Source organism: Miscanthus floridulus, chromosome 16, assembly GCF_019320115.1.
Source record: "Miscanthus floridulus cultivar M001 chromosome 16, ASM1932011v1, whole genome shotgun sequence".
Classification (NCBI taxonomy): Eukaryota; Viridiplantae; Streptophyta; class Magnoliopsida; order Poales; family Poaceae; genus Miscanthus; species Miscanthus floridulus.
In genome coordinates, this window is record NC_089595.1 from 79,753,041 (window position 1) to 79,825,129 (window position 72,089).

At 45.9% G+C, this 72,089-nt stretch overlaps 2 protein-coding genes and 1 pseudogene across 6 annotated transcripts; all 3 read left to right on the plus strand.

Moving 5' to 3' along the window:
- Nucleotides 1-42,097: 42,097 nt before the first annotated feature.
- Nucleotides 42,098-43,497, plus strand: LOC136510901 (uncharacterized; annotated as a pseudogene).
- Nucleotides 43,498-44,852: 1,355 nt separating this feature from the next.
- LOC136513013 (F-box protein SKP2A-like) lies at nucleotides 44,853-49,195 on the plus strand. 2 transcript variants are annotated; one of them, XM_066507015.1, is made up of 5 exons: nucleotides 44,854-44,972; nucleotides 45,932-46,223; nucleotides 47,289-47,637; nucleotides 47,716-47,857; nucleotides 48,480-49,195. In XM_066507015.1, the coding sequence occupies exons 2-5, from the start codon at nucleotides 45,967-45,969 to the stop codon at nucleotides 48,836-48,838; spliced, it is 1,107 nt and encodes a 368-aa protein (XP_066363112.1). In that variant the 5' UTR covers nucleotides 44,854-44,972; nucleotides 45,932-45,966; the 3' UTR covers nucleotides 48,839-49,195. The 2 variants fall into 2 exon arrangements, with proteins under 2 accessions (XP_066363111.1, XP_066363112.1); XM_066507014.1 differs by having other exon boundaries at nucleotides 44,853-44,972; nucleotides 47,289-47,857.
- A 2,496-nt stretch (nucleotides 49,196-51,691) lies between these two features.
- LOC136512614 (scarecrow-like protein 1) lies at nucleotides 51,692-55,654 on the plus strand. 4 transcript variants are annotated; one of them, XM_066506574.1, is made up of 5 exons: nucleotides 51,692-51,977; nucleotides 52,935-53,074; nucleotides 53,190-54,633; nucleotides 54,845-55,000; nucleotides 55,108-55,654. In XM_066506574.1, exons 3-5 carry the CDS (start codon nucleotides 53,300-53,302, stop codon nucleotides 55,304-55,306), a joined length of 1,689 nt encoding a protein of 562 aa, XP_066362671.1. In that variant the 5' UTR covers nucleotides 51,692-51,977; nucleotides 52,935-53,074; nucleotides 53,190-53,299; the 3' UTR covers nucleotides 55,307-55,654. The 4 variants fall into 4 exon arrangements, with proteins under 4 accessions (XP_066362671.1, XP_066362673.1, XP_066362672.1 ...); XM_066506576.1 differs by having other exon boundaries at nucleotides 53,252-54,633; XM_066506575.1 differs by lacking the exon at nucleotides 52,935-53,074.
- Nucleotides 55,655-72,089: the final 16,435 nt, after the last annotated feature.

A 72,089-nucleotide genomic window follows, 5' to 3' on the forward strand; every position in this document is an offset into this window, starting at 1 on the left:
TCTCCTCGCCGATAGCCCTGTGTTTCTCCTCGTTGAAGCGATGCAGGCGCTGCTTCACCAGCTTGGAGCCTGGCTTTATCTTCAAGGCGTTCTCAGTGACTTCTCTCGGAATGCCTGGCATGTCTGAGGGTCTCCACGCAAAGATGTCTTTGTTGGCGCGGAGGAAGTCGACGAGCGTGCTTTCCTATTTGGAGTTAAGCGTGGTGCCGATGCGCACCACTTTGCCCTCAGAGCTGCTGGGGTCTATGAGGACCTCCTTGGTGCCCTCTATAGGCTCAAAAGACCTGGCTGACCGCTTAGGGTTGAGCGCTTTTTCGACGACCTCCTCCCTGATAGCCGCAAGCTCTTTGGAGGCGACAATTGTCATGGTATGTTTGAAGCACTCGGCCTCGCACTCGTAGGCGCACTGGAAGGAGGTGCCGATGGTGATGACCTCGCATGGACCCGGCATATTCAACTTTAGATATGTGTAGTTGGGAATGGACATGAACTTCATGTAGCATGGACGTCCCTAGATGGCGTGGTAGGCCTCGTGGAACCTGACCACCTCAAAGGTATGGGTCTCTGTCCTATAATTGGTCGGATTCTTGAAGTTGATGTGCAGATCGATCTGCCCAAGTGGCACGGCCTGCTTTCTAGGCACGATGCCATGGAAAGGCGCCTCGGTCGGCCGGATGCGTGATTGGTCGATGCCCATGGCGTCAAGCGTTTCAATGTACATGATGCTGAGGCCACTGCCTCCATCCATCAGCACCTTGGTGAGCCGCTTTGTGCCGATGATCAGGTCAACCATGAGCGAGTATCTTCTCAGCTGTGGGACGCTTTTCGGGTGGTCGGTCTGATCAAAGGTTATGGCAGACTCCGACCATCGGAGGAAGGAAGGTGCGGCCGACTTGGCCGTATAGACCTCGTGGCGTGCAAGCTTCTAGCGGCGCTTAGAGTCATAGGTCGCCGACCCTCCAAAGATCATGAGGCAGCCATTCAATGTCGAAAATCCTCCATCGTTCCCCTCGACGTCGTTTATGGTCGGCTTGGGCTCCTTCCTATGCTCCCCTTGTTGGAGCCTCCGGACAATAACCGCTTCATAAGGACGTAGTCCTTGTATAGGTGCTTGACAGGGAAAGCATGGTTCGGGCATGGACCTTCGAGCAGCTTCTCGAAGTGGTCTGAGGTACCCTCGGCGGGCTTCTGAACCCCCTTATGGTCGATAGTGGCCACAAGCGAGCCCTCACGCCGCTGCTTGTTCTTCTTCTTATTGGGGGCGGTTGGAGGCGCCTTCGCTAGCGTCCTCGTCCCGCTTGGCCTTGCCCTTGGGGCGGTTAAAAATCACCTCAACCGCCTCCTCGCCCGAGGCATGGCTGGTGGCGATGTCGAGGAGCTCCTTGGTGGTTCACGGGCCCTTACGTCCTAGCTTGTGAACCAGGACTCACATGTGGTCCCGAACAGGAAAGCTCCTATGATATTGGCGTCGGCGACATCGGATAGCTCGTTGCACTGCCCAGAGAAGCGCCAGATATACCCACAAAGAGTTTCCCTGGACTTTTGTCAGTAGTTTTTGAGATCCCATGGGTTCCCAAGACATGCGTATATTCCCTACAAGTTTCCCACAAAGATCTCTTTTAGGTCTGCCCAATTTTGGATTTGGTTGGGCGAAAGTTGTTCCAACCATGTTCGCGCCGAATCGGCCTGGAACAACGGAAGGTTGCGGATAATGAAATTATCACTATCTGCTCCACTAGCTTGGCAAAGAAAGCCGATAATCCTTGAGCTATGGTCCGGGGCTTGTCTCCCTGAAGTATTTCAAGATGTTGGTCAGCGGTCGGTACCACGGTGGGAAGACGACATTGAGGATGTGTCGGCCAAAGGTCTGAGGTCCTGGCAAGTCAGGGCTCGAGCTTCGGTCCTCGCCGCTGTCATAGCGTCCACCACGATGAGGGTGGTAGCCATGGATAGACTCCTCCCTCTTGTTGCCGTGGGCATGCCTGCGGGCATCTAGGGTGTCGCGCATGTCACGATGGAGGTCAAGACGCTCATGCACCAGAATCACGGCGCGTGGCCTATCGCCTCGCTTTGCCTGGTGGACTGACATGTCCCTGTCGGGTCACTCTGAGGGCGCGCCCTGGCTGGTGCTGAGCTCGTGTCTTCGAGACAGCGAGCTCTCGGCCTGCTGTGCTACCGCACGCTCGAGTAGCGTCCGAATCTCACAATGGGCCTGACGATCCTCGGGCGTCACGGGCCTCGGAAACCCCCGGAGCAAGGTCGCCATGGCAGCGATGTTTTGGCTTGCCCAGGTGAAGTGTGGGAGGGCTTCATCGTCCTCGATGATCTTTTGGTTCACGTCGAGGGCCACAGCGCATGCACGCCCACCGTCATCGTGGCGCTTGATCTCTCGCTCGAGCTCCATGCGTTCCTGCTTGAGCTAGAGTCGTGCTTCTTCGAGCTCTTAGTGCCACGCCCTCAGCTGCTCTACCCGCAGGCGAGGTGGGGCCCCTATGTCCCCCTCGACCTCGTCATCGAGGTCATCTATTGGGGTAGCCCCTCCCTCATGGATGCTTTCGACGTATCCATTGGGGATACCTGCCATGAAATATTCTCACGAGGGGTGATGGCTCCCCCAACTAGAGTCAGAGTCGGAGGGCGACTTCGATTCTCCCGTGAGAAGGTCGTGGAAAGATTCCATGACGTATTCAGTCATCCCCATGAACTCGTTGTTTGTAGGGGATAGGGGCGTGTGCTGCGCCACTAGGTGGCCAACGGTCTCTGCGGCATGGCGCAGACCGAATGGGAGCGTTGTCGGGGTGCTCTGGATGAGGTATTCTAGGGAGAGCGGCTCTCCTCTGGCAAGCTGCGTCATGACGTTGGCGAACGAGAAGGTGAGGCGGCGCAGGTCCTCCTGGGACAGTCGGGGTCCTAGGAAGGTGACGAGCTGGCACTCTAGCCTCCCGTAATCGAAGCCGAGAAGCTGGTCGCTCCTAGGACCGTGGGCCTCCGGTGCGTACAACTACAACTCCTCAAGCGCCTCGGCGATCGTGTCGAGGCCAGCAGAGTGGAGAGGCTGGACGATGGCGGGAACCTGCGTCAACTCTCCCTCCATCGTAACGATGAAGTCGAGGCTCCCGAAGCGCACGTGTGCACCTGGGACCCAGCTAACGCCGTGACTAGCCATCCGAGGCCTGATGTGGATGTCGAGACACGCAAAAAGCCCCTACTTTGCGCACCAATTGTCGGTGTTTTCGGACCACCGACGAGTAAATTTGTATTTGCACGTCTGGCTCGGATGGTGTGCTCGGAGGACACAAGGGTTTATACTAGTTCGGGCGGAACGTCCCTACGTCCAATTTGTTGTTGCTCATGTTACCGGCACTTGGTTTACAGTAGGGGTTACAAACAGGCGAGAGAGGGAGAGTATCCCAAGTCTCTGGTGGAAGGAGTGAACGGGTACTGAGAGCTCGCTTGTCACTCAGCCGTGTGCTCGTGTCATGCTCTTATGTTCAGATCTCGTATGTCCTTTTTTCCTCTAGCGTGGGGCGTTCTGCTTCCCTTTTTATAGGCGAAGGAAAAGCGCGGGTTAGGTGGAAAAGGAGAAGAACGAGAGAGAAGAAGACTTCCAAGGTTGTCGGGTCCTTCTTCTCCTTCATACGGGTCCCGCTGATCCTGTAGATGTCAACAGGGATGACTCCATGTTGCGGTCCTGTTCGTCAATGGTGCCATGCGCAGGCATCACTGCCGGTCATGGCGTTCCACCCCGTACCGGCGGACGTCGTGGTGAACTGACGCGCCTATCAGCGTCCGTACTAGGATTAGGCAGAACAGCACCGGCACGTCCGACACTGTTCTTGATGTGAATCCCTAGGTATGACCCGTCATGGCCACGGGGTACATCGAGGCGTGCTAGCCTATTCCCTGACGTCAGAGTTTTGACCTAGGCCCATACGCTTGGACCTGGAGTGGTTGGCGGCGGTATGGGTCCCCGTCGGACGAGACGGAACCCGCATCCTCGAGGTCAGGCGAGACGAAGCCCGCGGCCTCGAGGTCGGGCGAGACGGAGCCCGCACCCAAAGGATCGGACGAGACGGAGCCCGTACCTAGGGGGTCGGGCGAGACAGAGCCCGCGGCCTGAAGGTCGAGTGAGACCTTTTAATACATCACAAGCCATCCGGAGAAGTTAGCATGGGTGCTAACTTCTTTACTTTGGGTATCCCTAATATCGATACCCGATAATGTGTCACCTGTTATACTTTGTTCTGTGGGTACATCATAGTGCATTAGTGCTTACATAACCTCTTATGACAGTGAGACCTTGGCGTACCACTGTCGCTAAGTCGTTTGAGGCGTGCTGATGAGCAGTCGCTCGTCGACTCGGTCGCATCCAAGATCCCGACATGGAAGGCAGACCTGCTCATACACGCTGGACGTGTCTTGCTTACGAAGGTGACCCTGTCAGCTATCCCAGTCCACATGAGCATTGCATGCTGTTTGTTCAATTGGGCCCTGGGTCAGATCGACAAGCGCCGCCCGTGCGTTCCTATGGTTGACACTACTACAACGGCCAGCGAAAGATGCAAGCTGGCATGGCCAGTGGTCTGCAGGCCAACTCATCTAGGTGACCTCGGCGTGCTGGACTTGCATTTCTTTGGCTTCGCGATAAGGTTGCGGTGGGAGTGGCTCAGCAGGACGGCTCAGGAAACTTGCTGGTCTAGGCTGCCGTCCAGGCCAGAGAAGTCGGTGGCTGCGATGGCCGCCATCAGCATGACGGTGACCATCGGCGATGGGGCATTCGCTAAGCTGTGGACTGACAGTTGGGCTTCTGTTGGCCCCCTATGTCACTACGCCCCTGCGGCCATCTCGAGAGCGGGAAAGAAGAGATCAATCAGAGATGGCGTCTCCTAGAACCGTTGGGCGCGGGACATCGTGGGCGCGCCAACCACGCAGGTCCTCTATCAGTACCTTCGGGTCTGGGGTATTCTACGCGGCGTCGTCCTCGATCCGTTGTAGGAGGATCGCTTTGTCTAGAGATTGACCGCGGACGGCAAGTACTCGGCCTCGTCCACGTACCGAGCTTTCTTCGCCGGCTCATCGTCACTATTGGGAGCCAAGGAGCTGTGGAAGACAAAGGCACCTCCACGTGTTAAGTTCTTCTTCTGGTTAGCACTACATCACCGCCTATGGACTGTGGAACGACGCAAAAGACATGGCCTGCAGGACGATGATGCTTGCGTCCTTACCAGAGAGCTTTGGTTCTATCTTCTGGCACCTGTTGGGCTGACGGCGCTTGCCCCTGCTAACACTGGGGATCTAGCGTCGTGGTGGCTTCGTCAGCGGCTGCGACTGGAGGTTGCTGTGCTCCGGCCTTCGATTCTCTGGTGCCGCTCATCTCTTGGATCATATGGAAGGAGAGGAACAACAGGACGTTTTCGCGGATGGCATCTGGGGTTCAGGATTTGTATCTGAAGGTGGTTCGCGAGGCCGTTGACTGGGTGCAGGCAGGCTTCGAGACGCTCTCGGTTGTATGCCCGTTTTAGTCGCAAAACTTTGCCGCAATGTAATCTCTAACGCTGTATCCAGTAGATAGGAGTGCGGGTTTTGGTCAAACTCGATGGCTCGACCAAGTTGTTTTCAGAAACTTTTCCCTCTTAATGAAATACGGGAGAATGGCCCGATGGCGAAAAAAAGACAGTGAGACATGAGAGCAAAGAAGGCGTTGCCACGACTGCAAGAGTCAGCCTGATGGCAAACCGTCACTTGCATCATCCTTGCGCATAATAGTTTACAGAACTGTATTAGGCCACTGCAGGTGCAGCATAGTGCGCCTACTACCTGCCTTGTACAGTTGTACATCATGATGATCAGGTTACCTCGTGCTTGCTACTTAGAACAAGTTTTAAACTCTGCTGTATTTCCGTTCAATGTAATGGAAATGGGGAATATCCCTAATTCGAAAAAAAAGGTACCTCGTCCATGTGCCCTATAAAACCCCAAGCAACCAGTGCTTAGCTTTACATATAATAAATAATTCTAATACGTCGCTTCCCAAAGGATCAGATCGGATCCAATATGGCGGCCAGGATCGGAGCTTCAGCGCCCATCGCCCTGGCGGCCGTGTTCTTGTTCCTCGTGCTCTCTGCGTCGCCTGCACAATGTAAGTGTGTAGCGCTAATCTTTAATTTGCATGTCACCGAGTAATAAGTTTATGCCATGCATGTACAGATAGTCAGATATCGACATATTTGTGTGACATGCGCATATGATCTGTCCATGAATTTGATTTGCAGGCCGTCGAGGGCGGCTACTTGAGGTTGGGAGTGCAATGAGGAGGCACCCAAGCAATAATGCTACTGCCTACTACCACTACTACTGCGGTCGTGAACTCCACGGCGCCATTAGATGCGAGCCAGTTCACGGTGAATTTTTGCATCTTGAGAGAATGTGACGGCGCTGAATGCTGCTGTTGCATGGATGGAGAATACTGTGCCCCCACACGGAAAGAGTGCCCCAGGCCATCTGCCCCAGGTGCCGGCTTGGCACCGGGCACCATTTTCAGTCAGCGTTGCGGCGAGGATACTGATCGCTTGGTCAGTACGGAAGGAACGGAGGAATAGCCGGGTTTTTCGTCAGGGTCGAGCAACAGCTCGAGAGCTAGCAGCCGCAATCGTGGAAGAGGGGAATTCTTGGGTAGCGGCAGGTTTCCAATCTCCGTCGTCAATACTGGCACATGTTCCAGTAGCCCCGAAGTCGCAAATCTAGAACAATGTAACGCAATACTCCCTCCATCCCAAATTACAAGTCATTCCAACAATCTTGAAGAGTCAAAGCATCTGAAGTTTAACCAAAATTATAGAAAAAAAATTATAAAAATTTATGACATTAAATAAATATAGTATGAAAAATATAATTAATAGAAAACCGAATGATACTTAGTTGGTATCATAAATATTATTATCTTATCATTAAAAAAAATCTGCTGCCTGTTCACGCACGATCTTGTCAGGACGACGTTGCTAGTTGGCTTGGCTGTCAGACAAGATAACCATGGCAAACTCTTGTCTGCTGCAAAATACTGGATCCCCAGAATCCAGAGAAGAGGGCCTCCGTCTCCATGTCCACTCTCCACGGTGAGCTGATAGATAACGCAATATATAAACGCTAACGCATGCTTCGTGTGACCCTGACGCTGATGCCTGAGATGGCGATGGCGAGGAGCAACGGCAACAGGTCGTTTTCGATCTCGATGAAGGGCCCGGTTGCTTGCGTCCAAGCTTTGGAGCCAAGCGTGCGCTTCACTGATCCACGGCCAGAAAAAGATTAACACCATCCGCAACGCGCCAATGCCTATCGGAGCACTAACTCGGCACGTACGCAAACACGGAGCTTATCCCTTGGCCTTTGTTTGTTTTTTTTCGACTGCCTTTGGTTTTGTTAAGCCGGTCTTTGAGTTCATCACATATTATACGATAACCTATGTCATAAGAACCAGTCCAGAATCACACGCAGGTCATGTTGATCTCTGCATGCAAATCGCAACAGATTAGTAGTACAAATAACGACCTTTTTCTTTTGAAGTGACAAATAATCAACGTCGAGTTGATACAGTTTGTCACCGGGAAGTCGGCAGGCAGGTTCAGGAAAGCAGGATTATGAATTGGACAGGATAGGCCTCGAGAGGATGAGGTCTGAGTTAATTAATTAAATAACGAGATCATTGCATAAGCTGGGGCCACTATAAAATTGGGAGTCAGACTTGACAGATCCAGAGCTGCTGGTTCACCGTAGCCGCAACCATCGGTGCCGCCCCCGGCCCCCCTGTCTGACTGGTCGGGTCGCCAATCTATCAGAGGAAATGCTTATATGCTTGTTCACGTACCCAAAAGACTTGAGACTTGAGAGGAAGCTTAACGGCAGGGAAGGCCACAGCTGCACTAGGACAGCAACGGCACCGGACGGGCAGGCACGGCTCTTCTTTGGCGTGGCAATCAGGGATGCCACGCAAAGCATTTATCCATGCACGTACGCCCGCGAGACTTCTGAGAGATGGCGTTTGACAGCAGCAACCACTGTCAACAGAGACGTGGGGTCAATTGCTTGCTTCGGGTCGCTTGCTTCCAGTAGACTAGTTTCTTCGACCATATTTCAGTAAAATCCTTCAAAAGCAGAACTTTTAATTTGAATACAAATCTACACATAACCTACACTGTTCAGTCTAGATGATATAATATATAGTTAATATATACTGATGTTTGTAGATGAGTGTGTTTACCTGGCTTTCGGGTGTTTCACCCTGTTTCAACACACGATTTTTTATGACCGTACGATGAAGATCCAACGGCCTCCACCTCTTCTTCTACCTCCAGTCGCACCCAGCTCCGCCCCGCCGCCGCCGCTCACCCAGCCGCCGACACGTGGCTTGCCTCTCCCCCGGTTACTCCTTGGCATAAATCACAAATCATAGATTACAGATCACAAATCACAAGAAATAATTTTTTTTCTATGGAAGGACAAGGACAAAGGTTGGGGGAGAGTGTCGATACGGGACCCACGGGATACCCCACAAGGAAGGGAGAAGATCTAGTCTAACTAGGATTCCTTCCATGTAATCCTAATGGTAGTATTATTCTGTAATCCTACTAGAAACTCTTATTGTAAACCGACTAGAACTCTGACCTCCAGACTATATAAAGGAGGGCGGGGTTCCTGGGAGAAGAGAGACAACACTTTATAATCAATCCAACGCAAAGGCTAACGCCGACTGGATGTAGGGCTATTACTCGATCACGATCGAGGGTCCGAACCAGGATAAATCGACTGTCTCTTGCGTTTACCGTCGAGTTCTGCATACGCTGAAGCCCGAACAAACTACCCCGGGTACCCCCGTGGCAGGCTATCGGTGCTGAAACATCGACAGCTGGCGCGCCAGGTAGGGGCTTTCGGCGAATTTACATCCGAGAGCTCGACGGACCTCGTCAACATGATCTTCTCGACGGGATCAACCTTCATCTTCGGTTCATGGATCTGCGAGGCAAGCGACGATGGCAAGCTCCAAAGCCGTCTCCTCGAAGATTCGGATCACCTTGAAGACCTTTCTATTTCGGCGACTACGACAAGATCAACTCGCCGGAAGATTCGCGCAGCTCGTGATGTCCGATCCAACTCGGATTTCATGGCTTCGCGCATCCGACTCAAACTCAGGCTCCGCATCTGAGATGGAGTCTTTACCAAGTTCTTTCGAGAAACCAAGTTCTTTTCCAGCGGGGCTCCAGAACGCGGCCTCGACCTATCAAGAAAACAACTCGGAATACACTCAGAGTCCTTTCAAGAAATCGGGTCCTTTTCCGTTCGGACTCCACAACGTGGCAAAATCTTATCAGGCACGGCCCGAAGGATCCCTCGATTCGGTGCTTAGAATGCCACTAAAAGGAGCTCAGGACGGTCTCGTACTAACTATAACATCTCAAGACTGCATCGTCCACTGGCTAGGTTCTGTTCCTGAGGACAGCGGTACCCAACTAGTCGGCACGACGACAACAACAATTCTACCCTACCAAGAAGGAGACTCGATCTGCGACCTTGAAGCCTCTACTAAAGTCATCAACAACTCCAACAGTGTGGAAACCAACACCGATAACAGAACAATTCACGCACGAGAAGTACTCATGGTTCGCCGTCCTCGATCACCATTGGTCCCCCCAGAAGCACCAGACATCAGGTCATCGGATGAATCTGAGTCCAACATATCACCTTTTATCCAGGGGCACGATGGTGAGACTGAGAATCAGAAGCAAGCCAGAGAGAGAAGAAACAAATTGAAACAAGGATGCCAACGCCGTGCTAGGCAACATAAGGAAGCTTGGATCAAATATGAGTTAGATCTGGCTGAGTACGACAGAAGAAATCAGAACAAGAAGTCGAAGAAAGACGCGCGGTGAATACACCCTACAATAGGATCCGAGAAGCACTAGAAGAACTCGGAGCGACATCACTTCCCAGTGAAAAACAGGAACAGCTCCGGGACCTCCTCCAGTCAGCAGCCCTAAGGACGCACGACCGAAGGACCCGCTCAAGACTACCTGCCAGGTCAACATCTCATAGGAAAAAAGATCAAAATAAAAGGAAATCCGCTTTCGAGAGACTTGGACCAAGTGAAAGTCACAATAGAGAAAGTAGAAGGGACCATAGTCAAAACTACCAAATCGAACAACCAAGGAAAATCAGAAGCGAAGCACCCATTTAGACATCCCCGCAGAACTACTCTCACCAAAACGACAGTTGGCAGGAAGGAGGTGCCGAATCAGAATACAAAGAAGCCGGAACGCACGATAGATTCCGCTGTTTTACAAACAGACTTGCTTCAATACGACTACCTCACAAGTTCAAGCCGCCCAACCACTCTAAATATGATGGCAAGACCGAACCGAGGCAGTGGCTCAGGATTTACTCACAGTCGATTGAATTAGTCGGAGGAGACGACGATATCAAGACCTTGTTCTTTCCCATGGCCCTAGAAACCATGCCCCTCCAATGGTTTGACAAGTTAAATCCAGGGTCAATCAGAAATTGGAAGGACTTGTAAAGAGTTTTTTTTAGAAATTTCGTGGGCATCATTGCACACCCCATCACCCACGTAGAATTAAAATGACTCAAGCAGAAAGGGGCGAAAGTCTCAGAGATTACTATTGACAATTTGGCGAACTACATGCTCAAGTACATGACATCACCAAATGAGAAGTAATCAAAGCTTTCTCTCACGGAATCATGGCTAGGTGGCAATTTCAGGACTTCTGCAAAGAAAATCCGAGAAACAATGAAGAATTCAGACGCACAGTAGAAAAGATGATTACTGTAGAGGAGAAGACACGAGAAAGGTTCCCAGATAGAAACAACCGAGACAACCCGGACAAGCAAAATCATCAAAACATCAGACATCAGGAAAGAAAATGTGGACAAGACAACACCGTAGCGGTGGCTGACAAATCAAGTAAGTTTTCCAAACCCAGAAGGTATGACGACATTGAAAACATGCATTGCATCTGGCACCCTAAAGGAAATCACACCATCGGAAATTGCTACACCTTCAATGATCGATACACAAGAAAAGATAATAAGTTAAACACTAAAGAAGACAATAAAAAAAGATGAAGACAACCACGAAAACAATGGATTCCAAAAATCCAGGGGGACAGTAGCAGTGATTTTTGCTGGGGCCCCAGATTCTAGAAGCAAACATCAAGAAAAGCTAGCTCTATGAACCATCATGGCAGCAGAACCGGCTACTCGATGGGGGAGCCGTACTAATGGACTAGCGTAGGAAACGCAGGCCATTACCCACTGGTTCTAGATCCAGCTATCGCTGGCATGACTGTCACAAAAGTACTAATCGATGGGGGAGCCGTACTCAACATCATCTTTTCAGAAACGCTAAGGAAGATGGGACTACAACTCGTCGGGATGATTACACCAACAAGCACCCCTTTTATGGGATAGTACCCGACAAGGCAGCCATGCCACTTGGACAAATCACTCTACCGGTTACTTTTGGCACTCCCTCAAACTACCGAACAGAGTTCATCAAGTTTGAAGTTGCAGACTTCGATTCATCATATTACGCAATCCTCGGGCGCCCAGCACTAGCAAAATTCATGGCGATACTGCATTACCCATACCTATTGCTTAAGATGCTAGGGCCTAATGGTGTCCTTTCCCTTCGAAGTGATTTGAAGCGCGCTTTTGACTGCGACGTTCAGGCAATTCAAATTGCAGCCAAGGCACAATCCGCCGATGGTAGAAAAGAAATAGCCACTATTGCCGTAGAAATGATCCTAGAAGAACTAGAGATACTGGCTAAAAAGCCCAGCATCCTCGCACCACCAAAAGAAGCCGACGTCAAGCAAATCGACCTGGGCACCGGTGATCCCTCCAAAACGGCAACCATCAGCACCCACCTCTTGGCAAAATAGGAACTCGCGCTCACCAACTTTCTTTGAGACAACAAAGATATCTTTGCTTGGAAGCCGGCCGACATGCCAGGTGTCCCAAGAGAGTTGGCTGAGCACAGAATCGATATCAATGAAGGCTCCAAGCCTGCGAAGCAACGGCTACGATGATTCTCACCCAACAATAAGGCAGCAATTAAAAAAGAAATCACGAAGCTAATGGCACCCGGATTCATCAGAGAAATCCTTCATCCAGATTGGCTAGCAAACCCAGTTCTAGTACAAAAAAAGAATACGGACGAGTGACACATATGCGTCGACTACACAGATCTCAACAAACACTGTCTGAAAGATCCATTCAAGCTACCACGCATTGATAGTTGATTCAATAGTAGGATCTGCCCTATTATCCTTTCTTGATTGCTATTCAGGATATCACCAGATCATATTAAAGGAACAAGACCAGAGCAAGACATCTTTTATCACTCCATTCAGTGCCTACTGCTACAAGACCATGTCGTTTGGACTCAAGAATGCTGGTGCCACATACCAAAGAGCTATCCAAACATGCCTTGGTGATCAGATCGGCAAAAATGTAGAGGCATACGTGGATGACATAGTAGTAAAAACAAAGAACCCGGACACACTAATTGAAGACTTAAAGCAAACCTTCGAAAACCTAAAAAGGTGGAGGTGGAAATAGAACCCAAACAAGTGTGTATTCGGAGTTTCTTTAGTACAACTACTCGGATTCTTGGTTAGTCATCGTGGAATCGAAGCCAGCATCAAGCAAATTCGAGCCATAACAGAGATGGATCCTCCTCGAAGTGTCAAAGATGTGCAGAAACTAACAGGCTGCATGGCGGCCCTCAATCGTTTCATATCAAGACTCGGCAAAAAAGGGTTACCTTCCTTTAAACTACTAAAGAAGATAGACAAGTTCGAGTGGACAAAAGAAGCCAATGAAGCTTTCAAAAGACTTAAGGCATACCTCACCTCCTCACCTGTTCTCACACCTCCAAAGAAATACGAAGACATGATGCTGTACATTGCGACAACTTCTACTGTGATCAGCGCAGCGATAGTCATAGAAAGAGAAGAAGAAGGGCGCGCATATAAAGTACAACGCCCTGTATACTACATCAGCGAAGTACTGTCAAAATCAAAAATCCGGTACCCACATGTGCAAAAACTACTCTACGCACTCCTGATCACTTCACGCAAGCTTCGCAACTATTTTGAAAGCCACAAGATTACCGTGGTGACAGATTTCTCACTCGGAGACATCCTACACAATAGAGACGCAACAGGGCGCATATCTAAGTGGGCAGTTGAACTTGGCGCTCTCAATATCGATTTTATCCCACGTAAGGCAATTAAATCTCAAGCCCTTGTCGATTTTGTTACCGAGTGGACAGAAATTCAACAACCTATGTCAAATACCATCCTTGACCATTAGAAGATGTACTTTGATGGATCGCTCAAGCTAGGCGAAGCCGGTGCAGGCGTTCTGTTCATTTCTCTAGACAGAAAACAACTCAAGTATGTCCTTTAGATATTATGGCAAGCTACAAACAATGAATTAGAATATGAAGCCCTCATCCACGGGCTCCGAGTGGCAATTACCCTTGGAATCAAGCGATTAATCGTATATGGCAATTCAGCAGTAGTCATCAACCAAGTCAACAAAGATTGGAACTGCACCAAAGAAAACATGGGCGCTTACTGTGCTGAAATACGAAAACTTGAAAAACATTTTCAAGGATTAGAAATTCTACATGTCCTACGTGATTCTAATATTGCAGCAAATGTCATCGCCAAGCTCGAATCAGATAGGACGAAGGTCCCACCCAGCGTATTCATAGAGGAGCTATCAGCTCCCTCTATCAAATAACCCGGTGAGATAACCCCTGAACTCCCAGCTAAAGGCACCAATATTCTGGTAATCACCACCTCATGGACCTAGGTTTTTATTGATTATATCAAAGAGAACAAGTTGCCAGCAAATAAAGCGGAGGCTACCCGAGTTGTTCGCAGAAGCAAGAACTACGTCCTAGTAGGGGATAAACTGTACAAAAGAGCCGTATCATCAAGAGTACTCCTAAAATGTGTCTCGTTTAAAAAAGGCAAAGAGATCTTAGACAAAATACACTCAGGTTGCTGTGGAAATCATGCCGCTTCAAGAACACTAGTCGGCAAAGCATTCCGCATTGGATTCTACTGGCCAACCGCTTTGAAAGACGCAAAAGAACTCGTCAGAAAATGCAAAGGTTGTCAAATGTTCACAAGACAAGCTCATGTACCAGCTCACAATCTCATCTGCATCCCACCCGCTTGGCCTTTCTCCTACTAGGGGCTGGATCAAGTAGGACCTCTCAAGAAAGCAAAGGGCGGTTTCAAGTACATCTTTGTAGCAATCGACAAGTTCACCAAGTGGATTGAATATAAACCACTCACAAAATACAGCGCAGCCAAAGCAGTCGAGTTTATCCAAGACATTATGCACCGCTTCGGTATGCCCAATCGAATCATCATAGATTTGGGCTCTCCCTTTACAACTACAGAATTCCAAAGTTGGACACATGATTGCGGTTTTGGCATAGATTACGCATCAGTCGCACATCCAGAAGCCAATAGACAGGTAGAAAGGGATAATGGACTCATACTAGCTGGATTAAAACCAAGATTGTATGAAGAACTAGAGGACTATGGATCCAAGTGGATCGAAGAATTACCCAAAGTAGTATGGGGGCTACGAACTCAAATAAGCAGAGCCACCGGATACTCACCTTTCTTCCTAGTTTATGGATCAAAAGCCGTACTACCTATCGACCTGATCTGGACGTCACCAAGGATAGAACAATATGACGAAGGAGAAGCAGAACACACCCGAAGATTAGAACTCGACAATACAGAAGAAGTCAGAGTAAATGCTACCCTTCAATCAGCTAGATACCTCCAAGGTTTAAGACGCCACTACAACAAGAATACCCAGCCTCGATCACTCCAAATTGGAGATCTAGTACTAAGAAGAATACAAAAACTGATGGACGCCATAAACTACTCAGTCCATGGGAAGGTCTTTTTATTGTCACAAAAGTCACCGGACCAGGAACGTACAAGTTGATAACTGAAGATGGAAAAGAAGTCAACAATACATGGCACATCAGCCAACTAAGAAGATTCTACGCATGAAAAACAACTCAAAGAAGAATATATATACAAGCCACAAGAGATCAACGTTCATGATCAATAAAAATGGAGTTCCTCGACAACATGTCTTATTATGGCTTTCCCCCAGTTGTTTTCAATAAGCATGTAAACGTTCATGATCAATAAAGATGGCGTTCCTCGACAACATATGTCTTATTAGGACTTTTGTTGAGTTGTTTTCACTAAACACCCCAGCCGAGAGCAAAAGAGCTGAAAAGATGCTTGAGCCCGCCGATGAGGGTAGCTAATAAGCTAACACCCGAACCGAAAAGCAAAATGGCTGAAATTATGCCTGAGCATACCGGCCAAGAGCAAAAGAGCTAAAAAAGATGCTTGAGCCCGCCGATGAGGGTAGCTAATAAGCTAACACCCAAACCAAAAAGCAAAATGTCTGAAATTATGCCTGAGCATATCGGCCGAGAGCAAAAGAGCTAAAAAAGATGCTTGAGCCTACCGATGAGGGTAGCTAATAAGCTAACACCCGAACCAAAAAGCAAAATGACTAAAAATATGCCTGAGTATACCGGCCGAGAGCAAAAGAGCTGAAAAAGATGCTTGATCCCGCCGATGAGGGTAGCTAATAAGCTAACACCCAAACCAAAAATCAAAATGGCTGAAATTATGCCTGAGCATACTATCCGAGAGCAAAAGAGCGGAAAAAGATGCTTGAGCCCGCCGATGAGGGTAGCTAATAAGCTAACACCCGAACCAGAAAGCAAAATGGCTAAAATTATGCCTGAGCATACCGGTCGTAGGCAAAAGAGCTAAAAAGATGCTTGAGCTCGCCGAGGAGGGTAGCTAATAAGCTAACACCCAAACTGATCCTAAGATGTCTTCACAACCAGGGAAAGAGCCAGATGCTAGACACATCTCAAGTTAAGCAAACTAAAAAGAAGAAGTTGAAGATACTTGAGATCGCTGGTCCTAAGCCTACTTGAGATCGCTGGTCCTAGGTCTTTTTAGTAATAACAAGAACAAAAAGGTTGTCAGGACAAAGATCTACTTAACCCGAGTTGTTTACACGATAGCTAGACAAGCACTCGACAAATCAAGAAAGTTTGTCAAGACAACGATCTACAAATACCGAGTTATTTACACGGTGCAGATGAAAGCCTGATAAGCACTTAATAAAATCAAAGACATCCAGGCAAAGAAGACATCAGCAAAAAATAAAAGAATCTTCATTCAAAAAGAAGTATAATACTCTATTATAGAGGCTAGAGTACAAAGGTCAATTACATCAAGCATCATCATCAGGAGAAGAAATATCAATATTAAGATTGTCCACAATCCTCCTAGCTAAGTCTTTGACCTCAGGCTCCACCTTTTCAACGGCATCCAGATATTCTTGACTCTCGGCTTCCTCTGCAATCTTGGACAAAGGCACCTCCGAAGCAAGAACCCAGACCTGGGCAAGAACATTTTTGGTGCATAGTTGGGCGCACCTCTTCACGAACTCCTAGAAACGAGTTGGAACTTGAGGAATAAACTGAGCCCAAGATTGACCATCATCTGCTGGAGTCTGGAGAAGATCGGCTACTGACCGAAATGATTTTCACAAAGTATTCTAGTTCTCAGTAGCCGTTGCCAACTTGCCATTCAAGACTTCAATAGTTTTTTGGACCTACACAAGATCCTTATCAGCTCCACACCTAATCAACTTGGCAAGCACGAGTTCTTTTTCAGCACGAGTAATTACCTCTTCAGCCCTATTGTGACTATTGCAAACAAGTATCTTCATTTCCTTAATACCCTTCGAGAGCTTCTACTTTTCAAATCGAAGAGCTAGACCAGGCACCAAAAAACAAGTCAGCAGAAAGGGAAATTTGAATACAAAAGGAAACAAAAAGAACCCGCAATACCATTGCACTCATTCTTCATGGCCTCCACATTCTTCAAGGCCTCCTGGACAGTTGCATCCCTCCACTTTTCTACCTCAACCATCTGGGCATGGAGTGCTTTTTCCTCCCTCTGGTGCGTTTGATGCTCGGTCTCCATCTCAGCCCAACAGAGGTCAAGCTCTATTTTTAGGGCACTAACCTTAGAAGACAACTTTTTCTCGATTTTAGATGAGAAAAAGAAGCCGGTATGATTCCGAGAAAAAGACTGAACAAAAGAGAGAGAGAGAGAAACAAGACATAAGAACAGAAGAAAGACGAACATCCAAAGAAAGAACTTCAGAAAAACTTACCTATAGCTTTCCCCAAAAGAAGTCGCAAAGGTTCCCCAGGCAGCAGTCAGCTCTGACAACCGATGAGTGGCATCGAATTGTTGCACCACATCATCATCCAAATGATGAACGCCACTAGCAAGAGGAGCAGAAGGAGAAGCCAACCGAGGCAAAGAAGACAAGACTAGGGCCGTACCCTGGGAAGCCCTAGCTACCTCCTCTGATGGCTCCACCGCCACGGCCACGGTCACCTCCGAAGCTAGCAAATCAGCAGCTGCGTGATCACCAAGGAACCCTGTCTCCCTCACAGCCACCTCACCGACCGTACATTCAGGATCCCGAGACTCAGTACATCAGGGCAAACTAGAAGACTTACAAGAGGTCAGCTGAAGGTTAAGGGAAGACAAGGGTCTACAAGATGATAAGGAAACTCGACGATAAGAATATGAATCAAAAAAAAAAGAAAAACAAAAGCAAAGAAACAGAACGAGGATTCACTCACTCAGCTATCTTCTTCTTCATAAAACCAATAAAAGACCTTAGAGGGGGAACTATAGCAGCAAAAATATCACCAACACCCTACGACAGGAGTGGCATGGTCGGTACCAGAGCCCTAGAAGAACTCGAGCTCGACGACCGCTTACTACAAGAGAACAAGGCCAAAGTTAGAACAAAAAGAGGTGTTCAACAACAGAAAAACAAGAAAACAACTCACCGACGCATGAGAAGGGCCACATTGGCACCCTCATCTTCCTCACTCTCAAACAAGCCAACCACAGCACCGTCTAAAAAGGGAGAAAAGTACTCGATTAAAGGCACAAACAAACAACAAAAAGATAAAACGTATTAATATGCTCACCTAGGAGCACGCTACCTATAACTTGAGTACCTGGATGAGTACTCGATTGGCGAGGCTTCTTGGTAGCAGACAAACCAGAACAAGAACAATCCGCTCGCCCCTTTTTCTGACACTACGAGGAGCTCGAGGGACTGGACGAGGAACATACTCTACATATATGTCAAGAACTACGGAAGAAACACTAGGAAACATCGTGATGGGTTGAAACTTACTGGTCAAAGATGCCCCAGCAAGATTCTCCCCAGTCTCCACAATGGCAGGGCAGTCATCAAGGGGGATCAGATCAACGAAGTTATGCCCCAATTCCTATAAAAGAGTAAAACAACAGATCAGAAAGATTAAGCGAAAAGTGGAGACAGCAAAGGAAATACGAAAAGTACCCGCATAAGAAAAAACAACTCACAGCAGGAGGCGGGTTGTTAGCACAATACTCAGGGACGGTATGCGGGACGCCGCTTACTCCTTTCAACATCTTCTGAAGGCGCTTGAGCACTTCCTCACCAGTCAACTCAAGGGCAGGGACCATACGAGAAGGGTCCTCCGCCCCAGAGTATTCAAAACTATAATTCTCTCACTCCTTTAGAGGTTGAACATGGCAGCGAAGAAAACTGGAAACGATCCTGAAGCCGGTCAAGCCTTGCTGTTTCAGAGCACATATCCTCTCAAGAAACGGCTTGATCGCCTGGAGCTCATCCACCATCAGGGGATTCTTTTCCCATCGGTCATTAACCATGGGACTAGAACTAGAATGAATAGCAAGAGGAGGAATCATATTGGTAGCATAAAACCAGTCAGCATGCCAATCCCTCACAGAATCAACCAAGTCATAATCAAAGAATTTACTCTTACGACCCTGACAAAACCGAATCCCACAACCACTAAGAACATGGGTGTCATCGCTGCGGGGTTGGGGCTTCAGACGGAAGAAGTAATGAAAGAGAGAAAGAGAAGGAGGAATTCCAAGAAAAGTTTCACAAAGATGAATAAAAACAAAAAGATGAAGGACAGCATTGGGAATAAGATGGTTCAAGCTAATCCCAAAATAACTGAGAAATCGATGAAGAAAAGCAGTAGCAGGAAGGCAGAGTCCAGCATGGATAAAGAAGACAAAAAGAACAATCTCACCAGAGCCTAGAGTTGGGACCCGATGCTGGCCTGGAGCTCTCCATTCAGTAATCTCCTTGTCCTAGATTAGGCAATCACTGATAAGCTCACGCAACTGATCCTCAGTCATAGTCGGAGCCGGCCAGATCTTCTGAGCAGCCCTCATGGCCATGAATTCTTGATTTTCAATCATAGAAAGCGATACCTCCTCATCTACAAAGGTTGCCTAGGACTTGCTCGTTGATTTCTTCCTACCCATATACTAGCAAAAGCAATAAAGCACTAAGAAATGATGATGCTCAGACAGCAGCACTCAGATGACGGCGACAATGGCGGCGGCGGAGTTTTGAAGACTAAGGTTTCAAGGCAAAGGCAGGGGAGCAAAGAAAAAGAAGGACAAAGGCCTTTAAATAGATTTTACAGCAATAAAAACCTGGCCCACCAGGCCCATGAGAACGCAACGATCCATTTCCCAACACAATTGACACAGCTAAAATAATGGACATCACACTTCTACACAAAGGTACAGTTCAACGGGCAGATTTTAGACTTATCCATCCAGCACTACGGCAAAGTTATCATATTGCTACAAAAAGAACTCATCAACCATGAAGCAACGAAGGGTTACCTCACAAATAACACAAGAACTCGGTTCTTATAGAAAGAACTCGAGAATCTCATAAACAACCAGGACATCAGCAGAAAAAAGAATGACAACTCAGAAGGCAAGATTCTTTCCATTATAAATGGCTTCAAAAAATACAAGATTACACATTTTATAAGACCCAACGAACTCGGTACTACGACGAGCAAGGTAGCAAAAAGGAACCTAGATACAACTAGGCTCTAGAACGACTATGTGTTCCAAGGTGGAAATCAGCAGCACTATGGGACAACAAGGACCAGGGAAGGCCTATAGGCATCTGTCTACCCAAGTCCAATGTGACGCCGGATCAGGCGTTGATCTGCACCGGACAGTCGCAGGGCAGGCAAGGAGGATCAACACAGAGCTGTAGGATGAAGGAATGTATCCTAAATCACAAGACTACCTCCAACTACTGCCACGTAATTACTGGTGCAATGCCACTGCGGGACTAGTCTACCTCTATTCCCTATCACAAGACTCCCTCTAGCTATGACAAGATATACAAAAACTACAAAATACGCCCGAGGGCTGCTCTACTTCACAAACTATCATATTCATGACTACAGAGATTCCAGACCACGCAACAAAATGCTCGATGAATCAAAATAGCACACCAGGAGGGTATTTATAGACCAAAGAAGCGGTGCGCATAGACCAGGAGCACCAACAGAACAAACCTAACAAAGGACATAGTGAAAAGACATAATTCAATGAAAGAGGACTCAGGCATGAAGGAACAGTACTCAAGGACGAGCATATTCGGAAAGATATACCAACACTGCACAACTCGTGAACAAACAACATTTACACTCAACCACCACCATACAACTACATCTGACAACAACAGACTACCAGAGAATATGCCAAGACCCTGTATCCGAGTTCTTTCTGAATAAAAGAACCCAGATAGGGGCTATAATAGGAGAGGTTTACAGTTCTTTGAACAACTCAGATTCAAGACCCTCTAGCTCCTTGTTCCAAATAGCAAGAGGCTCGGGGGCTACACTCAGTGAGTGCACTTTTTTCTTTGAAAAAGCGCACATCACCAAGAAGAGTTCTTCAAGACAGCAGTTTTCAAATAACATAAGATTCAAGATCCTCCAACTTTTTATTCTAAATAGCAAGAGGCTCGGGGCTACACTTAGTGAGTGCACTTTTTTCTTTGAAAAAGCACACGTCACCAAGAAGACTTCTTCAAGACAGACCGCTTCAAGGCCTCACGACAAAAAGAACCCAGACCAAGCTATACCCGAGTTCTTTTTGATAAATAACCCGAGTATATGCTTGGGAGCCCTTCAACAAAGAATCAGAGCAATTTTAAGACAAGACCCTCTAGCTCCTTGTTCCAAATAGCAAGAGGCTCAGGGGCTACTGAAAGCTCTAGTTTGGTTTTGGTTAATTGATGAAACCCTAAGTGCTAACCTAGTTTATCAAGATGATTATGAGATAGGTAGCACTACTCCAAGTGATGAAGCAATGGCGAAGATCATGACAATGGTGATGGCATGGTGATGGTCAAATGCTTAAACTTGGAAAAGAAGAAAGAGAAAAACAAAAGGCTCAAGGCAAAGGTATAAAATGTAGGAGCCATTTTGTATTAGTGATCAAGACACTTAGTGAGTGTGATCACATTTAGGATAGATAGCCATACTATTAAGAGGAGTGAAACTCGTATCGAAATGCGGTTATCAAAGTGCCACTAGATGCTCTAATTCAGTGCATATGCATTTAGGATCTAGTGGAGTGCTAACACCCCTGAAAATGTTTGTGAAAATATGCTAACACATGTGCATAAGGTGATACACTTGGTGGTTGGCACATTTGAGCAAGGGTGAAGGAGATAGAGTCGAAAAGGAGTTAGTCATGCTAGTTACAGAGTGATCGGACAAGTCCGGTATGTGACCGGACACGTCCGATGTTTTTGCGGCAGACTCAGCGACCAGACGCGTCCGATTGCCACACTGGACGCGTCCGGTGTGAATCAGAAAAGGCAGCAAACGGCAGAGCAGCCGATTGGACGCTGGCAGCATTCGGTCCGGTATCACTGGACGCGTCTGGTCGGGCGTGGTTGCTTACTGTACTCCACCGGATGCTACGGCTCAGCGTCTGGTCATTTGTGACTCTACGTCCGGTTGTCAACAGAAGGGGTAGCAATGGCTAAGTTTGATTTGAACTGGACACGTGGTAGTCTGGGGCCACTGGACACGTCCAGTATGCCGACCAGACGCATTCGGTATTCATGACCGGAGCGTCTAGTGCTACGTCCGGTGCAGTGTGACCAGAGCGTCCAGTTGACGCGTAGTCAGCCCGTTTTTTGAGCCAATGGCTCTATTTGATGGGGGCTTCTATTTAAAGCCCCTTGGCCAACTCAAGCCACAACTTTTGCACATTTTCATTGACATAGCAACCTTGTGAGCTTAGCCAAAGCCCTCCCACTCATCTCCATCATTGATCCATCATCATTGTGAGATTGGGAGAGAATCCAAGTGCATTGCTTGAGTGATTGCATCTAGATGCACTTGGTATTCGTGTTGCGCTATGGATTTCGTTTGTTACTCTTGGTGGTTGCCACCACCTAGATGGTTGGAGCAGCGGTGGAGGATTGGCACGAGTTGGTGATTGTTCGTGGCCATCTTCGGTGATTGTGAGGGGAGTTGTACCTGCCCTGGCGGAGTGCCGAAAGGTAACTCAAGTAAATTGCTCGTGTCATTGAGTTACCTCACTTATGGGTCGGTTCTTGTGGTGTCCTATCAAGTGGATGAGGTTTGTGAAACACCTCTTAGCCGCCGAACCACCAAGTGTTGGTCGACACAACGGGGACTAGTGTGTTGGCAAGCACGTGAATCTCGGGAGAAAAATCGGTTGTCTCTTGTCATTTGTATTCTCCCGGTGATTGGCTTAATCTTCATCTTATGATTGGTTCATCCCCTACACGGTGGTATAATCACCCCACTCACCTATTTACATTCTTGCAAACTAGTTGATACAAGCTCTTTAGTGTAATTAGAATTGAGAGCTTGCTTTATTATTTACATTCATCTAGTTGAGTTCTTTAGAGTAGCAAGATTGAGAGCTCTTAGTGAGAAGTTACATAGCAAGTTTGGGTGCCTTAGTAATCATTGCAACTAGAATTGTTGGATAGGTGGCTTGCAACCCTTGTAGAGCTAGAGCAAGTTTGTATTACGCTATTTGACATACTAATCAAATTGCTCTAGTTGATTTGTAGATTTTTAAATAGGCTATTCATCCCCCCTCTAGCCATATTAGGACCTTTCAAGTGGTATCGGAGCCGTGGTCACCGTTTGATTGAAGGCTTAACAACCTCGGTGTCAAATTATGGCTCAAGTTGTGTTCAACCATGTGGGGGGGGCAAACCACCGTTCTTTGATGGCACATGCTATGATTATTGGAAGAGAAAGATGAGGATGTATCTTGGTTCAATCAATGATCAAGTATGGGAAGTGACCAAGAATGACTATGCCATCATTGATCCCGATGATTCAACCAACCAAGATAAGATCAACAAGCAATGCAATACAATGGCTCTCAACACCATATACAATGCCATTGATTCCAAGGTGTTTGAGCAAATCAAGGATTGTGAAAGAGCAAATGAGGTGTGGAAGAGATTGGAGGAAACATTTGAGGGCACACCGGCGGTGAAGAGTGCCAAGTTGTATATCCTTAAGGACAAGTTGACAAGTTTTAAGATGAAGGATGATGAGAGCATTCCGGAGATGTTCCATCGATTGCAAGTCATTGTCAATGATTTGAAGGCATTGGGAGAAAAGATCAAGGATAATGATGTCTCACATCGGTTCTTAATGTGCCTACCTCCAAGATTTGAGATGTTGAGATTGCTCATCATAAGAGGAGGATTGAAGGAGATTACCCCCAACCAAGTACTAGGTGATGTCATGACCTAAGAGACATACCGTGTGGAAAGGGAAGGGGATGACAAGGATGACAAGAAGGAAGAAGAAGATAAGAAGAAGAAGAAGAGCATAGCATTCAAGGCTAGCTCATCATCATCAAAGAACAAGGGCAAGTCTAAGAAAGAATCAAGTGATGATGTTGATCTTAGTGATATTGATGATGAAGCTATGGCTCTCTTTGTGCGCAAGATGGGAAAATTCATGAAGAAGAAGGGCTATGGTACAAGAAAGAGAAGAGATCACACCAAGAAGAAAGAGTATGTGAGAAGATGCTACAATTGCAAAAGCCCTGATCATGTAGTAGCAAATTGTCCATACAATAGTGATAATGATGAGGATGAGAAGAAGAAGCACAAGGAGGATAAGAAAGAAAAGAAGGAGAAGAAGGAGAAGAGAATGACCTTCCAAAAGAAGAAGAAGGGTGGAGGCTATATTGTCACATGGGATAGTGATGGCTCTTCGGATAGTGATAGCTCTAGTGATGATGACAAGAAATCTATCAAGAGAGCACTAGCAAGCATCGCCATCAACAACAAGCCCTCCATCTTTGACACTCCATCGACGTGCCTCATGGCAAAACCTACCAAGATAAAATATGATGTGAGTGATGATGATGAATGTGAAAGTGATGCTTGTAGGAGTGATGATGATGATGAGGAGTACTCTAAGGAGGAGCTCATGGACATGTGTGAGCAAGTGCATACTTGCTTTGAGATGAAGAGAAAGGAGTGCAAGGAATTGAACAAGAAAGTCAAATTTCTTGAGCAATCCCTTGATGAGCTCAATGCCACTCATGAGAGCCTAATGGAAGCCCATGAGAATCTTAGCAAAGCTCACTCTAAGCTTGAAAAGTCTCACTCCTCTCTCATTGAGCAAGTCAAAGTGGAGGAAGCCAAAAAGGAGCAAGTGATCATATCATGTGATGTGGGACTAACATGTGATCTTATTGATGAATCTATTTTTGTTGCTCCCACTAACTCTTCTTGTAGCACTACTACTTCCACTTCACCCTTGAGTGATGGTCTCACTTGTGATGCCTCACTTATGGTAGAAAATGAAACCCTCAAGAAGGAGGTGAATGAGCTCACTCGTGCCTTAGGCAATGCCTATGGTGGAGAAGCCCACTTGCTAAAGTGCTTGGGTAGCCAAAGATTTTCTCTCAACAAAGAGGGATTAGATTATACCCCCAAGAAGGGCAAGGCAGCCTTTGTCACTCCTAAAGCTAGCTTTGTGAAGGGTAATGGTCGGTTTTGCAATAGATGCAAGCAAGTTGGGCATATAGAGCAAAATTGCAAGACTAACAAGAATAAACTACCTAATGTATCCTCAATCAAATTTGATTCTTGTTACATGCTTTATAAGGGTGCCAATGGTATGAAGGCTAAGTTCATTGGTACACTAATTGTGGGCCCAAAGAAGAAGGTCATTTGGGTACCAAAGTCCTTGGTGACTAACCTACAAGGACCCAAGCAAGTTTGGGTACCTAAAAAGATTTGATCTTCTTTTGTAGGTCAATTATAAAGCTGGAGGAAGGCATTAGGTGCTTGATAGTGGGTGCACACAACAGATGACCGGTGATTCAAGAATGTTCATTTCAATCAATGAAAGCAAGAGCAATTGGATTGATAGTATCACATTTGGTGACAATGGAAAAGGCAAGGTCAAAGGGCTTGGTAAGATTGCAATATCCAATGATTTAAGCATTTCCAATATGCTACTAGTAGAGAGCTTGAACTTCAACTTATTGTTGGTAGCTCAATTGTGTGATCTTGGTTTCAAGTGCATATTTGGTGTGGATGATGTAGAGATCATAAGTGTAGATGGCTCTAACTTGATATTCAAAGGATTTAGATATGAGAATCTATACTTAGTTGATTTCAATGCTAGAGAAGCTCAATTGTCAACATGTTTGATCACTAAGTCTAGCATGGGTTGGTTATGGCATAGAAGGCTTGGTCATGTTGGAATGAAACAATTGAATAAGTTGATTAAGCATGACTTAGTTAGAGGCTTGAAAGATGTCATATTTGAGAAGGATAAGCTATGTAGTGCATGTCAAGCCGGAAAGCAAGTTGGTAACACACATCCTAAGAAGAGCATGATAAGCACATCTAAGGCATTTGAGTTAATGCACAAGGAGTTATTTGGACCAACCACATACACTAGCATTGGAGGAAACAAATATGGATTTATGATTGTAGATGATTTCACTAGATACACATGGGTATTCTTTCTTATTGACAAGAGTGATGTGTTTGCAACATTCAAATCATTTGTCAAAGGTATTCACAATGAGTTTGAAACAACAATCAAGAAAGTTAGAAGTGACAATGGAAGTGAGTTCAAAAACACTAGAATTGATGAGTTGTGTGATGAATTTGGAATTAGACATCAATTCTCGGTCAAGTATACTCCTTAATCAAATGGGCTAGTTGAAAGAAAGAATAGAACCTTGATTGATATGGCAAGATCAATGTTGAGTGAGTACAATGTGAGTCATTCATTTTGGGCCGAAGCAATCAACATGGTTTGCTACTATAGCAACCGACTCTATTGTCACCCCATGATGGAAAAGACACCTTATGAGCTATTGAATGGAAGAAAGCCCAACATAGCATACTTTCAAGTTTTTGGTTGTAAAAGCTATATATTGAAGAAAGGCACTAGATTAAGCAAGTTTCAAAAGAAATGTGATGAAGGTTTCTTGCTTGGTTACTCCACTACTAGCAAAGCTTATAGAGTTTGGAATTTGGCTAGTGGTACTCTTGAGGAGGTTCATGATGTGGAGTTTGATGAAACAAATGGTTCCCAAGAGGAAGATGAGAATCTAGATGATGTAAGAGGCACTCAATTGATCAATGCAATGAAGAACATGGACATTGATGAGTTAAGGCCTAGAGAGGTGATTGATGTTGAAGATGATAAGAATCAAGTGCTCTCTAACTCAAATGTGTAAGCTAGTGGTTCTCATGATCAAATCCAAGCAAGCACTAGTAATGGCAATGTGCAAGATCAACAAATGGCTAGTTCATCATCTCAACCAAGTGATCAATCTAATGCAAGCAATCAAGTGCAAGTGCTTCAACCAACCAATGTTGCAAGAGATTATCCATTGGACACTATCATTGGTGATATTTTAAGAGGTGTGCAAACAAGATCAAGATTGGCTTTATTTTGTGAGCATTTCTCATTTGTGTCATCCATTGAACCTAAGAAGATAGATGAAGCTTTGAATGATGTTGATTGGATAAATACTATGCATGAAGAGCTAAACAACTTCACAAGAAACCAAGTATGGGATTTAGTTGAGAGGCCTAAGGATCGTAATGTGATTGGAACTAAGTGGGTCTTTCAGAACAAGCAAGATCAAGATGGGATAGTAATAAGGAACAAAGCAAGATTAGTGGCTCAAGGTTACACTCAAGTTGAAGGTCTTGACTTTGGAGAAACATATGCCCCGGTTGCAAGATTGGAAGCAATTAGGATCTTGCTAGCTTATGCTTGTGCCCACGACATCAAGTTGTACCAAATAGATATGAAAAGTGCATTTCTAAATGGGTACATCAATGAGCTTGTGTATGTTGAGCAACCTCCTAGTTTTGAAGATGAGAAGAAACCCAACCATGTCTACAAGTTGAGAAAGGCTTTGTATGGATTGAAACAAGCACCTAGAGCATGGTATGAGAGATTGAGGGATTTCCTACTCTCTAAGGGATTCAAGATGGGAAAGGTTGACACCACTCTCTTCACCAAGAAGCTTGGAAATGACTTGTTTGTAATGCACATCTATGTTGATGATATCATCTTTGGATCAACAAATTAAGAATTTTGTGAGGAGTTTGGCAAGATGATGGCAAGTGAGTTTGAGATGTCTATGATTGGAGAAGAGCTTAGTTACTTCCTTGGTCTTCAAATCAAACAAATGAAGAATGGCACATTTGTGAGTCAAGGCAAGTATATCAAGGACATGCTCAAGAAGTTTGGAATGGATGATGCTAAAACTATTAGTACACTAATGGGGACAAGTGGAAGCTTGGATAGTGATGCTAGTGGCAACATGGTGGATCAAAAGATGAATCGGTCTATGATTGGAAGTCTACTCTATGTGACCTCATCAAGGCCGGATGTGATGTTTAGTGTATGTATGTGTGCTAGATTTCAAGCCTCACCAAGAGAAAGTCATTTGAAGGCAACTAAGAGAATATTGAGGTACTTGAAGCATACACAACATGTTGGATTATGGTATCCCAAAGGAGCAAGGTTTGAGTTGATTGGATATTCAGATTCCGATTATACAGGATGCAAAGTTGAAAGAAAGAGCACATCAGGCACATGTCAACTATTGGGAAGATCACTTGTATCTTGGTCATCAAAGAAGCAACATAGTGTAGCACTTTCAACCACCAAAGCAGAGTACATTTCGGTCGGTAGTTGTGCTCAATTACTTTGGATGAAGGCTACCTTGAGTGACTTTGGAATCAAGTTCAAACAAGTGTCATTGCTATGTGACAATGAAAGTGTCGTAAAGCTCACCAACAACCTGGTTCAACACTCAAGAACAAAGCATATTGATGTCTGTCATCACTTCATAAGAGATCACCAACAAAAAGGGGACATTTGCATAGAGAGTGTGGGCACCGAAGATCAACTTGCCGACATATTCACCAAGCCACTTGATGAGAAGAGGTTTTGCAAGCTAAGGAATGAATTGAACATACTTGACTTCTCAAATATGTGTTGATGCACCCCCACTATATGACATGCCTCTCCTTCGAGCAAAGCAAGGTAAAATTGATTGACATGTCATCCATCCATCCTTTGCTAAGGACTTATTTAGTGCGTCTAGTCATTCCTATCATGTCCTAGGCTCATTCATGAAAATCAAATGAATTTGATGCCTGTATGGTACCACTATTGCTTGTATGTTTGAAATGATCTAGTGGTAGCATATGACATGTTTGTGGGCTTGTAAACCTAGTGTTTGATTTAGAAAATGAGCTATGTGGGGGTATTAACCCCTATACCCTTACGGCTAAGATTGGGCCGGCCCGGATCAGTGGGTCCGGTCCACCAAAAGACAACGCGTGGCCCGGCCAACCTGTTTGGAGTCTCGCGCAAGGAGTCAAGATAGATTTGGCGATCAAGCAAGATCTTGGTCGGTTAGAATAGAAATCCTTATCTGGTCACCTATGGCAATTGTAACTGACTAGGATTAGTTTCCAGATCTGTAACCCTGCCCCTCGGACTATATAAGGCGGGCAGGAGACCCCTCTAAAAAACATCTCTCATTGACATACATCAATACAATCAGACGCAGGACGTAGGTATTACGCCTTCTTGGTGGCTGAACCTGGATAAAACTTCATGTCTGTCTTGCGTCACCGTCTTGTTTGTGGCTTGCGCATCTGTCTGTCGACAATCTACTACCTTGGGCATACCCCTAGGTAGATGCCGACCATATTTTGTCGACAAGCTATAAGTGTTTAACTCAACATGGTACAAGATAACCCTTATTTGGAGGTGTGAAGAAGCTTGTCCTTGGATCAAACCAAGTTAAATATCTTTTGCAAGTAATCTAGATTGAACCAAATTGGGAAAATGATCCTCACTTCACATGATTTCACCCCAACATATCTATAATTTGAGGTCACCTTTAGTGCTAATTGTTGACATTGATAATCCTACCCTATCTATACCTTAAGCCTTTATGGTCATTGATGACAAAGGGGGAGAAATAGTGTACAAAGATAGTGAAACAAAGGGGGAGCAAGCTCATGAACTTGTATGGTAAACTTGTATGTGCATTACATATGTTTGCTTGCATGGCATAAAATTTTAATATCCATGCTTGTGTGGTGTATGCTAGTTGTAGGTTTGAATGATGAAATGAAAAACTAGCATACATAGGCTAAAGTAACTAGACCTATGTTCATTCTATGGAAACTAGACCCTTATTTGTAATATTGATCTCATGGGGTATTCTAGTTTTTGTGTATGTCTAGTTACTAATGGTGCTAAGGATGGTATAATGGTGCACTCTGATTGGTATCACGCTTCAAAGGTCCATCTCTTATACCTTAGCATCGTTTGGTAGAAATTGACTCCTATATTTCCTATCTAATCATATGTGCAAAGCTTCAATCCAAACTCTTAGCACATATGTAGGGGGAGCAATTGCTATCATATGGAGTTCATAAAACTTTCCCATATCCTTTACACATGGTAAATATGCTTGGGCAAGCAACATGGATTCAAATGTACTTTAATTCATATCTTTGTATAAGGGTTGTCATCAATTACCAAAAAGGGGGAGATTGAAAGCTCTAGTTTGGTTTTGGTTAATTGATGAAACCCTAAGTGCTAACCTAGTTTATCAAGATGATTATGAGATAGGTAGCACTACTCCAAGTGATGAAGCAATGGCGAAGATTATGACAATGGTGATGGCATGGTGATGGTCAAATGCTTAAACTTAGAAAAGAAGAAAGAGAAAAACAAAAGGCTCAAGGCAAAGGTATAAAATGTAGGAGCCATTTTGTATTAGTGATCAAGACATTTAGTGAGTGTGATCACATTTAGGATAGATAGTCGTACTATTAAGAGGAGTGAAACTCGTATTGAAATGCGGTTATCAAAGTGCCACTAGATGCTTTAATTCATTGCATATGCATTTAGGATCTAGTGGAGTGCTAACACCCTTGAAAATGTTTATGAAAATATACTAACACATGTGCACAAGGTGATACACTTGGTGGTTGGCACATTTGAGGAAGGGTGAAGGAGATAGAGTCGAAAAGGAGTTAGTCGCGCTGGTTACAGAGTGACCGGACGTGTCCGGTATGTGACCGGACACGTCCGGTGTTTTGGCGGCAGACTCAGCGACCGGACGCGTAAGGTCGCCAAACCGGACGCGTCCGGTGTGAATCAGAAAAGGCAGCAGACGGCAGAGCAGCCGATCGGATGCTGACAGCGTCCGGTCCGGTACCACCGGACGTGTCCGGTTGGGCGTGGTTGCTTACTGTACTCCACCGGATGCTGCGGCTCAGCGTCCGGTCATTTGTGACTCTACGTCCGGTGTGAGCGTCCGGTTGTTAGCAGAAGGGGAAGCAACGGCTAAGTTTGATTTGAACTGGACACGTGGCAGACTGGGGCTACCGAACACGTCCGGTATTCACGACCGGAGCATCCGGTGCTGCGTCTGGTGCAGTGTGACCGGAGCGTCCGGTCGATGCGCAGTCAGCCCGTTTTTTGAGCCAATGGCTCTATTTGATGGAGGCTTCTATTTAAAGCCCCTTGGCCGGCTCAAGCCACAACTTTTGCACATTTTCATTGACATAGCAACCTTGTGAGCTTAGCCAAAGCCCTCCCACTCATCTCCATCATTGATCCATCATCATTGTGAGATTGGGAGAGAATCCAAGTGCATTGCTTGAGTGATTGCATCTAGATGCACTTGGTATTCGTGTTGCGCTATGGATTTCGTTTGTTACTCTTGGTGGTTGCCACCACCTAGATGGTTGGAGCAGCGGTGGAGGATTGGCACGAGTTGGTGATTGTTCGTGGCCATCTTCGGTGATTGTGAGGGGAGTTGTACCTGCCCTGGCGGAGTGCCGAAAGGTAACTCAAGTAAATTGCTCGTGTCATTGAGTTACCTCACTTATGGGTCGGTTCTTGTGGTGTCCTATCAAGTGGATGAGGTTTGTGAAACACCTCTTAGCCGCCGAACCACCAAGTGTTGGTCGACACAACGGGGACTAGTGTGTTGGCAAGCACGTGAATCTCGGGAGAAAAATCGGTTGTCTCTTGTCATTTGTATTCTCCCGGTGATTGGCTTAATCTTCATCTTATGATTGGTTCATCCCCTATACGGCGGTATAATCACCCCACTCACCTATTTAGATTCTTGCAAACTAGTTGATACAAGCTTTTTAGTGTAATTAGAATTGAGAGCTTGCTTTATTATTTACATTCATCTGGTTGAGTTCTTTAGAGTAGCAAGATTGAGAGCTCTTAGTGAGTAGTTACATAGCAAGTTTGGGTGCCTTAGTAATCATTGCAACTAGAATTGTTATATAGGTGGCTTCAACCCTTGTAGAGCTAAAGCAAGTTTGCATTACGCTATTTGTCATACTAGTCAAATTGCTCTAGTTGATTTGTAGATTTTTAAATAGGCTATTCACCTCCCCTCTAGCCATATTAGGACCTTTCAGCTACACCTAGATGGGAGTGCTTTCTCTTCAAAAAAGCACACACCACTCGAAGCTTCCAAGAAGCGCTACACGGTTTCACTCAAAAAAGCACTCGGACGACGCTTGTTCCTGCTCGGCAAGGCCTGAAGGAACAAGACGAGGCTTCCAGAGCTCAACCATGAAGTGCTCGGGGGCTTGTCGATACGGGACCCACGGGATACCCCACAAGGAAGGGAGAAGATCTAGTCTAACTAGGATTCCTTCCATATAATCCTAGTGGTAGTATTATTCTATAATCCTACTAGGAACTCTCATTGTAAACCGACTAGGATTCTGATCTCCTGACTATATAAAGGAGGGCGGGGTTCCTGGGAGAAGAGAGACAACACTTTACAATCAATCCAACGCAAAGGCTAACGCCGACTGGACGTAGGGCTATTACTCGATCACGATCGAGGGTCCGAACTAGGATAAATCGACTGTCTCTTGCGTTTACCGTCGAGTTCTGCATACGCTGAAGCCCGAACAAACTGTCCCGGGTAACCCCGTGGCAGGCTATTGGTGGTGAAAGATCGACAGAGAGGCTCGTCGGAACCCTAACCACCACCGCCGTCGTCTTCGTCTCCGGTCGGCACATATCCACAGAGCGGAGGAGGAGGAGGAGAAGTCCTACCTCGACGGATCCGCCATGGCCGGCAAGCTCGCGCGCGGGTGGGGCTCGCCTGGAGGTCGCCGGGGCGCGGGTGGGACTCGCCAGCGCCGGGGAGAGGGAGGGAGGGAGGAGCGTCGAAGAGATGCGTCGCCGCCGCGAGCCCGTGAGGGCAGAGCGTCGGGGAGGAGCGTCGCTTTTTTAAGTGGAGTTGGGTGTAGGCCTACACGTCAGAGGCACACGAAAATCGTGTGTTTATGAGTGCTACAACACCCGGGTGATTTTTAGAATTCCTGTTGTAGATTACTTCTTCTGTTCCAAGTTATAAGACGTTTTGGCTTTTTTAGATGCATTGTTTTTTCTACGTATCTGGATATAATGTATATTTAAGTGCATAATAAAATCTATGTATCTAGACATAGTACCACGCATCCACTTGATTTGCTACCTGTACATTTGCTAACAATAATCAAGTGGATGCATTTGTACTAAATCGCAAGATAAATTAGGCCAGACAAACTTATTTTGTTAACGGTTTTTCTTCATTTGTGCAGCTTCTCATGAAAGCTTTTCTCCCTACGGTTGTACCAAACAAGACCTATGTATCGGTCAAATAACGTACCATACGTATACAACAACGTTGTATACATGATGGCCGATGAGGCTGGATTTACGTTGCACACATGTCGTCTGATTGAGGCTAGGACAATGCATTGTGTGAACCACCGGCCGTAGTTAGGTTATTATTAGGCCCTGTTTTGGTAAGATAGAGAGGTACTAGATGCTTATATGGTTTGAGCTACCGGAGCTACGAATTCACTGTACCAAATTTGTAAAGCAGAAAAAATAGTTCAATGTTAACCTAAGATGGCAGTCAAAAGAAAAAGGAATTGTAGGAACGAGAAAGAAAAAAAATAGGCAAACCGTGAAAACTTCTTCAGATCTCATATCATCACCGTCATAAACAAAAAGATGCCCTCCTTTTTTAGAATGTATGTGTTGCCGACCCAGCAGACCAGTGCAAGACAATAACAGATCAGGTGTAGCTTAGATGAAACATCACTTTGCTTGTCTTGTCCGGAGGATTTTGTAGTCGTATCCCACAGAAGTATGTGTCCTGTTATAGCTCACAGCAACAGTTGAACCCTCTCTTGAAGCCCAACAAAGAGAGCAAAGTTCTCTTTCTTCTTCATTGTCATCGATGGTAGTATTTAGTTGATCTTTATCAGCATCCCCCCGAGCACCACTGATCTGACCCTTCATGTGTAGATCCCCATAGCCTCTGACAGAAATTGCAGCAGGATAACACAAGGCAATGATTTTTTTTGTATGACATGGATCTCCACAATATAACAAGAAATCAATGGCAGGGAATTGTCGTGGCCAAAAAAAATGAGGAAGCGAAGTCTAGCATCTTTAAAGAAAATAGAGAGGAAAAGGAAACTGAAAAAATTACTGGGCTCTGTTTATTCCTCTAGCCCTTGGTGGCAGCAATACAACCCAAAATCCGTCATTTTTTGTCTGGCATGGATCGAGTCATCGTAAAATTTTAGGGTGTTTTTTTTTCCATCAAACAAAATCTCCAAGTGGATGGCATAAATGCATGAACTAAATTTTGCAAGTAGAACACCAAAAACAAAAATAAATAAAGGGTGACAACAGGAATGTTTTAGATACACAAAAGTACTGGGTCCAATGTTATGTAGAATCTATAAGACAATCCAATTACAGAAGATTCTGTAGAAGTTGTGGAGGCCAAAAGCTAATAGAAATAAAAGAATAGTGGGCAGTAGAATAACTCCATTTTTTTTGCTCTGGACAGAAGAAACTATTGCTACTCTCAGTATGATGCAGTTCTTGTATGGAAGTATATATTTGTAAACCTCATTATTTTTACTGCCAGCCTGTATGGAAGTATATATTCGTAAATAGGATTCCTAATGCTTGTATGTTTTTGGAAGTCCTACGTCGATTCAGCACCACATGCAAATAGCACTGCAGACCAGGCCATGCGGTAAAGTAACGATGAATTTGGCAAAATACTAAAGTAATCGCAGCCGACTCACTGTAGACATCCGATGAGCTGCAAAACAAAAAAAATATTTAGACAAGATCCAGGAAACGCTAGAATATCCCTACACCCAGCCCACAAGCCAGTGAAAGTGGGACACATTTTTATGCACCCAAATTAGAAACCACATCTAATTCATGGTAAGAACAGAAAAACTAGAACATAACAGAATATCATAACTGAATCATAAAATCTTCAAATTGGTCATATAAGTTTTTTAAAAGGTTGTGCTAATGCTAAGTAAGGCAGTGAAAGTGGGACACATTTTTATGAAATGGTAAAACCCTAATCATATCATGATGGAAAATGTACATGGAACTTACTTATGTGTCAGTAAAAGTACAAGAAACACTTGAGTGACCACCTTGTACCTGCCAAAGTCCAAAGATATTAGGGGTACATCATGCATCATTTTTTGAAAACAGCTGTGTCAATGTTTTTAGCAGTGACATCGAGCATCTTATGAAATTTTAAAGTTGGAGCTACATACTATAAGCCAAAAGCAAGCATGATGGATGTGGAGATAGAACAAATAGGCATTGAATTAACTTGTTGCGTCTGGCTCGGATGGTGTGCTAAGAGGACACGAGGTTTATACTGGTTCGAACAGAATGTCCCTACGTCCAGTTCGTTGCTGTTGCTCGTGTTACTAGCACTGAAAGATCGTAGTAGGGGTTACAAACGGTCGAGAGAGGGACTGATCCCAAGTCTCTGATGAGAGGAGTGAACGGGTGCCGAGAGCTCGGTCGCTTCCCTGCTGTGTACTTGTGTGTTTTGATCGGTTCGGGGTTCGATGGGTTCTAGTCCGAATCGATGCGATGTGTTGTGATGCCCCTTATGAGACGCCCTGCTTTCCCTTTTATAGGCCAAGGGAAAGCACGTGTTACAGTGGAGGAAAAATAGGAGAATGAGAAGGAGAAGAAGTCCTCCAGGATCGCCGGATCCTTCTTTTCCTTCACGCGGTCCCGCCAACCTTGTAGTCGTCAACAGGGACAGATCCACGTCGCGGCCCTGTCCATTATTGGTGCCATGCGCAGGCGTCGTCTCCTGGTCGTGGCGCTCCACTCCGTCCTGGCGGACGTCGCGGTGAACTAACGCGCCTGTCAGTGCTCGTACGAAGGTTAGGTAGAACAACACCGGTACACCCGACGCTGTTCCTAATGTGAATCCCCATGTATGGCTCGTCACGGTCACGGGTTATATCGGGGCGTGCCGGTCACCTCCCTGGTGTCAGAGCTTTGACTTAGGGCCATTCGCTTGGACCTGGAGTGGTTGACGGCGGTATGGGTCTTCGTCGGGTGAGACGGATCCCCCGGCCTCGGGGTCGATCGAGGCGGAGTCCCCCCAGAGGCCGGGCGAGGCGGAGCCCGCCCCTAGAGGCTCAGAGGTCGGGCGAGGCGGAGCCCGCGGCCTCGGTGTCGGGCGAGGCGGAGCCCGCCCTCAGAGGTCGGGCGAAGCGGAGCGCAAACCCAAGGGCGGTGCCGGGCGAGGCAGAGCCCACCCCCAGAGGCCGGGCGAGACGGAGCTTGCGCACCTAGGGGTCGGTTGGAGCTGTAGTCGCGCTCTTGACTGCTTGGATGAATCAATATTGATGGTTATTAGCTTCTCCTCTTCGGATACCCTGATATTGGTGTATCCTCTTAATCTGAAAACGTACATCAACTATTAACGGGCGAGAACGTTTATTACGTATGGAACCGCTTATTGACTAAAGTAGCTTCCAATCCATACGTTAGGGCGCACCAAATGACTTACTCTGAACTGTTGGAAGTATTCATTTTTTCAGTTGGTGGAACTGTTGTGCGTTTGCTTTACAGCCCGGACAGAAATAATCAGCATTTTCCAAATCCTATGACACAATGACAAGTTAGCAAAAGGTAGTCATAAAATAATTGCATATAGATATCAAGCAATAAGGACATCAAAATATCATCATATAAAGGCAAGGAAATAGGTTCCATGTTGTTCCATGTCAGGTCACATTGGACGTGGACCGAAATCTGGCACTCATGACAACAAACCTGCCACAAAGTGCCTTTGAAGTCAGCACCCAAAATATTTACATGACCACTGACCCACTAAATGATGCTTGGAGGTGGGTACTACATAAGAAAGTCACATAACACAGAATGTTCTGCAATTTTGTAAATAGAATTGACCCAAAATCCACTGTAAAATAATATGGAGTCATGGCAATTAATCAGACCTAAAATAAAATGCTATGTTAAGATTCATAGTGAGGTACCGGGGTGACTGTGGCGGCACCAACCTTTTTCTGCAGCAGCAAGAGGAACGGATTACGAAGATTCATACACAGGAGATATCAGAAATAGAATCGGCGCGAGCAGGGACAGGCCAGGCCCAAAACGAAGGGCGTCCAAAATGGGACTCAAAACATCTATCGTTTCTAGATTTAACACTGGATCCATATTTATAGACATAGATGGATCCACTTGTCATCCACCCGAGTGTCATCATAATCAAGGAGTCAATCTTTCGAGTGTCATTTTTACAATTTTTTTGCCCGTTGCAGACGTCCGCCGTGAAGCCAACAATAGCTCGGTGGCCCAGGGAGGCGACAGGGTAGCCAGCGCAGGCGTGATGGCGTCGGGCTACGCCGCTAGGGTTTGGCCACACTAGAGGCCCCGTGATGGCACGGCCAGATCCGGAAAGAGGGAAGGGTGGAGCGCACGTCTCTGGGAAAGGCGGAGCTCGTTGTGAAGCCGAGCCGGAGAGGGCGGAGCCGTGACATCGCGGCTTCTACGGCGCGGCGACGTCGGAGAGGGGGAAGGGAGCGAGGTGGCAGTTCTGCAGGGCGCCCTGGCGAGGGGCTCCACGTGGCGTGTAGGGCAGGTGGGTGCGGCGGAGAGGGCTGGCGCGTCCCGCGAGGGTCGTAGAAGGTGTCGTGTGGGTGGAGACGGGAGAGTTCGGGAAGTCGTGGCCTCGTGGGTGACGGACGGGCAGGAATAAGGGCGGACAGGGGGAGGGGAGGGGATATTTAACTTTTTACCATTATAACGGATGTCACCTCTTCAGACAGCACTCTTAAAATTGCTCCTATATATTTACCATCGAGAGAGAAGAATCCATAACTTTAAGCCATTTTTGCATACGTGGCAGGACACGTAAGGAAGCCAGCGTGTCTGTGGGATGCGAAATGACTTTGTTACCCTCATCTATTTCTTCTTCGTCCGTGCGTTCCAGCCTACGCGCCTCTCAGCTCCGCCTCCTCCTTCCTCCTAGACGCAAGCAGCAGCAGATGAAGCCGGCGAGCGCGAGGTTTGCGCACCACCCTAGCTAGCAGCGCTGCTCCAATGTGTAGGGTCGAGATGGCGGGCTAGAGGGGGGTGAATAGTTCTTTTTAAAATTAATCACGTCGGCTAACCGGAACAAGTGTGGAATTAAAACTATCGGTCTAGCCAATACTACACCCCTCTATCTATGTTCTCTAGCACCTTCCAAATATACTAATTAAGCAACAAAGGTGCCGGGCTAGCTAGAGATCACCTAACCAATTCTAGGAGCAAGGTCACACAAACCTATGCCACTAGTATTTCAAGCAATGAGGGAGCTCCTACACATGCTAGTAAGCAAAAGCACAAAGCCAACTAAGCTCACTAGCAATGCTCAATAACAAGGCAACCAATGCCAAATTAGAAAGCGCAAATACTTAGCTACACAAACTAAGCAAAGTAACTAACAAGGTTACACAAACCAAATTAACCACGCAAGGGAACTGCTTCTATGCTACACAAGCAAGAAGATAACTAGTAAGCTACACAAGCTAACTAATTACAAGAGCAACTACACAAGCACAATGTATATGAAAGTAATTACAAGCTTTTGTAACGAGGATGCAAACCAACGGGAAGAACAAGGTTGATACGGTGATTTTTCTCCCGAGGTTCACGTGTTTGCCAACACGCTACGTCTCCGTTGTGTCGACCGCTCACTTGGTGGTTCGGCGGCTAATTGGCATTACCCGCTAAGCCCGCACGTCGGGCACCGCAAGAACCTACCCCGAAAGTGAGGGTAGCTCAATGACATGCTCAACTAGAGTTGCTCTTTGCGGCTCCCGCGGGGCGAGCACAATGCCCCTCACAAAGCTCTTCTCCGGAGCACCGCACAAGTTTCTTGCGGGCTTCGACGGAGACCACCACCAAGCCGTCTAGGAGGTGGAAACCTCCAAGAGTAACAAGCATCACCGGCTTGCAACTCGATCACCTAGTGCCACTCGATGCAATCGTACTAGAATCGCTCTCTCACACAATCGAATGATCACTATCAAGTGTATGTGAGATGGAGGGCTCCCAAGCACTACTACACAAGCCACCAAGGCTCTAGTGTGCTTAGCTACCGACCCAAGGCCGACCATGACTTCTATTTATAACCCCATGAACAAATAGAGCCGTTACTCCTTCACTAGGCAAAAGTCGGGACGACCGGACGCTCCGGTTCGATCGATCGAACGCTGGACCTCAGCATCTGGTCGTGCGATGCACGCCACGTGTCCCCTTCTTCAAACATTGTTCATCCGATCTCAACGGTCATCTGACAACCAGACGCTCCAGCTTGAACTGACCGGACACAGCAACCCTAGCGTCCGGTTGTTTTCAGTAAGGTACCAGACATGACCGAACGCGTCCGGTCGGTCGCGATCGGACGCAGCACCAGCGTCCGGTCACCTCCAGCAACACTACTATGCCTGCATCATCACATGTCACCTTGACCGGACGCACCCTATCAGTGTCCGGTCACTTCCAGCGCCAGCATCCGGTCGAAGACCGACGCCTGCCCGCTGACTGCCACTACTGACCGGACGCTGGAACCCAGTGTCCGGTCACTACGTGACCAGTGTCCGGTCCACTCTGTGAGACCTTATCTTTTCGGAACAGGACGCCGGTGGCACCGTCGGACTGTCCGCACTCTACGGGCGGACACTCCACCGGTGGAGTTTCGAACCCTTCTCACCTCCGTTCCATCGCCGAGTTGATCCACATCAACTCCAACTTCATCTCCTTTGTACATGTTCCAACACCACTAAGTGTACACCACCATGTGTATGTGTGTTAGCATTTTCACAATCATTTTTCAAAGGATTAGCCACTCAACTTGCCATGCCACTCAATCCTAGCGACGATGTAAAGTTAGATCACTCGAGTGGCACTAGATGACCGATATGCAAACAAGTTTGCCCCTCTTGATAGTACGGCCATCTATCATAAGCCCGGTCATAAACTTCTCTACACACCTATGACCGGTGAAATGAAATGCCCTAGGTTATACCTTTGCCTTGCGCATTCCATTCTATCTCCTCCAATGTTGATGCAACACATGCACCAACATGATCGACAATGATATGATCCACTTCATATCATCACGTGATCATATTGGTTCATCGATCTTGACTTCACTTGCTTTTCACCGTTGCCTTCATCCATCGGTGCCAAGTCTTGCTCAAGCTTCACCGCCACGCGGTCCATCGCTCCAAAGCCTCCGACTTGCCCTTCACGCTTGTAACCGGTCCATCAAGCCAAGTCTTGTCTTGATCTTCTCCACCTTGATCACATGACTCAATGTCATGTCTCATGTGCAATGAGCTCCTTCATCATCACATGTGTGAGCTTTGCAACATCTCCAAGCTATTTTCACCTTCATGGCATATGTTGTTCACACATATGTACCTATGGACTAATCACATGTGTATCTCACATAAACACAATTAGTCCACCTAGGTTGTCACTCAATTACCAAAACCACACAAGGACCTTTCACAATGGCGAACGCAGGCACGAGATCCGCCGCACGTGGGCTCTGCCGTGGGTGTGGGCCCTACCGCGAGTGCGTCCCCATCCCCGGCATGCCTCCCACATGGTCGGCCGCGCGAGGTCCAGCTCCTCCCCTTCCTGTCGCTGCTCCCCCATCCCCGGCGGCGCGCGCGAGGTTCGGCTCCTCCCCTTCTGGCCGCGCGAGCTCCTAGGTCCGGCGAGGTACCACCATGTTCGTCGCTGGCGGGGGAAGCTGGCTCGCCGGTACCGGCAGCGACCGCGCACGAAGAGACGCGGCGCAACTCGTCTGTGGCCGGGGATGCGCGTCCTCCACCAACGAGGAAGCAGAGGAGCACGAGCACGAGGAGGCACGGGACCGCCATGTTCGTCACCGGCGCCGAGGAGGTCATGCTCCTGCGCGTGCTCCAGGTGCCGCCATGTTTGTCGTCGGCGTCGGGTGCGGTCGTGGACCTGCAGGCAGTGGTCCCGGCTGCCTCGCCCCCAACTTCCCCTATGTCCTGTCAGCCGCCGCCATGGACCCTATCGTCAGCCATGCCCGGAGCTCGAGCGAGGAAGGGATAGAGATAGAAGAAGTAGATGAGGGGCAAAAATATCATTTCCCGTGGTCGGTCTATGCTGTCAGGTCGAGTTGGCGTGCCACGTCAATGAAAATGGCAAGAATGTATCAAATGTTCTCTCTCAATGGTAAATATGTAGGAGCAATTTTAAGAATGCTATCTGAAGAAGAGACATCCGTTATAATGGTAAAAAGTTAAATATACCGGAGGGGAGGGGAAAAAAAAAAAGGAAAACCGAGCGCCATACCATGAACAGTAAGGGACGTTTTGATATATAGGAATAAAGTTTATTATTATGGTAGATTTTCGTCTTCTTCAAAGTTCATCACACAATATAGGGGGGCCGATCAGACCAGGACATGACGTGGGTCCCGACGGCTTCAACGACGAGCGAGTCAATACGAGACGAGCGCTCCCGATGACGGCTTCAGCCGTAAAGCGTGATTTCCCATCCTTCCTCCCTTTGTTCGTGTCGTCATCCCCGTTCTCATCTCGTGGGCATCTCTCTGCCTTCCTTCGCCGGATAAAGCCCGTGAGGCGTGTCGCTTTCGAGGTCGTCTCGGCGGCGGTACAGCGGAGCGAGCGCCCGCGTCGTCCGGCCTCGCGGCCCCGCCGCAGCCGCCTCACGACGACGCAATACGAACCGGGCGATTTTTTTGTTTTGTTTTTTCAGTCTTTTGTCGGGCAATATCCTTTTAAAAAAAATAGACTATGACAGCGGCGGCGTCTTTACAATCAGCGTCGAGCTTACACGTCTCGACACTAATTGCTTTGGCGTCGAGGTTTAGAGTCATTTTCTACTTGTTATTGACGTGGCTATTTGTGTGGCGTGGACATAAACTCGACGCCGCTATGGATCTTGAGGCCAAGCTAGATATACGGCACCGAGCTATATAAATTGGTAAATTTTAAAGCAAGTGCATGCATGCATGTCTACGGATGCTGCGGCCCGAAGAGATAGGAGAAGCAACCCGCCGCTGGGCGGAGCCCAATGGCGCTGCTCACGCCACCGCTCATTCCCCTTCTCTCGCCGTCTCGCCACCGCGTCTCGTCTCCATCGCTCCTGGCGGCCGGGGCAGTTCCTAGCCATCTCATGTGTCTCTTCCCCCACAGTCACCGTCACCACGATGAACTCTGCCCGTCTGGCCCCAATGTCTGGCCGCTCCACCGGCGCCGCCGCAGGGGCGCAGCTGCTTCCCTCGACCAGGAGGAGTCTAGCGCCTCTGAAACCACAGTCGCTCCCGAGGAAGACCCAGGGCCACCGGTTTCCTCTGACGCGGCTGCTGAGGACGGGGTCGCGACTTCCGCCGAGCCGGCGGACGACCTGGAGAACATCCGCGAAATCAAAAGGGTCCGCAAACAAAACAAGTTTCAACGAAATGCACATACCTTAATGTTCTTATACCACTTATTTTAACAACGTATTCTTTTGTTTTGTTCTGCAGGGATATGGTGCTCTGTATTTGTTGACAGCTTTTCCTGTTATTATTGGAATCTCAGTCGTCCTAATTCTTTTCTACAATTCTCTGCGGTAGTGAACCCCTGTGCTCCTCCCGTTCTTGAGTGAGAATGTGAGATGTTGCCTTCTTGTAAATCTGAGTTTCAAGGCTAGTTAATCAGAGTTGCAAGGCTACTCAATTTTTCCAGCTTACACCAAGTGTTGCAAACATATGACAAGTCGTATAGATGTGAAATTCCAAATTTTGGAATGAGTCTTGAAGATAGTTTTTTTTTTGTATAATATAACTTGTTGTTCTTTGCCAATAATCTGAACGAGAGGAATTTTTAATGAAGAATATGTTTGAATAAAAGAGGTTTTTGTCCAGATTTGATTGACTGGGTTTTATTCAAAATCCTGTAACTTAGTAGAAGGCACGAACAAAGAGTCAATGGCCCAACCTCCCAAGACTCAAAGCTTTCAGATACGATGTCCTCTCGAGCAACGCGTCGTCGATCAATTACCGGAAGGCGCGGCAGGACAAGATCGGCGGGGACGGCTTCTGGTGCGGTGTCCTGTGCATGCACCTGCCGGGCTTGTCCAGGAGGCTGAGCGAGGCGGATGACACCCGGGCGAGCACGGCGGGCCAGCCGGGGACCGTTCCAGCACGGTGTCAAAGGCGGCCTCCATGGAGAGGTTCAAGTACAGCTCGTCGTCCTCGTGCACCGTGTTCGAGCGCCCGGACGCGGGCGAGGAGGAAGAGGAGGTGTCGGCGTACTTCGACCTGCCGCTGGAGCTGCTGAGGATCAGCAGCGTCGACACGGAGTCGCCCGTCACGGCGGCGTTCGTCTGCGACGGCAACCGTGGCCGGAGCGGTGCCCGCGATCCCGGACTTCGATTTTAGCTTCCCCGCGCCGCCGGTTTTCTCTAATCCTTCGTCGCCAAGATCTTGAAACAACCAGAGAGGAGGTGATCAATATCCCACAAAACTCAGACTACTACTGAGCGCGGATCATGCAACAGCTTTTGCGCTATATATGCGTTGTGCTTTTGGTGTTCGTGTACATGTCGTCATCTTCTTTTCCTTGCTGTGTATCAGATATGCACGTTGTAGGCTAATAACGAGAGTGCAATTGTCATGGGTCTGGTGATTAGTTTCACTTATGTATCTTAACTAACTAGACTACAACTGAGATATAGCATGTTTCTTCAAATAATTTTTCTTGTTCTATTGCTTATAAAAATATAGCAAAAAAAGATTCAGCGCTGAGGTTTAAATCCAGGCCTTTGAGCTAAGTCGCGCGCGTCCTAACCAGCCGAACCGCAATGATGTTGTTGTATATTCCTCGGAACAATTATACTTGTTTCATTTCGAACGTCAAGATTTATAGGATAATAGCTCGATGCCAAGATCTACGGCTATTTATAAATAATTTTTTAAAAAAACCTGAAAAATAAAAAATTCGGCCGCCCCGCGAGCTCTTCTGTTTTTTTACCTCTTGCGGCGGCCGTGGGTTGCACGTCCCTTCTCTTTTGCCCTCGACACCACAAAAGCAGGCGACGTCGCGTCGCGTCGCGTCACGTCAGTCGTCTGTTGCGCATGAGCCTCCGCTGTTCCACCTTGATTCCCCGACGCCGGATGGGACTGGCAGCGCCCGCCCGGGACACGACAGGTTGGATCCGAACCGTGCCGAGCGCGATGCCCCCACTCCAGAGCGAGCAGGGCAGCTGGGCAAGAGCAAGGCGACACGGGACGGGAGGAAACGCTTTGCATTCATCAACAGAAGTGCCGGCGCAGCCTGACAGGGACAGCGGCCGCGAGACGCGGCGCGCGCGCGAGAGAGAAACGTCCTGATTAGCGCAAGATCTGTGGTGTGTGCCGGGCGACTGTCGAGCAGACGTGGAGTATTTGTAGCCCACGAGCCAGAGCTAATCGGTTCCTTTCCCAATCCTGGTGCGGTGACGGGCTGACGGCAAGGCTGACTGGAAAGTGGAAGCCATCCGCGTCGCGTCGAGAGGGCGAGACGAGCCACCATCTGTTACGTGACGTGACACGGCACACAAGCTCGAGGACGAGCAGAGCAGAATCGCAGTAAAGCACCCTCACCGAACGAGAACGTCCCGAAACGGTGGACCACGAGGTGTGCGCGAACCACGAGCCCCGTGGCGTACTGGCGTTCGCGTCCCGCTCCTGCCCCCAGCAAGGAGAAAGCCCCCGAACCCCACAGCCAGCCGCAGCCCCACACCACGCCACACGCCACACCCACACACACCGCCACACGGCATCAGCCTCCTCCGTCCCCGTCCATCATCAACGGGTCAGCCTGCGCCGGGGGGCGGCCACAAGCGTCCCTGTTTAAATAGCCCCTAGCGGCCTCCCCTGCCCATCAGTTCAGCCTCGGCTGGACATCTCTCGAGTTTGTACTGGGTAAGCGCTCTCTCCCTCTCCCTCTCTCCATCCATTTGGGGATCTTTTTCCCGTTCGATTCTCCCATTGTTTAGGCGCCGAGATCGAATCGCCGGGAGGCGCAATCGTCCGTTGGGAGCACGAAGGTCGTAGTTGTAGCCACTAGCCAGTGTTGGCCTGCGCAAGCCATCACCGGGTCGTCCTCTCCGCTCTTAGGGCGCGGCGCTTAGCCGCCCGGTTGGCGGTTGCCCCCATGGTGTCGGCTCCGTCCTAGATCGTTTCCCCAGATTTTTTGGCTTTCCGGAGGCCTTACCGGCTCGCTGGCCCCTTGCGTTGGTTGGTTCCCCGGGCCCTCGATTCCTGTATATTTTTTCTACTAGTTCTGATTTGGCGTTGGAACTCGCAAGTGCCGCTCACCTGCTTTGTTGTTTGTGGCCGTCCGGAAGCACGAGGGACCGGGGGCTCCTACCCTGAGAAAGCTCCCCATGTCCCCCTCGCCTTGTGCTTGCGGCTGCCTAGTTAGTACTTCCCCCGAACATGTTTGATGCAGTTCTTCAGCTGCAAATCACCGATACGCTAGTGTGTTCGACACATTCTTCGTCAGGTTGCCTTGCCTGTTTAGAATACCCTGAGTTTTTTTTTTCCTTTGGAAATTATCTCCATCTGTAGTAGTATTTTGGGAGTCCTTTATGCGGTTCTCAGATCAACTTTTGTCTGAATACGGGTATTTTGGGTTCATCACAAGATATGTCAGGTCAAGTGCCTAGTCCTTGGTCGACACGGTTGTGGGCTTATTCCTGCTGTTGCCATTTGGACTACTTTTTTCATACGAGGTTGTAGCTTTCTTTATGCGCGGCCCTGCACTAAAAAAGAACTATGCCTAGACCTTCTAGATTTATCTACCGTTCTCGGGCAAAGTTGGTGTACTCCAAGGCTTCTTCAAGATCTGTTGTCTTATGTAATTTGACATGTCATTGCAGAAATAGCTTGGTGCTCTTAATTATAACCATTGAAAATGGTCAGCGGGAGGCCGAATGGTGAACTGGATGCATGGTTTAGGAGCCTCATGGTGACCTCTAGCAGCGAGAAGGGGCAGGCTGGAAGTGGTGGTCCAGTGCCAACATTATCTGGATGGAAGGACCTTCCGATGGAGCTCCTGGTGAGGATAATATCGACTGTTGGAGATGATAGGATGGTCATTGTGGCATCTGGTGTTTGCACAGGCTGGCGTGACGCGCTGGGATGGGGGGTCACTAATCTTTCCCTTACATGGTGAGCAAGTTTCTTTCCTTCACTGCACCTCTTTAGTCAATTTTGCAGAGTGTTATGACTTTGCCATAATGATCGAAAAGGCTGTGCACTAGTTGTTGGATTCCTCAAAAATATGATGATTTTGCAATATTCCATCTGAATCCTTCCCAATATGTTGTACTCAGTTCCCTGCAGATCATTTTTCTTATTATCCAATCATTTCTTCTGTAAATGAAAATCACCTATAAGGCTATAACCCCGTGTGCTGAAATGGTCCCATTTTGCACTGATGATCTCATCCTTCCTACATGGTGGCTGCGACCAATTAGCCAAGTTAGCAATGTGTTTCAGGGGAAGTGTTAAGGGAATTCGTTTGTTTTGTTTACCATGTTGTGTTGTACATTGCTCTTTCAGTTAAAGAGAACTCCCCACCTTATCCGTTATTTTTAAATTATTTTTACCTCTGGAAGCAACCTGAATATTTTCAGTTCTATTATATGAGTTTAGAATAGGTTCATCTGATATTGCTTTAGGTCTATGTAATGTAACTTGCCATTGTGTACGCTATGGATATTCATATGCTTGTCTCATAAGAAACTTCGAAACGCAACTAGACCTGATCATTGACTTTCCATTTGCTTTCCTTAGAAGAAAACCTTATGGTCTGCGGTTCTTGATTTGTCTAAGTTGCCAAGCCACAAAGTTGGTATCCTTGATTTAAGTAATAATATGTGGTGAGTGGAGAAAACTAAGTCAATGAATGGCTTCATCTATCACCATAGCTTCAGCATGCACATAAGATGCATCTATACCAAATTACATGAAGAACTTTTAGTTGTCTTTAAACAAAATCGCTGCATCCATTACTTACCTGGTGGCCCAATGCAATGGATTGAAATCAAGTTTACCCCTGGATGATTTATCGTAGTTAATACTATTTTCATCCTACTTTTGGGTCTGAGGATGACATATTTCTTCCTGCTTTTTCCTAACAGCCAACCCCTCTGCTTGTGCCGAATTATATTTGGTTATATGCATAGCTTTTAAACAATGCACTGGCTAAGCTGAAAATTATATCACTTGCAGGTGCAAACAGAGCATGAATAATTTAATGATATCTCTTGCCCACAAGTTTACAAAGTTGCAAGTTCTCACTCTTCGGCAAAACAAACCTCAGCTTGAAGACAGTGCAGTAGAGGTTGTTGCCAACTACTGTCATGATCTACGTGAGTTAGACCTCAGTAGAAGCTTCAGACTTAGTGACCGCTCCTTGTATGCATTGGCCCATGGATGCCCACGGCTTACAAGACTGAACATTAGTGGATGTTCCAATTTCAGTGATACTGCCTTGATTTACCTTACTTGCCGCTGTAAAAACCTGAAGTGCCTGAACTTGTGTGGATGTGTGAAGGCTGCTACTGACAGAGCTTTGCAGGTACTTTTCGTCATATCAAGTTTTGCTAAACATGTTTCTAGTATGAACATCTACGTAGTTTCTATAATTATGATGCAGGCTATTGCTCAGAACTGTGGGCAGCTGCAATCTTTGAACCTAGGCTGGTGTGATGATGTTACAGATAAGGGAGTGACCAGCTTAGCGTCAGGATGTCCTGATCTCAGAGCTGTAGACTTGTGTGGTTGTGTTCTTATAACAGGTATTTGATCTGATTCTTTAGCAACTTAGTTTTCTTTTGTGCTTGTTGGACCGCAGTCAGTTAAGTTTAGATGGCACTGAAACCTAGCACATCCTATCTTCAACTTGCCCCCATGTTTGTTACTTCAGTCATTTGATAGGTAGAGTATGCCTTTTGTTTCGATCACAGTGCTCCATTAGACTACTATATCAAGCCATCATATGTGCCCAGCACATTCTTTCTGAAAGATCAGCCCTGACTAATGAGATGCAGTTTTATCTGAAGAAATCTGATGGGGTGCGTGGGGTGTCCACATACAGTGTATTACAGTCGTTACACCTGCACATATGCAAATATAATAGAGCGAGCATATCAATATCAGCATGCTTGCTTATAGCCTCGGTGGTAACTGAGCATATCAATACAGCGTGCTTGCTTATAGCCTCGGTGGTAACTGGGGCAGTTGATCACTGTATACAAGAGTAAACTTGTTTGTTCTTCACTAGATATCTTGTTTGTTCTTCACTAGATATCAGTGTTTGCTGTCATTATTTCAGACTCTTAGACTGAGCACCACAAGGATCTGTTCTAGCTTATAGTGAGCTTTGAGCACCATAGTCATCTTTTCAACTCTTCATTGCAGATGAGAGTGTGGTTGCTCTTGCCAACGGATGTCCGCACCTGCGCTCGTTGGGCCTCTACTACTGCCAGAACATCACGGACCGTGCCATGTACTCCCTCGCAAACAGCCGCGTGAAGAGCAAGCGTGGGAGGTGGGATGCAGTGAAAGACGGGCTCGCGAACCTCAATATCAGCCAGTGCACCGCCCTGACGCCCCCAGCGGTGCAGGCCGTCTGCGACTCCTTCCCGGCACTGCACACCTGCCCCGAGAGGCACTCCCTCATCATCAGTGGCTGCCTCAGCCTCACGTCAGTCCACTGCGCCTGCGCCCTCCACCCACACCGTGCCGGGAGAGCGCTGATGGCCAACCATGCGTACTAAGCTTGCTGGTGGCTTGGCGCCGATGGTTCTCGTGAATGGGGGCGTTTGCCTGGTGGTGGTGGCGTCCTCCAGGTGTAGAGGAAGCTCCCTGTGTACATAAACTCGAGACTTGGTGGTGTAATAAGACACCGCTGTGGTAGGACTTTGTGTGATAATCATGGAGTGGCGAATTTCTGGAGCGTGGCATGTGTACTCCAGTGCTACCTGGACATTGACTAGAAATGCTGTGGTATCTGGTATCTAGTGGACTTCTGTGTAATATGTATTTATTTTATGGACTTTGTAGGGTTGCAGTCAGATATGTCTCTAGAAGGAGACTTGTTGCGGAACTCAAACCTAAAATGGTGTCTAACACAATATCTATAGTATCTAACAGGGTATCTATATGGAAGATCCATTTTAGGTGCCAGGAGAGGCATATGGAAGACTCATATTTTAAGTGTCAGGAGAGGCATATGTAAGACCCATTTTAGGTGTTAGAAGAGGCATAACCTAAATTTGAGTATCCTCTCTTCTGGAGATCTATTTGCAAAAAATATTGTCTTTTGGGTCTTATTGTTGGTGAAGACAAAAAATATGTATTGAATTATTTGTCTATAGTACTACCCAAAAGACGAATATGTCTTTTTATTTTGGGTTGACGTTGTTGGAGACAGTATCTTAATGGCAAATGCATGGCTCTGTTGGAATTTTTGCAAAGGGAAAAATACTAGGGGAATTGGAGTGTTACCTTAGAAACTCACTTCGACAGGCCCTATAATGGGGGAAATTGGAAAACCCACACCCATTAATTACTTGGTTTTTGTTTTGTCCCTTGATGAATTTTGTTGCAAATGTAAAAACATGTAACACACCTGTGTGGGTTTGTTGCAAAACCATCCCCGTACACACATGCTTAACCAATTTAACGCACTTTCATCAATCTGGAACTACCAACATAACATATCTATCTATATATCTTATAAAAAATAAATTTGGCTGGTTTTCTATCTCAACATGCAAACTATTCATGTCATTCCCACATCATTCCCTCATTAGTATTTATGGCATTCTCACCAAATGGCATATTGTCCTCCATTAACTTTCTTTCTTTTCATACAAAGCTTTATTTATTGACCATTAGTTAAACTTGCATGTCTCACAAAACTATATTGATCATTTATTTATTTTATTTTTTATTATATTGTTTATAGTTATAGGCTTATGACTATTGGATAGTATATTTGTTATTACAAATCTAATAATATCAATTTTTTGTTATAATAATTAAAAATTGTTGTTCAAATATTATAAAGTTTGACAACTGATGTATCTGGGCCTTATAAGTTAGGCCTTGTTTAGTTGGCAAATTTTTTGATGAAATGGTACTGTAGTACTTTCGTTGTTATTTGATAATTAGTATCCAATCATAGTCTAATTAGGCTTAAAAGATTCGTCTCGTGAATTTTATCTAAACTGTGTAATTAGTTTTATTTTTTATTTATATTTAATGCTTCATGCATGCGTCTAAAAATTCGATGTGACGGGAAATCTTGAAAAATTTTGCAAAATGAAGTGGAATTAAACGGTACCTTAGATCGGAGGGAGTAAGGAGTAAAAAAAAAAAGTTGTGATACATACGAAACGAAAAGGAGGAGGATAGAGATAGAGATATATTAAAAAAGAGAGAGATAGAGACATATTGAAGAAATAGAAGGATACATTGAAACGAGAATAACAAGTAATTTGAGATAACTATAAAAAGTTGGAATACTATTGTTACGGAACGTACAGGGAGTATGAATTATGAATCTACGCGAGGTTAACAGCTGTGTAGTAGTAGTTGCCATAGCCCATAGCCCAGAGGCGTCGTATGCGAGGGCGGGCCGGATTATGGCGGCGCGGGGGCCCGAAGATCCAGCACTGCAGGCGCACCTGGTGGGCCAGGAAAATCGCACGGTTGCACGTGGACACGGGCCTTGCAATCACACACGTCCAGGTCCGCAGTCACACGTGAAACCATGTGCAATCACACACGGGCACACTGCGCACGTCCCACGGGCGGCCGGAGCTCGGATCTCTGCTGTGCGAGTTCGGCGCCGGCCGTCTCGTCCCGTGCGGCCGTGCGTGTGGTCTGGCATGCCCAGCTGCCCACCATGAATGATGGCGCAGCGCCCGATCGATGCTTCGCGGCACGACGAGAGGTCGGCGGCGCGCCCTCGTGCGCCACTCTGCCTCGCCCCATCATGTCTCGTAGTTTCGCACGTGGCACGCACCAGACATTTCTCATTTCCTCCTCCTTGCAGTCTCCCCGATCACCCATCCTACGGTCGCCGCTACTCAATCGCGCTGACGGCACCAGTAGTCCTGTTTGGTGGCTCACCTACTGCCACGAAAAGCGACCCTGTGAGTGACGACCAGCGTATAATCTCTCTCGGATCGATCCCGCAGTGATTGGGCATTCCGGATAAGACCACCGGACCAGTATGCCGCGTGCCAAAAAAAGTCAACAATCAACACTCAGCACTCAGCACAGCAGCGCCAGCAACCCCGTTCCGGTAATCAACAAATCATTATCCCCTATTCTCTCTCTCTGTCTTTTTTTTTTTTGAAAGTAAGCCCTATGCCCTTTTGACTCTAAAACACGCATACTATTCTAGTAGTGCTCATAGCCTTATGAATCCTAGTCAGTACGTTTACTCGGTCCACGGGGGTGGAGTAGAGTAGGTTCTCACCAAACCACGCACTTTCACAGCGGAATAGTTGGCTCGCGGCTGTCTCTGGAACGCGCGAATTTCGTCAACAAATCCCACCGTTTCCCTGCCAAATCGACTAAATTCGGTGCGTTCCGGGGGAGCAAAATTTTGGTCGGGATGGGTAGGTTGGCCAGGCTAGGGCTTCTTGCCGCGTCACGCCCGGCGTGGGGGGTCTCCTTTGTTATACCCGCCCCCAACAACCCACGCGCGGCACCCACCGTTTCTGCCCGCGTCCTCTCCTCTTCTTCGTCGCCTGTCCTGCTCTGCGCTCTCACCCTCCGCAGGCAGTTTACTCGCTCGCTCGCCGCCGCGCGCTGGGCCTCCACCCTTCCGCCGACTCCGCATATTGGACTGCCGCCCGCTGCTTGGCCGTCGGCGGCCCACGCACCGCCCGATCCTCGCAGGTAAGGGTCTCTCGTTTGCGACATCGTTTTGCTCCTTTATTTCCCTTTCCGGGGCCCTCGATCGTTCCGTTGAGCGGTGGCAGTAGACCGCACGATCGTGCCGTTAGTGGAGAGATGCTCAGGGATAGCGTGTGTTGCAGCTGCTCCGACTCCGACGGAGAAGGGGCAATTAAATTAGGAGCGCTATGTTGGTGGAAACGGAGGAAGGAAATCGCCGCGTCTTTGCTAGTTGAGGGGGAGAATCGCAGGGTTTGATGTTAGCGGAGAATCGTAGGGTTTCATCGGAGTTAACTACCGAAGATCCAGCTTCGCAAAATCATCTGTTGAGGGCCAATTTCGTCGTAGTTCGTGGGAGATTTTTCCTCCTCCTCCGATTTCTGTAGCTGTTTTAATGCTTATTTTTATATCACAACGTATAATATTGGTGGAGAATACAAGTATGTTGGTTCTTACTGGTCTAACTTCCACATATTTGTTTTTATTTATCCATTAATTACTCGGGACTTCACAGCTGGATTCCATCTGCAATGTTGCCTTAGCATGTAGTCTAGGTATGAATACACATGCTCAGTAATAAGACTAAGATGTCTGCCTACTTTAAGCCTTTAGGTATACTTCCCACTCGATTTGGTTTTGGTTCCAAGAGCACCAAGTTAGTCAACGTTGCAGGTCTGGGGGTTAAGGTTACCAAGTCTTAGAAGCAACTCCAAACTGGGTGGGCTACCCTTTTTCATTTTTTTAATGACATGCTGTGGACATCATGTTCTTATAATGGACTGATGGATTTCATCAATCGACTTGCTTTGCTCTGAAGTACAGCTGTCACCGCCACTGTCATACAAAGTCAAGTATATAAGACTTAATATGATAATGTATACTTTGTCTTTTGTTCTCATACCTCTTTCACATAAAGGCATTAGAAATTGTATCTCACATCTAGTAAGCCTATGGTGGCAGCAAAAACAAAGGGCGTACCCAGTGCAGAGAGCTCCCGCTCTGTGCGGGGTTTGGGGAAGGCTGTCAGTGGCAAGCCTTACCCTCGCCTGTGCAATGCGAGGAGACCGCGACTCGAACCCGGGACCTTCCGGTCACAGGCGGTAAGACTCTACCGCTTGCACCAAGCCCGCCCTTCTGGCAGCAAAAACAAAAAAAAAACTTTGTGAAACCATCAGTGCCTTTTTGTGCTCCTTATTTGTTGTTTTCTAATTGCAGGTGAATTGTTCAGGCTGAATTGATCGGTGGAAGTTGTGCATTGACTATTTTTTTTATCTCAGATCAAAGTGATAAATTGACCTGGGAGACTGAGAATTGTGAGAGAAGTAATGTCTTTCGTTAGGCAAGCAGACCCATCAACATCCTGTGCGGAGACCACTTACATCCACAAATATGTGCCACCAGGATCAGTTTTCCCAGCGCAAAGATTTGTCTCTGGCACCGACTTGCTTCACCACGGACCTCAACCATATAATGCTGAGGGCTACAAACAGTCTGGCTTCAATGGGATAGCGCCTCATGCATTTCAGAACTTCTACAGTACTGATAGCTATGATGATTCTCACTTTAATGAAGCAACATATTCTCCAGCAATGTCCAATATATCTCAGCAGAACTCTCAATCTTTATCAAACAATCAGACCTCTGATCTTGAAGTAGAGTTTGATGAGGATGAGATGAGACTAAAGCTTCAGGAGCTTGAGCATGCTTTACTCGATGATGGCGATGAGATCTTTTCTGACTTTTCAGGGAGCATTATCGATGAGTGGAATGATAGCATTAAGAAAAACAATGAATGGACCAATACCATGAAGGATATTGTGAGTACGGACTCTCCAAAAGAGTCATCCCCTGAGTCAAGCCTCTGCTGTCTCGACAGCAATAATGGAGAAGCGCGGCACCCAAAACAGTTGCTTTTTGACTGCGCAGAAGCAATATCTGAATGTAGCATCGATGAAGCACAATCAATCATAACAGAACTACGGCAGAAGGTAGCAATCCAAGGAGACCCTTCTCAGAGAATTGCGGCCTATCTTGTGGAGGGCCTTGCTGCCGCAATACAGTCTTCAGGAAAGGGGATCTACAGGGCCCTGAGGTGCAAGGAGGCCCCTACTCTGTACCAGCTTTCAGCTATGCAGATCCTCTTTGAAATCTGCCCATGCTTCAGGCTAGGCTTCATGGCTGCTAACTATGCTATTCTCGAAGCCTGCAAAGGCGAAGAGGTTGTGCACATCATTGACTTTGACATCAACCAGGGTAGCCAGTACATAACTCTTATCCAGTTCCTAAGGAATAACAGTAACAAGCCACGCCTTTTGAGGATAACTGGTGTTGATGATCCAGAGTCAGTAAACAGAGCTGTTGGAGGACTGAAGGTTGTCGGGCAGCGACTAGAGAAGCTTGCAGAGGACTGTGAGGTACCATTTGAGTTCAGGGCAGTGGCTGCTAACATTGAGGATGTGACACCTGGAATGCTAGATTGCCGTCCTGGAGAGGCCCTCATTGTTAACTTTGCATTCCTGCTGCACCACCTGCCTGATGAAAGCGTCTCAATTGTGAACCAAAGGGATCAACTTCTCCGTATGGTGAAGGGTCTCCAACCAAAACTAGTGACGTTGGTGGAGCAGGACGCAAATACTAACACCACCCCATTCCTTGCCAGGTTGGTTCTCTCGTGAACATTTTTACTGCATCTGGTACACTGAGTTGTCTAAACCAATGATATGCATGCTGTTTAATTACCCATTTCAGCAACATGGGTGCTTCAAAATGCTGGCCTTGTGAAAGGAATATAGTTTTTGATCTTTGTGCCTGCCTTACACTATCATCCTGTTATATCTCTGTCATTCCTCATGTAGCCCTTTGATATGCAGGTTCCGTGAGGTCTATGACTACTATTCGGCACTTTTTGATTCACTGGATGCGACCCTTCCGAGGGAAAGCCCAGATAGAATGAATGTGGAGCGCCAGTGCCTTGCACGAGAAATTGTCAACATCTTAGCATGTGAAGGTCCTGACCGTGTGGAAAGGTATTTCTTAACAGCACTCGCACTCCTCCATGAGCCCTGGTCTCATGCACGTTGCAAACTCCAATGTTCATACACCACCTCAAAAAAACTTTGCTGTTACCCTGCAGGTATGAAGTGGCTGGGAAATGGAGAGCTAGGATGGCAATGGCTGGCTTTGTGCCGTCCCCATTTAGCAGCAGCGTGATTGATGGCATAAGATCTCTACTGAAAGCGTACTGTGATAAGTACAGGTTCGAGAAGGTCCACGATGGCCTCCATTTTGGCTGGGGCGACAAGACGCTCGTCTTCTCGTCGGCGTGGCAATAGAAGCTTGTATTGCATAATACATATCTTAGCACTGCCAGCGTTTTAGGAGCATCTGGTGCAGGGGCTGTAAAGAGATTTCTTTCACCGTATTGTTGACCTATCATATATACTCGTACGTACCTAACCTTAGCGTGCTTCATGTAGGCTTATGAGGTCTACCTAGTTTCTTAGATGGAGTATGTTGTGTATTGTACACCTACGTGTATTGTCACCGTGGTGTATTTGATTTGACCCTTCTTTTGGAGGGGTGGAATCGCAATATGTCGACATTGTTTCGTGGACAAAGTACTGGATGATGATGCTCTTGTAGCAGATAGATGGGATAATAAAATAACAAAGATTCGTCAATCCGGGGTGCCATGGCTACATATTAAAGGAGGATTATTCATGAGATGAGAACCGGAATGCTTGTATGATTCTGTGGGTCTACATTTTGATATGTGAAGTCGTGAATGCTGCGGTTGGCGCATCCCTCTCTATGTGCATACGTAGCTTAAAAATAGTCTAGTTCATCCGCTTGGGATTTTCGATCTTGCAAACGAGAGAAGCTTCCACGAAACGACCTGCAGCTGCAGGTTTCTCCGGCTGCTCTGTATCTTTTGATCACTCATCAAACACAATTTTTTTATACGAGCTTTGTATATTGTACTATAGGACGCAACAATGTCTTCCAGGAAATCTTATAAAGCCACGCTAAATGGAAGGCCCATGAGACTTGCCAGGAGCCAAGAATAGCCCACAGCGGTGTCCCAGTCCCACTTTCGAGCATGGGATGGTACATTGAGCGCAAAATTGTCACCGGAATAAGGGAGATAATGGTAGTGGTAGGTTCCGGTAGGGTTTCGGTAGATTTCTCGGTCGCCGGCAACAGCTCGGCGCCGCCGTCGCCACAGCCTCTGGCTGGGTTCAGCTTTACAGAGTTCAAAACTTAGTTCTCTCGCCTCTCGTCTTCTTTTATAAGGCAACATTGCCTGCCCGTTTCATGGGCTTAGCTAGGCCGACTTACTTTCATTCAGGCCCTGAGTACTTCTTGTTGGGCCGAGCAACTCGCCGCGCCCGCTCCGGCCTTACTGCGCCAGCTTCATCAGGTTCGACCCCTCCATCAGAGTCTTCAGTCTTCTGTGTCGCAGGTGTAGCAGCAGAGTCGGTGACATCCTCCCCTCCTTGAGACACGGCTTGACCCCAAGCCGGTGCACGGGGAAACTCCTGTCGAAGGGCGTCTTCATCCTCCCAGGTAGATAGTTGAGCAGGGAGGTTGGACCAGCTCACAAGCACCTTGGGTGTGGTGTGAGTCGGATACTGATGCAGTCTGCGATCCAAGATCTATAGAGGAACCTGAAGTTGAGCGTCAGGATCAGGTAGAGCAGAAGTTACCTGGTACTGGGGTGGCACCGCAGCTTTTAACTGAGATACATGGAATACAGGATGTATGGCATTGCTGCTAGGAAGATCCAATCGGTATGCTGCAGAACCGATTTTGTCAGTGACAGTGTATGGCCCGAAATACCGAAAGGCAAGTTTGTTGGAAGATCTGTTCGCCAGTGACGTTTGAACGTATGGCTGGAGCTTCACATACACAGAATCACCCACTGAGAATTCTCTAAATGATCTCTTCTTGTCAGCATGAAGTTTCATCTTGTTTTGTGCACGCTGAAGATGCTGATGTACAAGTTGCTGAAATAAATATTTCTCGGACAACCATTGTTGTAAATCAATATTCGAATCAGCAATATCAATACCCATTTGAACTGGATCATGACCATACAAGACTTTGAATGGTGTCTGACCCAAGGAAGAGTGATAGGAGGTGTTATACCAAAACTCTGCTAGAGACAGCCAAGAAGACCATTTCTTTGGACAGCTATAAACGAAGCACCTTAGATATGGTGTCTTCTATTGATTGACTTGATATGAGTGGTCATCTTTGACTTCCAATAAAGATAATTTGTGTCATCAAATTGGGGTGGATTCTTGGTATTGTTGATTTGAGCCATTTTAACACCAAATGTTGTTAAGCCTCAAATCACGGTGACCACGGCTCTGATATCACTTGAAAGGTCCTAATGGCTACAGGGGGGTGAATAGCCTATTAAAAATTCTACAACAACACTAAGACAAGTGATTAGTAAATAAGATGGCGAAGCGAATTTTGCGCTAGCACTACACTTGTGTTGCAAGCCACCTACCAAATTCTAAAAACTATGATCTCTTCAACTGCATTGACTTGTTCCATAAAAAGAACTGAATCTATTTTCTGCATAGCTTGAAGTTGAGTTACAGATATAGGAGGTCCCCAACTGGTTGTAGGTAGTATTCCTTGAAGCTAGACATCCTTTCCTTCCAGACTGAACTGCAACCACCTTTTATCCCAATGTACATGCATAGGACTATGTTGAGAAAGCCAATCCATTCCCAATATTATGTCATAACAGCCAAGAGGGATGATTTTGAATGAGTTCTGAAAGGTGTGACCCTGTAGCCCCCAAATAGCATTAGGTATTTCATGAGCACATGGAATTTCACTGCCATTAGCCACTCTGACTTTAGCTCGTTGATCAAGTGAAAGGTCCTAATGGCTAGAGGGGGATAAATAGCCTATTAAAAATTCTAAAACAACACTAAGGTAAGTGATTAGTAAATAAGATGGCAAAACGAATTTTGCGCTAGCACTACACTTGTGTTGCAAGCCACCTACCCAATTCTAAAAACTATTATCTCTAGTATATCACAACAAGGCTAAGTCACTAATTTACACCTAGGTGAGCAAGCTAGTAAGAGAACTACAACTAAGAGCTACACTAACTAGTTTCAATTACCACAAGCTCTACACAAGTAAAGGCATAATGTAATACAAGAGAGTGGTAGAGAGGTATACCACCGTGGTAAGAGATCAATCAATGAATACCATTGAATACCAAGGAGACAATCAAGACACAATGATTTTTCCTCCGAGATTCACTTGCTTACCGTCAAGCTAGTCCCCGTTATGGCGATTCACTCATTTGGAGGTTCACGCGCTAATTGGCATCACACGTCAAACCCGCAACAGGGTGCCGTACAACCAACACAAGATGAGAATCACACAAGCCATGAGCAATCCATTAGAGTACCTTTTGGCTCTCCGACGGAGAAAGGTCAAAAACCCCTCACAATCACCACGATCGAAGCCGGAGACAAACACCTTCCTCCGCTTGATGATCCTCGCTGCACCAAGCTGTCTAGGTGGCGGCAACCACAAAGAGTAACAAGCAAATCCTGCAGCGAAACACGAACATCAAGTGCCTCTAGATGCAATTACTCAAGCAATGCACTTGGATTCACTTCTGATCTCACAAAGATGATGAATCAATGATGGAGATGAGTAGGAGGGCTTTGGCTAAGCTCACAAGGTTGCTATGTCAATGCAAATAGCCAAGAGAGTGAGCTTGAGCCGGCCATGGGGCTTAAATAGAGAGCTCAACGAATAGAGTCGTTGGGCTCCTCACTGCAGCTTCCTCAGGGTGATGGATGCACCGGTCAAGCTAACCGGACACAGATCCCCAGCGTCCGATCACTAGATGTGCTCCACGCGTCCCCCGCTTTAAACCTCTGCCGACCGATCCCAACGGTCGAGTTCCAACGTTAGCGCGGTTAAAGTGAGACCGGACGCACTATGGAGATGACCGGACGCACCCTCGCCTAGAGTCCAGTCACTTCTAGTAAGCATCCAGAGGGGCAAAATCATGACCGAACGCGTCGGTGAGTCCGGTCACCACTGCCTTGCTCTGATGCTTGTGTCAGCATACATCACAGCCTGACTAGACGTAGGCCCTGCGCGTCCGGTCACTTTCACTATTTAGCATCCGATAAAATGACCGAGGGTGGCCTTCACTGCACCACTAACCGAACGCGGCTGCTAAGTTCGGTCGCTGCTAGAACAACGTCCAGTCACCTCAGGACAACCCCTTCTCAACTCCAACTTTACCACCCATGATCAAATGTGCCAACCACCAAGTGTATCACCTTGTGCACGTGTATTAGTACATTTTCATAAACATTTTCAAGGGTCCTAGCACTCACTAGAATCTAAATGCATATGCAATGAGTTAGAGCATCTAGTGGCACTTTGACAACCGTATTTCGATACGAGTTTCACCCCTCTTAATAGTATGGCTATCGATCCTAAATATGATCACACTCGCTAAGTATCTCGATCACTAAACCAAAAAAGCTCTTATCAAGTTTCACATTTGCCTTGAGCTTTTTATTTTTCTCTTCTTTTCCAAGCTGAGCACTTGATCATCTCCATGGTCACACCATCATCATGATCTTCACCACTTGCTCCATTACTTGGAATGTGCTACATATTCATGATCAGTTTGATAAACTAGGTTAGAACTTAGGGTTTTATCAATTCACCAAAACCAAACTAGAGCTTTCAATCTCCTCCTTTTTTGTAATTAATGACAACCCTTTCATAAAGATATGAATTGAAATTTATTTGAATCCATGTTGCTTGCCCAAGCATATTTACTATGTGTAAAAGAATATGGACAAGTTTCATGAACCGCCATTGGTAGCATTTGCTCCACCTACATATGTGCTAAGAGTTTGGATTGAAGCTTGCACATATGCATGGATTTGAGTTGTGGGAGAGTAATGTCTACTAAATGATGCTAAGGTATAAGAGATGGACCTTTAAAGCGTGATACCAATCGGAGTGTACCATTATACCATCCTTAGCACCATTAGTAACTAGACATACACAAAAACTAGAATACCCCGTGAGATCAACATTAGAAGCAAGGGTCTAGTTTTCACAATATAAGCACAAATCTGGTTACTCAATCTATGCATGCTAGTTTTTCATTTCATAATTCAAACCTACAACTAGCATACACCACACAAGTATGAAATTTTAAATTTAAAAAAAACTTGTGCCATGCAAGCAAACATATGAAATGCACATTCAAATGCATTAATCAAGTTTATGAGCTTGCTCCCCCTACTTGTGTGCTCAAATTTTAATTGACCCCCTTACTTTCTCAATTATAATTGATCCCCTTACTTTCTCATATCTCTTCCCCTATGTTAAAGTTCTCCCCCTTTGTCATCTTTTCACTACCTTTGTGCAATTTCTACTCCTTTGTCATCAATGACCATAAAGGTTCAATTTTAGATAGGTTAAGATTATCAATGTCAATCAATGGGGTGAGTGTAGGGTCGAGATGATGGACTAGAGGGGGGTGAATAGTCCTTTCTAAAACTTAATTGCGTCGGCTAACCGAAACATGTGTGGAATTAAAACTATCGGTCTAGCCAAGACTACACCCCTCTTCTATGTCCTCTAGCACCTTGAAAAGATCCTAATTAAGCAACTAAGGTGCCAAGCTAGCTAGAGCTCACATATCCAATTCTAAGAGCAAGGTCACATAAACCTATGCCACTAGTATTTTGCACACCGGAGAGCTCCTACACAATTTTAGTAAGCAAAAGCACAAAGCTCCTAAGCTCACTAGCAATGCTCAATAACAAGGCAACCAATACCAAATCAGAGAGCGCAAATACTTATCTACACAAACTAAGCAATGTGACAAACAAGGTTACAAAAACCAAATTAGCCACGCAAGGGAGCTACTTCTATGCTACATAAGCAAGAAGGTAACTAGTGAGCGACACAAGCTAACTAATTACAAGAGCAACTACACAAGCACAATGTATATGAAAGTAATTACAAGCTTGTGTAAGGGGATTGCAAACCAATGGAAAGAACAATGTTGACACGGTGATTTTTCTCCTGAGGTTCACGTGCTTGCCAACACGCTACGTCCCCATTGAGACAAGCTCCAAGGTTGCCGCCGGTCCTCTTGCTAGTGGTGACCCACAAGCCACACTCTCTCACATGGAGTGCTTACCACAAGCTCTAGCACTTGTCCCATCAGGATCACTTGTTGCCCTTCGTGTCTCGCTCTACTAGAGTTGCTCTTTGTGGCTCCCGCGGGGTGAGCACAGTGCTCCTCACAAAGCTCTTCTCTAGAGCACCGCACAAGCTTCTTACGGGCTTCAACGGAGACCACCACCAAGCTATCTAGGAGGTGGCAACCTCCAAGAGTAACAAGCACCACCGGCTTGCAAGACGACCACCTAGTGCCACTCGATACAACCTCATGATGCAATCGCACTAGAATCGCTCACTCACTCAATTGGATAAACACTATCAAGCTAGAGTGAGTTAGAGGGCTCCCAAGCACCACCACATAAGCCGCCAAGGCTCTAGTGTGCTCCTCTCTCCACCGCTCTCGGCCAAAGGCCAACCAACACTTCTATTTATAGCCCCACGGGCTAAAATAGCAGTTACCCCTTCACTGGGTAGATTTCAGGACGACCGGACGTGTAGGTCGTGTGCACCGAACATGTTTGGTCGCTGCGTTAGATCGTAGCTTGACCGCCACGTGTCCCTTTCAAATTGTTTAGCCAGTGGCGCCCAATGGCTATCTCTGCGCATAGTAAAACTACGTGATCGGATGTGATGTTAGAAATCAACTGGACGTGGGAGATGCAGCGTCCGGTCGAGTCTAGAGAGCTCCCAGAGTCGCTATGGGTCGACCGAATGCGTCCGATCACACTGGACCAGACGCTCCTAGTGTCCAATCAATTATTGCGCTAAAAACCTGAGACTTGCTGGTTCACACCGGACGTGTCTAGTGTGGCGACTGGACGCGTCTGGTCGCTCTCTGCAATTCTGCTTCGGGCTAAATCACTTTGACCTAACGTTGAACAGTAACTCATCAGCGTCAGGTCACTCCACTGAGCCAGAGTCCGATCACCTTAGCAACTTTGCCCACGCCTGGCTAGAATACCAGATGCGTCCAGTATTGATATCGGACACATCCGGTCATGTCGGGAACATTGTCGCCTCCCCCTATGTCATATCATGGGTCATCCATTTGCTAAATTTGAACTCTTGGAAGTGAGGGATGCATTCTTCATTTGATGATCACTTAAAGTTGAGGATCACTTGTGGAACCATCATCTTGCATGATTGATACCACGTGTAGATGTGATACCACTTGAAAGAATTTTCTAGTATGGAACCACTTGTTGGATTTATCAATAAAAATCATTTCTTGAACATTTGCTATCTTCATGAGTACCACTTATAGGATATCACTTGTGAGTTAATCTAGACATCACTTGTGAATTCTTGATGAAATACTTGTGTCTAGATACCACTTGAAACAAACAAACTAGATATCCATTTGGATTGTTGTCTTATGCTTGTACTCTTATCACTATCATGAGCTTCTATGGTTGACTTGAACTAAATTGATTTGCCTAAGATTCTAAGTCCGGTTTGAACCAATGACAAGCTTCTTCACACCTCTTACAAGGGTTATCTTGCCAATGTTGTACTTGTCACTTGTTAGCAATCCAAATTAAATTAAGTTCTTAGGTTCACTAGCCCATGAACAAATTCATATACTAACCACTAGATCAACTAATCATTTCAAGTAATAGTGGTAGACTATGAATTTAAATATTTCATTTGTTATGTATGATCCTATGAAGCATGTACTATATGCACTAATCGCATACTAGTAAGGGATGAAATGATCATACACATTACAATGATACCTTTGCTATGTTGGGGTAGAGGATAGTTATGTAGATTACAATTCATTACTCCAATAGTAATGTGAAGTCCAATTAATAGCTTGGTGAAGACCAATCATCATAGATAGAGTCCATTCTTCACCAATATGAAATGAGAACCACTAATATAACCAAGTGCACTATCTTGCTGTGGTTAGCTTGCTTCATCTTTTGATCAATGCTTGCATGAGAGAACTATTTGGTATACCACTTGAATGGCCACGACTAGCTCTCTTTTGGGTGTTGCTTGCTTTTCTTAATCAACCCTTTTGATTACTTCAACTAAGCATCTCAAATGTCCCTCGGATCACCACTTCCATGTTAGCCTTCTAAGTACCACACTTGGTTTACCTACACATAGGCGACAAGCCCCTACACTTAGAGAGAAGTGACCTCTCTCCAAGAACCATTCTCGACACTCACTTGAAATGACTTGATTGATTGATCTAAGTGATGAACTTAACTTGATGAATAACCTTGAATCCTTCTTTAAGTCCTTTTCTTTCTAATTGTTTAAGTCCTTTTCTTTCTTCCAAATGATCTCCAATCATCACTTAGAACTTAAACTTCATCTCCATCTTGAGTTTGATCTTGATCTTCCAATTTGAGTACCAAATGTGTGCCAAGTACACTTCCACAATCAAATGGCATTGTACTCTTTTCTTGTCATGCTTCTAGATCATCTCAAAACCAAACTTAGGTACCTCAACCACTTATAAACATGTTTTCAACTTGAGGACCTTTCAATCAAAGTGACTCCAAATAAATCCAATAATTGTCACTTTTCTGGCAGATTTTGTACTCTTCAAAGAAAAATACATATCTCCTAAAGTACATATCCAAATACCACCAAATTTGGTGGAGATGTTCTTCACTAAGTTATATAGTAGCTGTAAAAATTTGAGATTCATTTGATTTCTAGATTTCTACCAGATTTCAATTCTTCCACCACTATTACATGCTGAAAACTGTTGCACTATAGATGACAAGATCCACTCCAAAACAGAAGCATCTATTATCCAATTCTCATGAAATTTTCACATCATCTCACACCATAAGTACAGAGAATGCATACCAAATTTCAAGTTAATTCAAATAGATTTGATCACTTAAAGTCAGACTTGATCACAGCTCACTCAGATTTTCAATAATAGGACAAATTTCAATCACTTGAGCTATACTTCATCAAATATGAATCAAACTTGAAATCATCTTGTTTGAATACTTTCACAAGACATAAATCCATTCAATCTACTCACTAAAAGTCATCTCATGAATTTATCCAACACAAATCAATCCAAACTTGATTACTAAGCAATTATCTATTCAATTATCTTATAGCAAGCAACATTGCATATTTATCCAATTCAATCAACTCATATGCACCCAAATGAAAATGATCAACAAGAGATATACCTTGGTTAGCTCATGATCATCCAACTAGCAAGCTTTAACTCAAATATTTTTGTAAGCCATCAAATATATCCAATGAATCACCAACAACTTGAATTATAGCACTTGTATGATGTAGCACTTTTGAACTTCACTCAATTATCATGGCATTGGGTTTGGATGTGCACTAGGCTTCATAACTTGACTCAACATATGATGATCAATATGAAATCAATTGAATCAAGTCTCCAATGCCAATGGTACCTACAATCAATCATCCACTTTTTGATGGTACCCAAACAAGTTTGGGTCCTCTCAAGTTAGGATCAACATACTTAGGCAAAGTCTTAGTATGAGTAGTGGGATATTTTGCAATAGCAACCATAGAGGTACCATTATTATCCTTCCTAAGCATAGAATCATCATCAATTGAAATAGGCTTAGGAGTGTTACCTAGGAGACATGAATGTGCCATGTGTCCCCTTTCCCGGTATGAGTGGCACTTTTTTTTTGATTGAGCCTTCTCTTCCTTGCTCATATGGTGCTTCCCATTGCCTTGCCTCTCATGGATTGCTTGAACCTTCTTCTCAAGCTTGGTAGGACACCTAGAGGCAAAATGTCCTATATTTCCACACTTGAAGCGCTTGATGTGAGCATAATCTTTCTTCTCATCTTCATTCTTGCTCATCATCTTGACATCTTGAGTTTGCATTAGATGCCTTGCCTTTCTACCCCTTCTTGTTTTCTTCTTCTTCGTCATCAAGTCACAACCATCTTCATGATACATCTTGACTTGCTCTTGGGGTGTCTTCTCTTGCTCAACTTGTGGCTTTGATTGAGGCTTCACTTGTTGCTTCACCAATTGCTTGGTCGGGCACATTGAGGTAAGATGACCCCAAGTGCGGCACTTGAAGCACTTCACATGCTTGAGCCTCCCTTCTTCTTTTATCTTCTTGAGCTTCTCAATGCTAGGGCAACCATTTGCAAGGTATCCTGCTTCATGACACCGGTAGCACATGGTATGAGAGAGCTTTCTTTGTTGTAGCTTCTTCATCTTTCTTTCTCTCTTTCTTTCACCCTTTGTCATCTTCTTCTTGAAGCCAAGGCCACACTTATCACCATAGTTTCTTTGAGTCTTTAACATGTGCTCAAAGGTGACTTTTGAGTTGTAGCACCTCTCTAACTTATTTCTCAAATTCTTCACTTCATTTTGAGCTCATTGTTCTCCTTCAAAAGGTTAGTCTCACAAGACATAGAAGTAGAACAAGCATCTATATGTAAAGAACATGGTATTTCTAATAAATCATCACAAGAGGTAGATATATGCTTCTTGCCTACATCACAAGGGTTAGCAACAATATGTGATTGATCAATTGACCCATGTGATGAGCTTTCACTAGTTTTAGTTTTTCCATTGGAAAGCTCCTTAGTGAGAAAAGCATGGTCTTGTACCAAGTTATCATGAGCAACACATAGTTCCTTATGAGCCAATTTTAGCTCCTCATGTGAACAAGTAGTAACATAAAGTAGATGCTTTTGTTGTTCACATGTGTTCTTTAGAAAAGAGTTTTCATTTTTCAATTTCTCAGTTTTAGCCATCTCTTTTTCTAAAACTTTGATCATGCAACCATATATATCTAGAAGCTCTTCATATGAATCAAGATCAATCACATTTGCATTAGATACCTTAGTGTCACCTTGTGACATGAAGCAATGTGATGTAGTTGGAGAGCTTGAAGAAACACCACTCTCATAGCCCGAGCATGATACATCATTATCACCATCAAGTGTGCATGGAGTAGCATCATCATCAATCTTGTCAAGTGATCTTGTGGTATGATCATCATCATCATCACTTGACTATGAGGTGGAGCAATCTTCCACAATCACCAAGTTATGGTCATGCTCAACATCCTCATGCGCCACTTTATTAGTCTCATCCTCCTTGAACTTGCCATCATCCCATGTGGAGGAATCACCAAAGGTGCGCTTGATGGACTCCCATATCTCACGAGCGGTTCCCGTGTAGTTTACTTGTTTCATCAAATCAAAACTCAATGCATCCATTAGAAAACAACAAGCATGTGCATCAAGTTCATAGAGAACTCTTTGAGCTTTGGTGAGATTTCTATTGTTCAAGACATGAGTGAGATCACTAGTGACAATCCATCAAAACTTAGGTCCTTTTGCACAAAAATGATCAAGCATATGGTGTTTCCATCATGCAAAGTTTGTGCCATAAAAAATGTGTGAGTCACACTCAACATCTAGCCCACTAGACGCCATCCTCTTGGGTTGGTGAAGACCACAAATGAGAGGCCTTACTCTGATATCACTTGTAGGGTCGAGATGGCAGACTAGAGGGGGAGTGAATAGTCCTTTCTAAAACTTAATCGCGCCGGCTAACCGAAATATGTGCTGAATTAAAACTACCGGTCTAGCCAAGACTACACCCCTCTTCTATGTCCTCTAGCACCCTGCAAAGATCCTAATTAAGCAACTAAGGTGCCAAGCTAGCTAGAGCTCACCTATCCAATTCTAGGAGCAAGGTCACACAAACCTATGCCACTTGTATTTTGCACACTGGGGAGGTCCTACACAATTTTAGTAAGCAAAAGCACAAAGCTCCTAAGCTCACTAGCAATGCTAAATAACAAGGCAACCAATGCTAAATTAGAGAGCGCAAATACTTAGCTACACAAACTAAGCAATGTGACTAACAAGGTTACACAAACCAAATTAGCCATGCAAGGGAGCTACTTCTATGCTACACAAGCAAGAAGGTAACTAGTGAGCTACATAAGCTAACTAATTACAAGAGCAACTACACAAGCACAATGTATATAAAAGTAATTACAAGATTGTGTAAGGGGATTGCAAGCCAACGGAAAGAACAATGTTGACACGGTGATTTCTCTCTCGAGATTCACGTGCTTGCCAACACGCTACATCCCCGTTGAGACATGCTCCATGGTTGCCGCCGGTCCTCTTGCTAGTGGTGACCCGCAAGTCATACTCTCCCACGTGGAGTGCTTACCACAAGCTCTAGCACTTGACCCGGTAGGGCCACTTGTCGCCCTTCGCGTCTTGCTCTACTAGAGTTGCTCTTCGCGGCTCCCATGGGGCGAGCACAGTGCCCCTCACAAAGCTCTTCTCCAGAGCTTCGCACAAGCTTCTTGCGGGCTTCGACGGAGACCACCACCAAGCTGTCTAGGAGGTGGCAACCTCCAAGAGTAATAAGCACCACAGGCTTGTAAGACGACCACCTAGTGCTACTCAATACAACCTCACAATGCAATCGCACTAGAATCGCTCACTCACTCAATCAGATGAACACTATCAAGCTAGAGTGAGTTAGAGGGCTCCCAAGCACCACCACATAAGCCACCAAGGCTCTAGTGTGCTCTGCTCTCCACCGCTCTCGGCCAAAGGCCGACCAACACTTCTATTTATAGCCCCACGGGCTAAAATAGCCGTTACCACTTCACTGGGCGGATTTCGGGACGACCAAACGCGTAGGTCGTGTGCACCAGACGCGTTCGGTGTGGCGACCAGACGCATTCGGTCGCTATGTCCGATCATAGCCTAACCGCCACGTGTCCCTTTCAAATTGTTTAGCCAGTGGCGCCCAATGGCTATCTCTACACATAGTAAAACTACGTGATCGAATGCGCTGTTAGAAATCAACCGGATGCAGGAGACACAGTGTCTGGTCAAGTCCAGAGAGCTCCCAGAGCCGCTCTGGGTCAACCGAACATGTCTGATCACACCAGACTGGACGCTCCTAGCGTCCGATCAATTATTGCGCTGAAAACCCGAGACTTGCTGGTTCACACCGGACACGTCTGGTCGCTCTCTACAATTCTGCTTTGGGCTAAATCACTTTGACCTGACGCTGAACAGTAACTCATCAGTGTTAGGTCACTCCACTGAGCCAGAGTCCGGTCACCTCAGCAACTCTGCTCACACCTGGCCAGAATACCGAATGCATTCGGTATCGATATCGGACGCATCCGGTCACGTTGGGAACATTGCCGCCTCCCCCTATGTCATATCATGGGTCATCCATTTGCTAAATTTGAACTCTTGGAAGTGAGGGATGCATTCTTCATTTGATGATCACTTAAAGTTGAGAATCACTTGTGGAACCATCGTCTTGCATGATTGATACCACGTGTAGATGTGATACCACTTGAAAGAATTTTCTAGTATGGAACCACTTGTTGGATTTATCAATAAAAACCATTTCTCAAACCTTTGCTATCTTCATGAGTACCACTTATAGGATATCACTTGTGAGTTAATCTAGACATCACTTATGAATTCTTGATGAAATACTTGTGTAGTTACCACTTGAAACAAACAAACTAGATATCCATTTGCATTGTTGTCTTGTGCTTGTACTCTTATCATTATCATGAGCTTCTATGGTTGACTTGAACTAAATTGATTTGCCTAAGATTCCAAGTCTAGTTTGAACCAATGACAAGCTTCTTCACACCTCTTACAAGGGTTATCTTGCCAATGTTGTACTTGCCAATGTTGAGAACATTACCGCCTGAGTCAGATATCGGACGTGTCTAGTACTCATATCGGATGCATCCAGTCACCCTGTGACCAGCGCATTCAACTCCTTTTCTTCACCAACTTCTTCTCCTTTGTAAATGTGCCAACACCACCAAGTGTACAACACCATGTGCACATGTGTTAGCTTTTCACAATCATTTTCAAGGAGTTAACCACTCAACTTGTCGCGTCACTCGATCCTAGCAATGGTGCAAAGTTAGATCACTCGAGTGGCACTAGATGACCGATATGCAAATAAGTTTGCCCCTCTTGATAGTATGGCCATCTATCCTAAACCTGGTCATAAACTTCTCTACACACCTATGATCGGTGAAATGAAATGCCCTAGGTTATACCTTTGCCTTGCGCATTCCATTCCATCTCCTCCATTATTGATGCAACACATGCACCAACCAATCACCAAATTATATGATCCACTTCATATCATCACGTGATCGTATTGGTTCATCGATCTTGGCTTCACTTGCTTTTCACCATTGCCTTTGTCCATCGGTGCCAAGTCTTGCTCAAGCTTTACCGCCACGCGGTCCATCACTCCTAAGCCTCCGACTTGCCCTTCATGCTTGCAACTAGTCCATCAAACCAAGTCATGTCTTGATCTTCTCCACCTTGATTACATGACTCCATGTCATGTCTCATGTGCAATAAGCTCCTTCATCATCACATGTGTGAGCTTTGCAACATTTTTGAGCCATCATCACTGTCATGGCATATGTTGCTCACACATATGTACCTGTGGACTAATCACCTATGTATCTCACATAAACACAATTAGTCTACCCACTCAATTACCAAAACCACACAAGGACCTTTTAGTGAGGACTATTTTCCCATATTTGGTCCAATCTAAAACACTTGCCAAAGATATTTAACTCGGTTTGATCCAAGGACAAGCTTCTTCACACCTCATTTCAAGGGTTATCTTGTACCATGTTGAGTTAAACACTTATAGCTCATTTTCTAGATTAAACACTAGGTTCATAAGCCCACAAACATGTTATATGCTACCACTAGATCAAATCAAGCATAGAAGCAATAGTGGTACCATACAAGAATCAAATTTATTTGATTTTCATAAATGAGCCTACGACATGTGAGGAATGACTAGATGCACTAAGCAAGTCCTTAGCAAAGGATGTATGCATGCCAATCAACTTTTACCTTAGATTGCTCGAAGGAGAGGCATGTCATATAAGTCGGGGTGTATCAACACAAATTTGAGAAATCCATCCAATATGTTCAACTCATTCCTTAGCTTGCAAAACATTTTCTCATCTAATGGCTTGGTGAATATATTGGCAAGTTGGTTTTCGGTGCCCACACTCTCAATGCAAATGTCCCCTTTTTGTTGGTGATCTCTAATGAAATGGTGGCGGACATCAATGTGCTTTGTTCTTGCATGTTGAACCGAATTGTTGGTTAGCTTGATTGCACTCTCATTGTCACAAAGCAATGGCACTTTCTTGAACTTAATTCCAAAGTCATTCAAGGTAGCCTTCATCCAAAGTATTTGTGCACAATAACTACCGGCGGATATGTATTCAACTTCGGTGGTTGATAATGCAATACTATTTTGCTTCTTTAATGACCATAAAACAAGTGATCTTCCCAATAATTGACATATGCCTGAGGTGCTCTTCCTTTCAATCTTGCATCCCGCATAATCTGAGTCAGAGTAACCAACTAGCTCAAACTTTGCTCCTTTGGGATACCATAAACTAATATTTTGTGTATGCTTCAAGTATCTCAATATTCTCTTTGTAGCCTTCAAATGACTTTCTCTTGGTGAGGCTTGAAATCTTGCACACATGCACACACTAAATATGATATCCGGCCTTGATGTACATAGAGTAGGCTTCCAATCATAGACCGATACAACTTTTGATCCACCATGTTGCCACTTGCATCACTATCCAAGTTGTCATTTGTTTCCATTGGTATACTAATGGCCTTTGCTTCGTTCATGCCAAACTTCTTGAGCATGTCTTTGATGTCTTGTCTTGACTCACAAATATACCATTCTTTAATTGCTTGATTTGAAGACCAAGGAAGTAACTCAACTCTTTAATCATGGACATCTCAAACTTATTAGCCATCATCTTTCTAAACTCTTCACAAAAGTTTTGATTGGTTGATCCAAATATGATGTCATCAACATAGATTTACAACACAAACAAGTCTTTGCCAATATTCTTGGTGAAAAGAGTGGTGTCAACCTTGCCAATCATGAACCCTTTAGAGAGTAGGTAGTCCCTCAACCTCTCATACCATGCTCTAGGTGCTTATTTCAAGCCATATAATGCCTTCTTCAACTTGTACACATGGTCAGGCTTCTTATCATCTTCAAAACTAGGAGGTTGCTCAACATACACATCTTCATTGATGTAGCCATTGAGAAATGGACTCTTGACATCCATTTGATAGAGCTTGATGTTGTGGGCACAAGCATAGGCTAGCAAGATTCTAATTACTTCCAATCTATCAACTGGGGCATATGTTTCTCCAAAGTCAAGACCTTCAACTTGAGTATAACCTTGTGCTACCAATCTTGCTTTGTTCCTTACTACTATCCCATCTTGATCTTGCTTGTTTCTATAGACCCATTTGGTTCCAATCACATTGTGGTTCTTTTGTCTCTCAACTAATTCCCATACTTGATTTCTTGTGAAGTTGTTCAATTTTTCATGCATATCATTCACCCAATCAACATCCTTCAATGCTTTATCTATCTTCTTTGGTTCAATGGATGACACAAATGAGAAATACTCACAAAATAAAGCCAATCTTGATCTAGTTTGTATACCTCTAGAAATATCTCCAATGATAGTGTCCAATGGATGATCCCTTGCAATATGACTTGGTTGGAGTATAGGACCTTGATTGCTTGCACTAGCTTGATCATTGGGTTGAGATGATGTACTAGCCACTTGATCTTGTTCATTGTCATGAGAGCCACTTGAACTTGCTTGATTAGTGTCATCTTGCACATTTGATTTAGAGAGCACTTGCACTTGATCATCTTCTTCATCAATCACTTGCCTAGGCCTCAATTCACCAACATCCATGTTCTTCATGGCATTTGAAAGTTGAATGCCTCTAATATCTTTCAAGTTCTCATTCTTATCTTGTGAACCCTTGGTTTCATCAAATTCAACATCATGAAATTCTTCAA

Coding starts and splice junctions, on each gene's coding strand:
- LOC136513013 (XM_066507014.1), top strand. CDS start 45,967: ATGGTCAGCGGGAGGCCGAATGGTGAACTGGATGCATGGTTTAGGAGC. Junction 46,224..47,288: donor ACTAATCTTTCCCTTACATG/GTGAGCAAGTTT, acceptor TATCACTTGCAG/GTGCAAACAGAGCATGAATA. Junction 47,858..48,479: donor TGGTTGTGTTCTTATAACAG/GTATTTGATCTG, acceptor TCTTCATTGCAG/ATGAGAGTGTGGTTGCTCTT.
- LOC136512614 (XM_066506574.1), top strand. CDS start 53,300: ATGTCTTTCGTTAGGCAAGCAGACCCATCAACATCCTGTGCGGAGACC. Junction 54,634..54,844: donor ACCACCCCATTCCTTGCCAG/GTTGGTTCTCTC, acceptor TTTGATATGCAG/GTTCCGTGAGGTCTATGACT. Junction 55,001..55,107: donor GGTCCTGACCGTGTGGAAAG/GTATTTCTTAAC, acceptor GTTACCCTGCAG/GTATGAAGTGGCTGGGAAAT.